Source organism: Lepidothrix coronata, unplaced genomic scaffold (genome assembly GCF_001604755.1).
Source record: "Lepidothrix coronata isolate B3197 unplaced genomic scaffold, Lepidothrix_coronata-1.0 Scaffold212, whole genome shotgun sequence".
Lineage (NCBI taxonomy): Eukaryota > Metazoa > Chordata > Aves > Passeriformes > Pipridae > Lepidothrix > Lepidothrix coronata.
This window is the reverse complement of record NW_016690392.1, coordinates 482,857-552,826: the sequence shown is the minus strand read 5'-3', so window position 1 is coordinate 552,826 and position 69,970 is coordinate 482,857. Positions and strand designations below refer to the sequence as shown.

Genomic DNA, 69,970 nt, shown 5'->3' with positions numbered 1-69,970 from the left:
ATGTGATGAAATCCTAGGTTAGCCTTATTGAAGTCATTTTTCAAGAACCACTGTGAATTGACAGGCTCAGGCTTTCATGGTCCTCCCTGGCAGTCTGAGGGAATAAGCTTCTCCTGCCCATGGAACTGATTATGAAGATACCATATGTGATCTTTTAGGAGCTGGGTTGAGCTGTGTGTTGATAAACCTGTAGGAGGTAGAAAGGTGAAGGGTGGTCAGTCTCATATAAGAAAATACTGCATCTCCATCCTAAAGTGGCAGAGTGGCCTCTTCAGTAGCATTTAATGTCTTACCCCTCATCAGGTGGAGCATTAACCGTTGCTCATTCCTGCATTTCAGATTCACCAAAATGAAGACAGCAACCAACATTTACATCTTTAACCTCGCTCTGGCTGACACCCTGTGCCTGATGACCTTACCCTTCCAGGGTACAGACACGTTCCTGGGCTTCTGGCCCTTTGGCAACGTCCTCTGCAAGATCGCCATCTCCATCGACTACTACAACATGTTCACCAGCACCTTCACGCTGACGATGATGAGCGTGGACCGCTACATCGCCATCTGCCACCCCATCAAGGCCCTGGACATCCGCACTCCCCACAAGGCCAAGGTGGTGAATGTCTGCATCTGGGCACTGGCTTCTGTCTTCGGCATCCCAGCGATGGTGATGGGATCCGCGGAGAACGAAAACAACGGTCAGTAAAGCTGCACCCAGTGGGTGGGAGGTGGTGATGGCCAGGAGAGCCCATGGGCTCAAGGTGCCAGTTTCATCAGCGGGGTGAGGGCTCTGCTGTAAAGTTGTCTTAACTCTCTTCTTTCTGCCCTTGCTTCCCTGTATCACTGCTACTGCTTTCCTGGTATTAAACACAGAATCACAGAATCATTAAGGTTGGGAAAGACTTCGAAGAACATTAACTCCAACCACTTCTCTAACTAGTCTAAACTAATCTCAATGTGCAGATGCCTTTTTGCTTGCTCTGTGTTTGCTGATCTTTTCCATTTGATTTTTTTCACTTTTTTCACTTGCAGAAATTGATTGTCTAATTAAACTCCCTTCGCCAGTGGACTACTGGGATCCGGTGTTCGGCATCTGCGTCTTTCTCTTCTCCTTTATGATCCCCGTGTTGATCATCACCATTTGCTACAGTCTCATGATCAGACGGCTCAAGAACGTCCGTGTCCTCTCAGGCTCCAAGGAGAAGGACCGAAACCTGAGGCGCATCACCCGAATGGTCCTGGTGGTCGTGGCAGTCTTCATTGTTTGTTGGACTCCCATCCAGATTTTTGTGCTGGTCCAGTGCTTGGGTGCCAAGGCAGAAAGTGAGCTCGAGCTGGCCATCTCCTGCTTCTGCACCGCGCTGGGGTACGCCAACAGCAGCCTGAACCCCGTGCTCTACGCCTTCTTGGATGAGAATTTCAAGGCGTGCTTCAAGAAGTTCTGCTTCCCCACCGCCTTCAGGACCGAGCTCCAGATGTCCAACAGGATGTGCAGCATCGCCAAGGATGTGGCCTATGCCTGCAAGAACTCGGAGGGGACTAACAATCCAGCCTGACTAGGCATGGAAATTCCCATGGTGGCTGTCGCCCAGCAGAGTCCAACCACCCCCACGTCAGAACTAACTCAGATAACAGCTCTTTAGCAGGACCTCGAAACTGAGAGGTGAGAAACAATTCTGGGGGTTGGGAAAACTGGATACTGCAAGAGCATGCAGAAGAAGTGAGCCCATTTGATGCATTTTTAATTTCTAGTGCATCCTGCACTAAAGAACGTGTTTGAAATCAGCCCTTTGATTCCTGCAAAACCCTGGGGGTTTGCAACATTATTGAGAGTTCAGGAATCAAGGATTTAAAATAGGCATCGTTCCTGGGACTTACAATTTTGCTGCTGGGAGACAGACAGAATGTAAACTCTTCCATTGCTTTTTGCCTCCTCGAGTTGAGATGTTAACAACTCGTGTGGCTCAGCAGACGCTCCCGTGCGGGTTTTATTCCTGTGCCACCACTCTGAAATTAGACTTTGCTGCAGCCAAAGTGGGCAGGAGCCATCAGACAAAACCTAAGATCATCTCCAGGATGAGTCATCGTGCAGGGAAGGATGCGGGGAGGGAGAGAAGGGAGCTGGCGGAAAGAGAAATTCAAACTGCCTTAGAGGACAACGCCAGCTCCTGCAGACGGGGTCTGCAGTAAAACCCTCCTCTCAGAGGGGAGCAGGGGGGTGAGAAGGGACTGTAAAAACTGATGAGTGTGGCTCTGAAGAGGAGTAAATGAACACAGTTCCTCGTTTACATGCTGCTACTGCTTTTTCTTTTTTTTTTAAACTCTGTATTTCCAGTGTGACAGTGGACAGATTGTGTCTATACATACATGTCTGCAGTCTCTAGGTACAGATATATGGTAGGATTTCACCTTGCCAAGCATGCCTTGGGGATCTTCCTCAGTGAGAGGAGGAAGGAATGAAGTGGCCTATATATAAATGTATTTATGTATAGGGGAAAGCCATTTTGGAGAAGTCAGAATGGCAGCTCCTCCAGAAGACATGGACCTTCCTGGTAGCATGTGGCAGCCTAAAACAGTCCCATCTGCTCTGCATGGGATAAGTGGGGCACAAACCATACAAAAGGTGGGGGTTTGGGGTTTGTTTTGTTGTTTTGGTTTTTTTTTTTTAACTGCAGTGAGATCCACGATGCTGAGAGCACGTGGGAAATGCTGCCCAGGTACCACTCCTCCTGCCAACTGTGGATTGATTTTTCCTCTCTCAGTAGGTCAGAGGTTTGTGGAAAATGAAATGTCGTGTCATTTCATTCAGTAATGAAAGCTTCCCCAAAGAGTTTAACCACCGAGTGCTCTCTGTGCTGGAGGGGACAGCAGACTGGTATTCTCCCTGTAGCACAATAGCCTGGGGAAATCTGGGCAGTGGTGGCCAGTGGTGCTGATGGGGAAGCAAAGCAAAGACCCCCATGTGGAGATGGGAGGTCAACTTCAATCTGAGAACCGGCAGTGTCGTCCGGACTGTACAGATTTCTTGTGAATATATTTCTTGTGCTCTGGTCTAGGAGATTCTGTATTTTTAATGTATTGATTTGCCAATATTTTAATGCTGTCATGTTCTTTACATATGCTGTATAAAAGAATTGAATGTTATATTTCTATGTAGAGTGTTTCCCTTATGGTTGGGCTTAAAATATAGATGAAGTTCCAGTGTCCCATGTATAGGACCCAGATCCCTTGTAAACTGCTCGAGCTGAGAGGATTTTGGTGCTGTGATTAGCATTTGATTGGGAATCTGGAGGGATACCAGAGCAAACTTTGCAATTATCACTTCCCCTGACTAATCTGGGGGGAGGAGGAAATCTGGGCACTTTAAGCACTTTGCAATGGATGTTTATCCCCAAGCACTCACCAGGAAATCCCACACAGCCCCCAGGCATGGGAAGAACAACTCCCTGAGAACTGTGCTGCTGGCAAGCTGCATCCATGCCCTTGGAAAAGCTGAGTTTGGTGGGATGTTGTGGTTGTGGATGCAATAACAGTGTTGGGCAGTGAGTGACCTTGGGTTTGCTCAGCCCCTCAGCTGTCAGATGATCTGATGGGGTCTGGGTATGGTTGGGCCTGAAGCTGGGAACCGACTGCTGTTCTTGCTGTTAGGGAGCAGGAGAGCATTCCTTAGTGGCTGGCTAGGGAACAGCCACTCTGCCATTCTTGGTTGAGTTTTTAAATAGATTTATGTCCTCTGAAAAAAATATACCTGTGTTTGGCGTTTTTTTAATACAGATTTTGTTATAATGACTATGCTGCAACGATCTTACGTAATCAAGTACCAATAAATGTGTGTTTACTAAGCTTTTGGATATTTCCATGGCCCTTGCAGTGACTGTGTTTAGACATTCTGTTCAATGCTCAGTGGAGTTTGTTATAAGAAGAGCAACAAAAACCTGAAAGCAGAACTTCATTGTACTGTGCCTATGGAGTTACAGGCTTGTGGTCAGCTGGTTGGCTGTAGCACTGGCTCTGTAATTCTCTTTGGAAATGGTTGTGTTGGTGTGATTTTACAACTGCTGCAATGTAAATGACAATTTCCTAGGTGGCTATTTGTGTGCTTTAATAAAGGAAAATAAAACCTCCTGTGCACTGAATGATGATCTGCAAGATTTAGCTGTGTGGGTCAGGGATGTCTCAGCCTGATCCTTTTTCAGTGAGATCAGTGGGAACTTTTGTGTCACAGGCAACTTTGTCTGTAGTTAACACAGGAACAGAAGATGTGAAAATGCTGGAAAATTGGTGGTTGGAGATGAGTGTGAGTTGCCTGCACCCTGCCAGCCTCCACAGGGTCCCTGGGTTTTGCAACAGGCAGCTCTGGTGTGCAGGCAGCTGCCTGCTGTAAGAGGTGGTCTGATGCAGGATGAAAACAAGCTCTTCCCACATACTCTCTCCACAATTCCAAGGAGTTATGGGGTTAGGCATGATCATGGAGAATAATAAATTACAGTGCTGCTCTGAAAATAGAGCCAAGGCCATATTCTCCAAGAAAGATCAGCCAGTGAGATGTGTGATCAGGGAAGCGCTTTCTGCACTGAGATCAATATTCCTGCCCAAGCAGGTAAATATCAGGAGAGGGTTTTTTATTAGCAGGGGTGATTTTCTTCGCAAAAAAAAAAAAAAAAAAAAATTGGTGAGAACAAAAATGGAAATCTTTATTTCTCTTCTAGTTCAGTTAATTATAAGTGTCCAGGGGTGAGTTCTCATAGCAAAACCATAAACCAAAGTGCTTTACTCAGTATTATGGGATTTATTAATGTACTAAGTGTTCTCTTTGCTGCTGCTGGCTGAAGTCAAGTGCTGGAAAAGACTGAGGAATGGATGAGCCAGTGACTGAGCTCTCTCCTGAGCAACCACTTGGTTTGCAGTGAATCTGACTTTGGAAATGCCACATTTCCCTTCCTCTCCCTCAGCCATCAACTTCTGTCGCCATGAATTACAATTTCTAACAGCAGAAATAAGGAGCAGAATTTACACTTTCACTGAAGTTTGGATGGACAACACCCTCAGGTACATGTGGGATTCTCGAAGTTATCCTGTGCAGGGCCAGGAGTTGGACTCAGTGATCCTTGTGGGTCCCTTCTAACTCTGGATATTCTATGATTTATGGTTTTATGCCATGGGAAGAGCTTAGCCAGGGAGGTGCTGAGTTACCCTTTACTGAACTGCAGGTCAGACAGCAGTTAGTTGGTTTGGGTGAGTATTCAGTTGAAATCACTCTCCTCATGCCCACTGCCCATAGGAGCCATGAAGCCTTTCCCCTGCTCTGAATGCCTCTGCCCCCCAAAAAGCCTGGCCTTCAGTCCTGAAGACAACTTTTGCAGGTGGGAGAAACCCCGACTGCAGAAAGACCAAAGCTGGGTTGGCCCCGTGCGATACCAACACTGCAGCTCAGGACTTGGCCTGATGAAGATGCTGCCTGATGCTGAGCAGGTGCCATGTCTGTTTTTCCAAGGTGTTTTCATGAGGAACTAGACTGTAAATGTCTCTTTTTTTTCCCTTTCTTTTTTTTTTTTTTCCCACCCAGAGGAAGATTTGTTAACTCTTTAAAGAGCTGTCACTGGGCTCTGATTTCCCTCTGGGTACTTTGGGATATCAATTCCAGGTAGGACAATGTGTGCCTAGAGAACGATGCTTCTCACCCTGCAATGCTTTATAGGGCAAGTGGCTGCTCTCTATAGTTAGAGCCTCTATTTTAAATGAAAAGGATCTCCAGCAGCAGCTGGTGCGGGTGCAGCCTTTGCTATGTGCTCAGAAGAGAATCTCTCAGACTGGCAGCAAAGCAGGCTCCGCCAAAAAAACTCCAGTTTGCTTTCCCACTCATTTCCCTGTGCTTCCCCTCAGCTATTTTTGTGGGTATTTATGCATAAGCAAATTTCTCCTTCCCTCAACAGGAGAATCTCCTTCGGACACATCCTGAGCCTCAGCCCTGATTGTGCATTCATGGTTTCACGCTGTCTTTCCGTGTGAATCTCTGTGGCAGCAGAGCTTCTTCACTGTGACTTTGCAGAATCAGCTGGTAAATCACACCCTTGATCCTCACCTCCCAAGCCCTGACCAGGGCTGTCCGAAGAACCAGATCTTACTTCCCCACCTTCTCCTTTTCTGAGGAGAACCACAAAGCCGAGGTGGGAGGGATAGAGGGTAGAATCCTGCAGCAATGGCTGTAGGAGGGAAAGCTGTCCCAGCTCTGTGGGGAGAATGGCTTGTGATGTGGGGAGGGTGGAACCTGATCTAGTGGAAGGTGTCCATGCCCAGGGCAGGGAGTTGGAATGAATTGGTCTTTAAGGTTTCTTCTCACTCAAACCACTCTGTGATTCTGAATTCTATGAAAGGAAGGTGGACCTGAGATGGCAGCATCAGTCCATAACCCAAGAGCTGTGATGCCACATGAGGAACAGAGATAGACTATAAGAAAGTAGAGCATGTGCTGTGTGATGCTAATGGGTCTTTGGTACAGTTTTTTGGGGGATGGAGATGAGATGTTAAAGGGTCTGCAGCCCCTCCTTGCCACGTCTGAGCTGATGCACACCTATTTTGAGTGGCCCATGCTGACTCCATGCACCTGCCCTCTTGCCCATTCAGACTGGGGATCCATGCCACTTTTGCTCAAAACACGTGGTAACAAAGGTACTAAGGTCACAGCTCATTTTGAAAGGAGTTTTAGGATTTTTCTAAGCAAAGGGACTGCTATTGGGGTGGGTGCCACATCTCACAAACTCCCTTTGTTCCTGTTTTCAGTACCCTGGAGCCTGGATAGATTGAATCACAGAATGAAATAATCAATAAATAGAGCAACATGGTTTTGTATCTTGGCAACGATGATGCTAATCAACCATGTAAACTGACTTTGCTGTCTCTCCCTTAATGCAGAGAAATCCTGCCTGTCTGCAGTGAGAGTGATGCCTGCAGTGCTGGGGCAGATCCTTCCCCCACCTGATGCCTTCCCTCCTCCAACTCAAGGTTTCTGCTTCAGAAGCCCAAAAACTCCCTAAATACTCCCTGGGGTAGAAAGTGCACAGTAATATCCAAACTGAGCTGGAATCACCTTCAGCCCCCTGGACAACATCTCTCATGTTTGGATTCATTGAATCACCCAGTCCTAGAATGGTTTGGGTTGGAAGGGACCTCAAAGATCATCTAGTTCCAACCTCCTTGCCATGTGTAGGATTCTTGGGAATTTGGTCCTCCTGTGATTAAACTGCTGGAAGGGCCTCTGGGAGGAAACACCAGCTCCCCATGGTATGTGGCATCACTTGGGATCTTCCTGAGTAATGAGCAGACTGGATCATTTGTGGATTACATGTTGTATACATGTCCTTGCTTCTCCCTGCTGCTTTGCTCTCAAATCCTTGCTCCTGTTGCAGTATATGGGTGCCAGGAGGGAAATCCCACCTGCAGAGCCCATGCAGGCAGCTGTTAGTGGGAGGTCTCATATCCTATGCAACCAACCCAGCCCACTCTTGCAGCAAGGGGTGTTTTTCATCCGCAATATGTTATTGCTGGGAGAGGATGTAGCTCTGGTGCTGATGGAGTCTCCTGCCTCCCTGCAGTGGTCAGGGAGAGCATCACTGCTTCCCTTCCTTTTGGGCACGAAGCCAGGCAGGATGAGCTGGAGCCTGGAGCCTTGCAGAACCAGCCCTGCCAAACAGTAGATTTTCAGCATACTGAGATGAAGGATGAATCTGACAGAAATCAAGCAGGAAATTTGATTTTTTCCAAGGAAACAAAATCAGCACCTTCTCATAGTCTGGTTTTGGCTGCATCAGATCACCTTTCTCCTGGCCACAGAGAGGAGTGCAGGCAAAGCCTGAGCTGGCTCTATCCACTCTATAAACATTGATTTCTCTGTGTGTTTTCAGTCTGCCATGTGCAGCAAGTGCTACAAAAAAAAAAAAAGCTCATGCCATGCTGATTCATTCAGTGACGAGGAATAAAAACACAAGCTCTCTAGTCAATATGAAATTAAGATTAATGGCTTTTCAGCTCTGTGTGAAAATAATCCCATATTGTGATTTGGCTATTTAATGTTTATTCAATGTTAGTCATTAATAGCACTTCTCTGTGTGCACAGGTCATTTGCTCACATATTTTGGAGTTTCCCTCATCTCAGCCTTGCACTGCTTTTGCTTTGCTTAACCACAGAGAAAATCAGAGAATCACAGAATGAAAGGGACCTTAAAGATCACCTGGTTCCAACACCCTTGTCATTAAAATTCCTGGAGATAATCACTTGCCTCCAGGGACCCAGCTGTAAAAGGGCAGAAAAAGCTGTAAAAGGGCAGAAAATGAGCCCAACCCTGGTGCTGGTGTTTACCCTTCTCCCTGCATTCCTGAGGTGACTGGGAGGTGGGAATGAAAAGCTGATCAGGGCCAATCACCCTACAGTTTGCTTTGGCACCTGCACTGGGGTTTAATTTGAATGTGCTTGGCTGGAAAACTGCTTCATCTTTTGGTGAGTGTGTGTCAGCACTGCCCCTGCCTGGGGAATATCCACCAGGATGATGTGGGGTGAGTTCCAGACCAGGTTGGATGGGGCTCTGAGTGTCCTGGTCTAGTGGAAGGTGTCCCTTCCCATGGCAAGGGGTTGAAACTGGATGATCTTTAAGGTCCCTTCCAACCCAAATCAGATTCTGATTCCATAATTCTATGAGCTGTTGGCTCTGACCTGCCCCATCTACCATGAAATGGGGGCTGTCAGCTTCATGGCCCCAGCTTGGATGAAGGAGCTCAGCTGAGCGTGACCGTGGCTTGGAGGATCCCACTGACTCCATCACACAGATAAGGAAAATGTAATTACATCTGTAGGAATTCCATCAATACTGAGCAGCAGCAGGCTGGGTCTCAGGGGAGATTTTTCATTGCATTGAAATCTGACTTTATTAATTACCAGCTTCTGATCTCATTTGAGGGTTAAGTTTATGAAACTGAATCCTTAGTCCTCTGATTTCCTTAGTCAGCTGGTTTATTGAGTCTTGCACAGTGGATGGTTTGGACCTTAGAAACTCCCAAGGTGTCTTGTTCTTCTGGCATGAGCTGTGCAGGAGAAAAAGCATCAGAGCAAGGAGAGATGATGGAGTTGTACACAAATCCCGGGGAAAGACAGAGGAAGAAAACACTTCTCAGGAAAACTGAAGATGGGGACAGTTGCCTGTTGTCAAAGGTCTTAACCCCAAACTACAGCTTATTTTCCCCCTGACAGGAACAATAATGCTGGTGGCAGCACCCAGAGCCCCCATGCCTGCCCACCCCCGAGGTGTGGGGCTTTAGCAGAGCCACCAGCAGCCTTTGGTGCACTCCGGACTATTCACCTCCTCCTGGGGAAAGCTTCACATCATCTGTTTATCCAGGGAACATCAGGCTTGGCTGTAGGCACTTATAGGATTGCCTGGTTTTTATCTAGACATAAATTATTTTTTTATTAAGAGAAAACAGCCACTGAACAGCCCTTCAAGCTTAGGGCTGGTGTCTATTTCCACTTGAAGAGCTTTGTTAGATAATTGTAATATTTTTCTGAGAGAAAACAGAGCAATTGAGGCTTGTAATTAAAAGCTATTCAGAGAGCTTTGATCCTTCCCTCTGCATCTTCACTTACCATACACAAATGCCAACAAGAAACTCTTGGCAATATTTACTGTCACTATTCTTGGCCTTTGCCTTTAAATCAACTCCTCTTCCTCACTTCCAGTCAAAGGGAGGGAGGTGAGAGAAATTTGGCAACATGGCATGTGGCTTTTCAATAGGGATTTATTTGGAACATTTTTGTTTGGTTTTTTTTGAGGATGCCTGATATCACAGAACAACAGAATCATTAAGGCTGGAAAAGGTCATCAGGTCCAACCATCAACCCAGCACCACCACCATGTTTGCTGCTAAACCATGTCCTGAAGTGACACATCCTCACATTTTTTTGAACACTTCCAGGGATGGTGACTCCACGACTGCCTTGGGCAGCCTGTTCCAATGCTTGACCATCCTTTCAGTGAAAAAATATTTCCTAGTATCTAATCTGAATCTTCTCTAATCTAAATTCTTCTCCACTTGAGGCCATTTTGTCTCATCCTGTCACTCCACGATGACAAGCCTGGAGCTCCTCTGGAGGACTCAGAGTTGACATGGAAGAAGGGTTTATCACCTGAAAACTGGCTCCAGGCACAGCCATGGCCGCAGTGATGGTGTGGGTGGGTTTTACCCACACTGTCTGTCTCGGGCAAGGACAGGGGGCTGCCGGTGCTGTGTCCCCACAGCCCACAGAGGGTCCTCAGGTGACCTCCTGGCTCACCATGAGAGGAACCCAACCTGGGAAGTCCCCTTCCCTTCAGCAGCAGGTGGGAATGTCAAACCTTGAAGTGCTGAGACCCTTTGAAGGCACCAAACCAGGCTTGTTTCTCCCAGAGTTAGCAGTAAAGGCAGAGGGTCCCCATTTCACTGGGTTTGTGGTGGGAGCATCAGTAGCTCATCAGCACCTCCCAGCAACTTGTAGTAAACAAGGGGAGTGCTAAAGATAAGTCAGGCTGTACATTACAGGGACAAATCCTCTTTCTTGGATTGATTTTAACAGTATCCTCTGGAGACTTTTCCGTTTCACATCTTTTGTAGTCCAAGCTTTTGCTTGCCCATTTTTAATCTTTCTTTTCATTTTTTTTCCCCCTCATCTGAAGACCCTTCTGATAGCCAGGCCTTCATCAATCAGCAGGCTATTGTTTCTTTTCTCACCCAAAATCATGACCAGCCATAGAGAGACAGTGTGAGACTGCCTAAATCCCGGGGGATTAGAGCTTCCGGGGGAGAACAAGCTGCAGCACAGCTTGGATGAGGACAATTGATCGGAACAGCCGTTATTGCTGCAGCAGGAAGACTTAAAAAGCAACAGTCATTTCCAATCCCCCTCCTCTCCCCTTGTCTCAGACGCCTGTGTTTAAAGCCTGCAGTGGGAATATAAACCCTGTATGAACCCTAATTCCGGTTCTGGGGTGGAAAACAACTTGTTCCCCCTCTCCCAGGGATGATGAAGCAGAGTCCTTCAGGGCTGTCTGTGGTCATGAGTACAGCAGAACGGGGAAGCCAATTCCTTCCTGGAAAGGAGGCAGGCAGGAACCTGCTGCTTTCCTCCGTGCCACTGGACTGGGCTGGAGTAAACGGAAAACCTTCAGCTCCTGCTGTGACCAGCGAGGCTGTCCCTCATCTTTGCACCCATTAAGACACTCCAGACTGTCCCAGAAGGAAATTTCTCCCAGCTTTGAGGCTGAACTGACTTCCCTGCTCCAATGAACATCTCTCTGGGAAGGGGTTAGGATAGGAGGGCCCTGTGGGTCCCTAATTCAGCCTCCTGTGACCCTGCAGACCCCAGAAGGATGTTTGGTTTAGGAGGGAATTTATTCAGTGAGTTGTTAATGGGGTTTATTTCGCCGCTTCCAGCCTTCAAGATGCAGTTAATGTGGGTTGGTGTGGCAAGCCAGTCCCAGCAGCGGGAGGAAATTCAAAGGAATGAGTTGTCATGCAGGGTTTCCCTGTGTGTGGGGGAAGAGTCTCCTCGAAGGCTTTTTCTGCTCTCCCAGAAGGAGCCGAAGCAGCCTGGCCTCGGGTGCCGTGCTCTGAGGGTCTGCCTGGGCGTGGGCACCCCGACTTCGCCAGTCCCCCCGCAGAAGCAGAGTGCCGGGCTGTGTGAGGCTGAGCAGCTGCGGGAGATGCTGCGATGCTGAGCTGAAAGCAGAGAGTGCCGCTTAGTGCCGCTGCTCTGAAATACAGCGTGTTGGACGCTCCGCTGGCTGACACTCCGGACACCTTGGGGCTCTCCTGGGAGCCAGAGCCCTTCCTGAGCACGGCAGGAGACCTTGGCCGATGCAAATGCTTCTCCCCTTGCAGCCTTGCACACTACAAGGGCAAAGAGGAGCCGACACTCGTGTCTTATGTATTCTACATGGAGAAAATCACGGATGAAGGCAGGATGCTGCTGTAAGCATATGCTGTTCATCTTTGGGGAGAGAAGTCCCAGGGGATATAAGCAGTGCCTGGAAGTGCCTGATAAAGGATGGAGAGAAGAGGGAACCAGACACTGCTCGGTGATGTCCGGTGACAGAACAGGAGGCAGAAACTGAAATATGGAAAACTCCATTTAAGCCTAAGAAATAAATTTACTGTGAGAGTGGTGAAGTATGGGAACAGGTTGCTTGAAGAAGTTGTGGCATCTCCATCCTTGGAGACATTCAAACCCAATTGGACGTGGTTCTGGGAACTTTGCTCTAGGTGACCCTGCCTGAGCTGCACTGTGAATCTGTGACAGTCATGATTTGTGATTTAGTGGGGAAAGGTCCAGCAATGACACTGTCAGGTCTGAAAGTGGGTGACTTACACTCGAAAGGTCCTTTCCATCTAACGAAATATATTAGGTTTTCAACCTAATAAATTATATTGCCTTTCCTACAGACCTAGTGCCAATGAACAGTGACCTTTCAGCTAACCAGGCAACTTGTGTGTGAGGTGGCACTATCTGAGTTAATATTCTACACTCAGAGAGGTTTTTCCACCTGGGAAGCCCCATTGCCAGCAGGTGGCAACCGTGCTAAAGCAAAATTCCTGGAGAAGTTTCACCTGGAAAAATGTGTTCCGCTTCACTGTTCTTCCAAAATTAACACCTCTAATATGGAGAAGGCAACATATCTCTTTCAGTTTTCTAAAAGGGAAAAAAGGCAATTGCCATCACGATGTATCGAGGGTTATCAGGTTGGGATGCTGAGGGCACTGACCCAACTGAATTGCCCTGAGCAGCCTCACCTGGGATCTCCTCCCACACCCTCTCTCATTGCCCCAGGAGACCATTTAAACTGAGACCTGCAGCCCACTCCTCTTTTGTTTTACCTGTCCCATGCTTTCCTGGTGGAATTTTGACAGGTAAGAGCCCAGCTTGTTACCTGTGTATTTGGAGAAAGCTTGAGAGAAAAGTTTTAGCTGAGGCAGCCTTCCTAAAACCAGTAGTTTATATACTTTGCAGGGCTAAGGGGTGTGAGAGTGAGCTTTCCAAGCTTTAAATATGGTGTTTCTGATCTTCAGACTGTTCTTTTTAAGTCCTGGTTCTGTTCAAGTATTCGAACTGTTTATCTGCTAAAGAAGAAACTTTATGTGCAGTGCTTGCTAGAGGTTTTTCTTATTGCTTATAAACACCTTAATTTTGTTACAAATCTACCCTATTTTACTTTGCAGTAGGTAAAATGCAACATATATATATAGCAAAGATATGGCACAAGTAGTGTAAATTTTCTCTTGTGAAAGAAGGACCAGACTCTTTTTCCCCATGAGGTTTATTTCATTAATCACTCTTAAGTAAATATATATTTGACACTTAACAGGAACAATTAGTTAAAAATAATTTCTAACACAAATTCCCACACTTGTCATAGTATTTGTATGGTGTGTTGTTTAACCCTATTTTTGAGACACAAATCTTCCTTTTGTTTTAAATTTATCCTGTGTTAACAGTCCAGGAAAGAGGGAATTTGGGGTCTAAATTTATCCTGTGTTAACAGTCCAGGAAAGAGGGAATTTGGGGTCTAAATTTATCCTGTGTTAACAGTCCAGGAAAGAGGGAGTTTGGGGTGGGGTGAAGATGGACAACCCCCAAAATCAAAAACAAAGCTATAACACATAGGCACATGTGTTTCATGGACATGAGAACGGTTTCTTTTTTTTCTTCCAAATACTCACCCTCTGTCCATTTTATTGATATTTCATTGGAAGTGCTCATTAGCTCTGCCCCATGAAACACTCCTAATAACATGGAAATAAAGAACTGAGCATTGCATTATTCTGAAAACTGCTCTGCAGCCTGTCGGTGCTGTACAGCAGATGGCAATAAAGGACCACTATGTGGTAGAAATGCACCTCTGAAAGGAAGTTTTCTGTCCTTAATAACTCAGGGTGTGTAATTAAAAATAAGAATACAGAAATGCAACTCTGAGGAGCTGGGAGGAGCAAAGAGGGGAAATAAGAGCTGCAAGGGAGCAGGACAAACTGTGGATGATGAGCATTATAAACAGACACACACAACACTTTGTAAACGCCAGAACGGACATTGTGCATTCATTGGCCACCCCTTCAGTCTGTGAAGCTGCCCCTGCAAAGCCCTGGGAGGGCAAGGATCTGTGATCCCCAAGCCACTGTTCAAGAAGTTCTGCATTCCAGCAGCTTCCGGAAACTTTTCCGAAAACTGTCGTCCAGGAAAGCGTACAGGAAAGGGTTCAAGCACGAGTTAGCATAGCTCAGGCTGGTGATGAAGTAGGATATACCAATGACCACGGAGGTCTGGGGCAAGTCGGTGGTCAAAGCCACGATGGTGGCCAAGTGGAAGGGGGTCCAACAGAAGAGGAACACAGCCAGGACTATGAAGACCATAATAGTGACTTTCTTCTTGGCTTTGTCCAGGGCTCTAGCGTTAGAGTTCAAGTGCATGTTCCTTAGCTTGTAGAGCATCATGGTGTAGAGGATGCAGATGGTGGATACTGGAATGGCAAAGCCAAGGATGAGGGTATAGATCCTGCTGGCTTTGAACCAAAACCTTTCAGGCTTGGGGAAATTGAGACCACAACTCTTTATCTCCAGGTCATCGGTGTAGACGTTGGCAAAGATGATGAAAGGGAGAACTATGATGGTGACCAGGATCCAGATGCAGAGGCTGACAATCCTGGCTGCTCGGTACGTACGATGGGGCATCCTCTTGGACCTGACTGTAGCCAGTACCACTAGATACCTGTCTATGCTCATCACTGTTAGGAAATAAATGCTGGAGAAGATATTGTAGTGGTCTATGGACAAGATGATCTTGCAGAGGACCTCTCCAAAGGGCCAGTAGCGGAGCAGGTGTTCCGCAATATTAATGGGCAAGACAAGTGTGAACAAGTCGTCGGCTATAGCAAGGTTCAGGATGAACATGTTTGTCACAGTCTTCATCTTGGGGGCCTTGAGGATCACATAGATGACAGCAGTGTTGCCTGTGAGCCCCACAGCACAGATCACGGAGTAAATCACAGGGAGGACAACATAGAAATCAGCTGCCTGCTCTTGGAAGGAGAAGTTGAACCTCATGCTGCTGTCCAGGTAGCAGCTGTTGCCTGCCTTGCTGCAGGTGCTGTTCAGATCATCCCAAAAAGAGCTGTTTCCCATGCCTGTTGGTCACAGACCACCCTCAGATGTTACTGAAAGCCTTGCTAGCCTGCAAGAAAGAAGGGATGGGGTTTTTGTCGTTGTTGAGAGGTTTTTTTGTGGTTTGATTTTAGGTTTTTTCTTTCCCCTAGGAGAAGCAGCCACTATCTCATGTAGACACAGGTTATTTTCAAAGGTGGGTTGTGAGGCAACATGGACCAGCTAACTTATCCCTCCTGTCCCCCCATGTTGGAGAAGTTAGATTTTGAAGTGATGAGGGAGGGGATAGTGCTTGAAAGGCACATAAGGCTCCATGAACCAAGGAAACAAGAGAATTATAATTCTCTGTGTAAGTCAAGGAACTCTTCTTTCTGAGGGCATTATGGTGAACTTTGCCTTTTCTCTTCTGGGATAGTTGAGTGGCTCCAGTTCAGCTGTCTGCTGAGAGTGTTCTTCTGGGGCTGGCAGGAACAGGGAGGCAGAGGGGGAGCTTTGTTCCTGTCTGGCTGTTCACAGCCTTTGGAGGACTTGAGGGACGGCCGCTGTTCCACTGGCACAGCACTTGCTTTCCGTGCAGGAGCAGAAGTGTTGCAGTTGTTAATTAGTGCCTGCCTTGGTGTCGGAGTTCAGGCTCTTCATTGACTGAGATTTCACAAACAATGAAGAAGTTTCTGACATTGCTATTCCCCCACTCCCAGGGTCCCCTAGCAAAAGAAGGAGGAGGAAAAATAGTTCAGGGGGCATTTCCAAAACTAAGGGTTAAAGGGGCTTAAGCTGCAGTCAAAGTAATGCTCTAAGCAAGGGTGGGCTATGATCTTATTCACTGTGAAGACCATCCCCAGTGCAAAACCACTGGCAGCACACCAAACTTGGCACAGATGGACAGACAAACCTGTAAATCTCAGAAGTTCAGGATTAATCAGGGAAGAGGGAGAAAAGTACTCTGAAAGCGAATCCCCTTCCGAGTCACAGCGAGAATCTCCACATCAGTAGCAGTTGCCACATCCATCACTAACGCCTGACCCTTTCTTCCAAGAATTCCTCTGCTGGGAATGAGCAAGCACCGACTCCCCTACCCCCATGAAGATCAAAGGTTTGGCAACTGGTCCCCAGGCTCTGCAAAGAGAAGTGCTTCCCTTCTCTTGCATTTTGTTGTTGCACAGCAATCAAGTGCAGGACGGGACCGCCAGCGCTGGGGAAGGAGGGCTGAAGTGTCTCTTACCTGGTGAGTGGCTCCGCTGCCTCCTCCAGTACCTGCTGCTTGTGCTGGTGAGCCTCTTCTCTCTAATCCGAGTCGGAGGAGGGTCTCTGGGATGCTGACGTTACCGGGCTTTGCAATCATATCACCATGATGCCTCTGTGTGTGTGCGTTGCATGTCTGAACAATTAGCACTTGCTCAAACCGGGGAAGGGGGGCAAAAAAAAAAAGGTTTTCTTTCTGCAGGGTTATTTAAATAGTAAATAAGGTAGGTGCTGGTGAGCAGCTGATGCTCCGGGCTGTTCCCTTCAGGAATAAGGGAGATCTGGAGGGACACGGACAGCACCCAGGGCTGGCTGAATGAGGGATATGTGAAACGGTGGGAAACTGGGGGTTAAAATGCTTCAATAGGGAACAGTGGCTGGTTTTAACAAAGGAAGATGCCCCAGAGGGAGTGGGAGGAGAGTAAGCAACATTACAGCTCGCAAAATGAACAAATAAACAGACCTTGCCAGATCTGTGCTGGTTTCAGCTGCTCTGGGGGAGTTTGGCTGATTTTTTTCCCCAGCTGGGTCTCTGGTGCAGCTTTGGAAATGAAGCAAAATCCTTCAGATGTGCATCAGGAGATGCAGGAGTCCTGTGAAGCTTGACAGAAATGCACCTCAGGCTAAGAGCAAAACCAGCAACAGTGTAAGATCACTTTACCTTCATGTCCCTAGAACAAGAAGAAAAAGGAAATCAAGGGTCTCTTGATTCTCCTTTAGCCCTTTAAATGTTGCCTGGCCTTCATTCCAAGACAAGGCAAGGGAAAATGCAGCCATCCGTTGCTGCCATGCCTGGCTGTGTGCATGTAACCAAACGGGTCAGCTTTTTGATCTGAGCTGTGTAGCCAAGAGCTGTGTTTGACTTTGCTCCTCTCCTGTAGATATTTACACTCTTCTGACAAGATTATTGTGCACCAGTAACTGGGGGGGGGGGAGTAAAACACTTCATTGCACTTGGAGGTAATTTCTTAAAACTATGGGTATAACTGACTTTTTCAGCAGATGGAATTTTTTTTATGCCCACTGTACCACTCTTCCAGATATTTTCCTTATCTTGGCCAAAATCTGACCAGACATTAGGCTTAAGGAAAATGAAATAGAAATTATATTGCCCAAAAGATGCATAAGAATGCTATGGATGATATTTCTTCACATGAAACACCCCTGGAGCCGTCTTCTTGCCTATTTTGGTAAAGCTGTAAGTAGTTGTAAATGAAGCAAGGTATTGATAGGTCTGCAGGGAGAAGGCAGTTTCCAGGAATTGCTGTTGTCTTTTTCAGAGAAGAAAGTACACCAAGGCAGAGAAATTCAGGAGAATGTGATGTTACATTTGGTGATCTGTAACTATTCCCCAGGACAAAAGGGTTTGAAAGTATTTTGCATCCACAATCCTTCCGTTTAGGCTTTCTGGTTTTCAGCACAAAGCACATCTCTGGGATAGCTTAAAAGCCGTCCTTTCACTCACCAAACTATATTATCTTGGAATTGGCAACACGCTGCCCCGTCCAGTGGTGGTGTGCCCAGGTGCTGTCTGTTTTAGGGACTGTTGTGATGGGCTGGGGAAGGATGCAGGGACTGCATTGCCGCTGACATTCCCTTGTGCTTTACCCTCTGCCTTGCGCCTCACTCCTCATTATCCGTAGTGAACATGCTCTCCGTGCCTTGGTTAGGATGTGCATGATTAAAATAACCTGCCAGAGATGAGATGGCGACTAATTAAATCTCATTGCCTGGTGTGGGTAGAGGGGCTTTTGCTTTTTATATCCCCCAAACAAATTCCTGGCACCTGCTTTCTGAGCTGTGCTCTTTGTGTAGTTCTTCTGTAAAACTCGCTTGCTTTGGGGAGGACGATTGCCAACAGATCTGAATTCATGTGGGAAATTGCTTTGCAGCAGGAGCCCTTCCACCAACAGAGAAAAATCTTTCCCCTGTGTGGCTCTGGGTCCGACCAAGAGCCAGTGGCTGTGCACAACAAAGGCGCATCGTGTGTATTAGTGAGATGGGGAGTGCTTGGAGGGAAGGCTGAGAGGATGTTTGATTCATTGTGTTTTCTCTGACTGGGCATCCCTTCCACTTGATTATAAATATTATGGTGCTATGAAACCTTGAAAATCAAGCACTGGTTTGAAGATGCTGTTACAAAGGACATGAGCAGTGTTTTCCCTCTGAGCTGCTGGGACCTACTCTTATGCCAGCAGCTCCATTGCCAGCTCATGCAACAGGGACAAAGTTTCTATTCCTGCCAAATCCATGCCATGGAGATGAACTTTGCCTCTTGAAAGCCACGTTCACACTGTGCAGCTCGAGTTAACTGTGCAAAGAAAAGGTGGTGTTTTAGGGAGGGGGAAATCCCCGCCAATGCTAAATCAATGGTGCTTTATTGCCTTCATAAACCTGTCGTGCTGCTCACTCCAGGCAAAGGCAATCCACCATTTTGGAGTTATGGAGAACCTGTTTTGTTGGGCTCCTGCTGCTATTGAAGAGTCAAGTTCATCTCAAGGACACAGATACACAATCAATACCCTGTTTACCAAAACAAAATGTTCTCGTCTGACTGTCTTGCAGTCGTTGGTTATTAAGGTGATTTATTTGTATGAGGTGTTCAGGCTTTTCAAAAGCACTGCAGGTTAATAATAGAATCAAGGAATAGTTTGGGTTGAAAGGGAGCTTTAAAGGTCATCTAGTCCAACTGCCCTGCAATGTGCAGGGACATAGTCAGCTAGAACAGATTGCTCAGAACCCTATCCAGCCTGATCTTGAGTGTTCCCAGGGATGGGGCATCTACCACCTCTATTGGTAACCTCTGCCACTGCCTTATCACCCTAATTGTAAAAACTTCTTTCTTATATCTAACTCAAACCCATCCTCCTTCTGTTTAAAGCCACTCCCCCCCTTGTCCTGTCACAACAGAACCTGCAAAAATATCCAGAACCGATTATGTCCAACAGTCTGCAATGGCTTCTGTTGAGGAAAGCCAGTGTGCCTGGTCAGGTTACTTGTTATAGGATAATATTCACTGTGCTGTAGCCTCTTCCTCGGGACTGGCTCTCCTTGAGCTGCTCTGATGCAAGCTTGGAAATGTGGAGAAGTTGGTCACTGCACCCCCAGGCAGCACCTGCTCCTCCTTGGTGTGCTGCTCACTCAGCAAAGGAGCAGTTGGTGAGTGCTGGGGTGAACTGGAAAGGAGAAACCTGAGCTTATCCATCTCCCCTGTGCTGGGTGCTTCTGCCTTTGCCACAAGCTGGCTCGTGTCCTGCTGCTTCCTAACCCTTCCCAGCTATACTGAGCCAGGCTGGCTTAGACAGGTGATGGTGCTCCCCTTGTGGGACACCCCTGGGATCCAACAAAGGGTATAGGTGCTGATTTTTCTGGGGGGTGAGTGGAGGGCAGATGTCTCCATCAGCGAACTGGTAAATTGTGGTGCAGAAAGTGCCTTTGAATGGTAATAATTGCTATGGATCCAGGGACCGGTGACACATCCAACCCATCACAAGCTGCAGTGAAGGCAAAGTGGTACTGGAGGTGATTTAAGGAAAATCGTAGTAATGAGTCTTATAAATGGCCCGTTTTTGTCAGGGAAAGTACATATCAATAACTGCCCTGTCTGTCTCTGCAGGGGAGCAATCGAGATAAATGCCCTGTTAACAATTTCCTCAGACCAGATGTGATAGGGAATAAATACTGCAGCACCAGGAGGTGGTGGGTGGCTGAAGATGATTGCTCCCCACAAGCCAGGAAGGAGGCTGTGAGGCTCCAGCAATGGGTCAGTTCTCATCCCCAGCAGCTTTTGGAGAATCTGGCTCTTCTACCAAACATCTCCCAGCCCTGTGGTGCCACCCAGAAGTGTCACCCAGCCATAGAGGGTGAGTGGCATTGCAGGAATCTGCCTGGCTCCCAGCAGGAGGCCATGCACCCAGAGGTGTGTTAATTAATAGAGCTCTGGCAGTGTACTCATGACCATGTGAGCAAGGACACAGTACCAGTCTTGCTGCAATTAATATGTATCTGTGAGAATTTAGAGTGCAGGCAGAACACTGATTTAAACACCCTCATTTCCTCCCCCACCCCCTGTTGGTCTGGCTTCAAACAGCCTTAAAACAGAAATTAAAATCTACTTCCTTTACAGGATGCTTTTATTCTCCAGCATTTTTTCCTGCTTTTTCCCAGGGCTGGAAACAAGTCTGTGCTTCGGTTGGTTTGCTGCCTTGTGCCAGTCCAGTCCGTCCAAAGCAGAGCTCTTTGGGAGAGGAAGGTTTCTGGAAGGGGTCTGTCCCCTTTTTCTGTGCTGCTCCATCTCCTTTGCAGGGTCTGTGGGGCTTGGGGCAGTGGCCTGGGGCTCCCCTTTTTTCGATGCTGCCATGAGCAGTGGGCAAAAACCATCCCACGTGTCCTGTGATGGCCCTGACTCCACCGGAGATGCTGCTGCCTCATCCTCCTTAACTATCTGGAAGAAGGGGAAGCTAATCTGCTGGATCAATCTATGGATCAGCTTGTCTTCTGGGCTTGAAGCTTTTGTTGTTCCCTATCTCAGGCTTCTTCCATCAGCCCATGTGAGTCACAGCTTTTGTGTAATCTGACTGTGGGACCTGTGCCTGTGAGGAAAAAGCATTGTATGTGATGGGACCTTGAGCTGCAGTACTCCAGGGTACTCTAATTGCTTCCTTTCAGTAGCTCTCTTGGAATGCTGTGAACTCCCGAAGCTATCCATGACCACTGGATCTGACTAAAGGACCTGTTTTCCTGCTGGTTGCCTTTATCAGATGTGTCTGCAAGGGGAGTCTTCAGCACAGTTGTTGGATTTCAGAGGTAAGAAGCAAGAAATGAGGAGGAATGCTAGTTTAAAAGGATGGGAGTAAAACAGAAATAAAAGGATATTTGTTGCCCAAATTGGGTGGATTGGGAATGGATGTGAGTCAGCAGGTAGAGATCTCTTCTTCCCTGTCCTTTCTCGTGCTGTGCTGTTGGCAGATGAGGGCTGTGCAGGGCAAATAGTGCTGCAATCCATCGGCATTCCATGCAGGAATATACATTATTTAGTTGCTATTAATCTGGTTGTTACACAGCTTCTAAGAGCCCTTGGTATCTGCCACTTCCAGGTGATAGGAGTTGTCACCTCGACTTCTTTAAAGCCATCTGAACTGTTATTTCAGAAAAGTCACCCTTTCTGTCATCCCTTGACCTGTTTTGAAAATCTTTGAGTCTTTGCAAACAACAGCATTGCAACAGGGCTATAATGCATCCTTGGAAAACCAGCCCGGAGCCCTTCACAGACGCTTGCCAGGGAGCAGACTCTGTGCAATATATTCCAATATCTAAGCAACAGCTCAATGTTTTGCCTCTCTGCTTAAGTAGCAGACCTCCTCTGGCCTAAAAGCCTAATCAGTGGAGGGTTATGAAGTGCAAATTGCTGCTGAATGAATTTGCTCCTTTTTTCACTCTGGTTTCCCCTCCCTCCCCTGTTATGACAGTGAAATGACTCATCTTCACCTTAGTATCATGTTTGAGAAAAATGTTCTAATATTTTCTACAGTGTTCATTGTAGAAAAAAAACCCCAACAAAACACATGAAATCTGTCTTCTGGCACATTTTCGAGTTCAATTATACAGAGCTAGCACCTTTCTCCAACACTCTTCAGGCCAACAAACATTGTGGAGTGCAAGGGTTACCAGAAATTGTTATAAGGCAAAAAGAGAAGCAGGAGACCTGGTTTGAGCTTAGTAAGACTGGACTCTCTGGCTTTGGACTGCAATCAGCTCACTTTTGCCATTAATACTGGCCTGACCTACTTAAATAGGTCATTGTAATTCTTGTGGCTGAATATGTGCTAATGAAAACTCAGCTTTAGGAGCATGAGCCTTGTTGGATGTGCCAGTGTGACAGAGAAAATGTAAGTTGGATAAATGTGGTGAACTGAGCAGGAAATGGTGTGCTATAGAACTCATAAAAATAATTTATAAAGCAGAAGATGAAAGGAAAAGGGAAGGGATTACTGGATGTAATGGTCTGGTTCTCTCTCCTTATCTGCACCCCTTGGTCATGGACATAGTGGGGATGTTTGGCTCTGAGCAAGTGAGGGAGGGACTGGATTCGGTGTGTGCACCTGAAATAGCCCAAAGAGCAGCAACAGACAGTAAAACCTGGCTCTTCTCTCTTTAAAATTTAATTTGGGCCCCAAAGCAAAACCCCAGAACTTAATTCCCTGGGGATTGAAGCTGCCAGGTCACTGAGTGAGGCTTTCACAGCTTGCTGGGTGAATAAGATCCCCCATCAGAAATCCTATTGATACAAATTTATTTACAGACAGCCACGCTATAGAGAAGTTTTGGATGCTCGTGGAGGAGGAGCAGGAAGATAAAAGAAATAAAGATGTATCTCTGGGTTTTCCACAGGGAATAATTTCCAAAGCATAGAACTCCTGGGGCCATGCAGGGCCTCCTGCCAGGTCAGTGATTTCAGACCAGCACTGACCAAACAGGAGATGTTTTGTGTTGGGCACAGAGCACACTCAGGCTCTGAGCCCTCTCCATCTCCACCTGCTTCTCAATTCCACTTGAAAACAGAGGAAAAATTCCTTGTAAATGGCCTGTTTTCACCAAATTCTACAAACTCTTCCTGAGGCTCCTTGCCAGGAAGTTGGTTTGTGGGGTTTTTTTGGTTTTGTTTTGGTTTGGGGAGGGTTTTGGCTTTGTTTTTTTTTCTCGTTTGTTTGTTTGGTTGGTTTTTTTGTTGGGTTAGTTTTTTTTTGTAGTAACAATTTCTTTCTTCTTGTAAATGTTCAGTAAATTGTTTCCCTGGCTGGAATGTCAGGAGGTACAGGAGCACATGTTATACAGAAGCACTCCCCAGTTGCATCAATAACCTTTTTGTGTCGCTCAGTGAGTCCTAGAAAACTGCAGAGTAGCTGTGTGTCTCTGCAGGTTACTTGGCAATCAATTCTCCATCACATCCTAATTTACGGGGAGGATGTGACGAACTCCTTACTCTGCAATAAGAGTTTTTGGGTGTATTAGCATCTCCCCTGTTTTCCCAGTGCAGCTCTGTAGCACTCCTGCTTGGCTTACTCCTCATTGTGTGAGGCAGACAGCATTTTTCTGCAGCCCTGGAAAGGACAGGGAATTTTCTGGGCTGGAAAATAAAACATCCATGAGAGAGGCAGAATATGATGCTGCCCATCACGTACCCATGGCTGATGTTCCAGTCTCAGTTCTCAGTTTTTCCCTTCCTTACTGCCCTGGGGCACCTCAGTAATGGGTTTGTAATGTCAAACTGGACAAAGAGTTTATGGACTCATTTCCAGCATGAAAACAAGCTCTGTTTTGCCCATTACATAAGGGAAAAGTCATTTCAGGCAGAGAGAGGTGAGAAAAAGGTGAGAGATCAGTGGGTCTTTTTCGTGTGGCTGCAGGGAGGGAAAACACAGTTGTGGTGTGTGAGACGCAATGTTAATGTAAGAGCAACCCAAACAGTGAGTGAACACCAATGGAGCTGCATCCTTGTCGGTAACAGAGCCTTTCCCACCCTGTCTGCTGGATTTCTCCTGCTCCTTCCCCTGCCGAGGGGCGATTGTGTTGGGGTTGGTTGTGCCTGTCACTCACCTTTCCACTGCACAGCCGGTTCTTAGAAAACAGTTGGCTTTTCTAACTCTCTTGACTCTCTTGAGTCCAGGAGATGTGGGGATGGGCTGATAATTGGTTTTGGATTGTCTCGGCTGTTAGGTGTTGCTCTGTTTCCTGGTGCTCCTATCTGTGATGGAGCTATTTGCTCGGCTCCAAAGTGATCCCAAGCACTCTGCTTTTGTGGAAGGCAGAACAGCTCAAGAGAAAAATGTGCTGGAAATTACCTGTTCTGGGAAAACGCAATAACAGCAGATTTTCTTCTGGATCCTGTTTGTGAGCAGAGATGGAGCCTGAACAGAGGTCTGCTCTTGTGGGGGTCCCTTATGCTCACACGAGTCTCTCTGTGCATCTCCAGAGTTGTCATCCCACAGAAACATGGGAAACCCCTGCAGGACTCTCTCGGTAGGTCAGGGAGGGGGATTTGACTTCACAGCTGTATGACAGAAAAACATCGAGGCGAATTCTCCCTTTCTGTCCAGGAAAGCCAAGGTGTCTGCCTGCTGTATTCCATGAGTAGGAAATCTATTGCTGAGGGACTTCTGCTGAGAGATCCGTGCTTTATGAAATTCTTGCTGGGGAGCAGAGTCAGACTGGAGAGCTGGAAATGATAACACTGCCTTCCTCTCCTCTGCTGCTTTAATTGTTTGTAATGATTTAATAAGCACCACTAAACAGGGAAGCTGATCCTTCCCTGCAGCGACACAGGCATGTGGCATTTTATTATCTTTTCTAGGGGCTCTGTTTGGAATTTCTTTGCTGTATTTTCTCTGCAGGGGCTTGATACAAAGCCGTGGGAGGTCATCAGGAAAACTTCGGACTTCGTGGTGCCAAGGCTCTGAGTGCTGAATCAGCACCACATCCATGCAACGATCTGGGAAGAAGATAATTTGCAAAAATGGCATAATTTAAAAATGAAATGCTCATGGCTTTGATACCTTTAGTTGTACAAATGCACACCAGGGAGAGAAAGAGCAAATTAGGCACAAACTCCCAGTATTTGCAGAAGAATGAATGGAAATAGCTTTCTGTTTAGGCTGGAAATCAGGAGAAACTTTGTGCCCGTCAGAAGGGTGTTGACGTGAAGCAGCTGCCAAGTGACAACAGACAGATGGAGAAGTGAAATCCCAAACTGAAGACTTTAATGTGGAGCTTTTTGGGTGCTTTGGGCTGTAGAAGCAGATCTAGCAAATCCCATGGGTGATGCAGGCAGCTTCCCAGGGGGGCATCCCTGCCCTGTGCCAGGGATCTGCTGCCCTGGTCCCAGACTGTGGTTTGGTTTGTACCTGATGGCTCAGCAGAGCTTGGGGAAACACCTCTGACTCACTTGAATTTGAAAGGCGTTTGGGTCAAATCGATGCATTTGTTCTCTGAGGGATGGAGTCTGGAATTCTCACTGATTTTGCTTGAACACTGTGGTATTTCTCTAATCTCTCCCCACCCAAAAAAAAAACCCCAGCAGATCCCCTGTTTCTCCCACTCTGTCTTTCCCACAGTTCAGATCCTCAAAGTTTTCCCTTAAACTACAAGAATTGGATATTTGATGTTTTTTTGTTGCCTCTTGGTACTGTGCAGCTCAGGGGGAAAGAAACTTCTCCCTCCCTTCATTTTTCTGCAACAAAGCATTTTGTTCCTCTCTCTGAAAGACTAGGAAGAAATGCTTCTTTTAAAGCTAGCAGAGCCAAATTGAATTCCCTTATCGTTTGGAACAAAATAACCAAGTTATTTATGTTAAAATAACTCCAAAATTTTGAAGAGATCTTCTGAGAAAATATTTCTCTTGGTGACTGATTACAAGTGGGTATGGGAACAAACTCTTTGCCATGAACCACTCAAAGAAGTAATTTTTTCCCAAAGAGTAGATGTAATTACATTTTCTGGACGGAAAGAAGAAAGCAGTAGTGGACCAAAGGAGCTCCAAGCAAATCTTCATTTGCTGTCAGTGACTGAAGTACATGCACATGGTTACAATCAGCTCTGCCAGACAAAATGCTGCTTTTGGATTATTGGGGGTTTTGTCAGAAATCTTTGAAGCATGAATAGTTCCTGGACTCGTCTCTGTTGGCTTCAGCTGTTCCTGCTGTCCATCATATCTTGCTTTTATAAGGCAGCTCTTGTCATTATGCTGTCCTTTAATTCAGATATTTGAGCCTTTTTCTACTTCTAGCCTCAGTATTCAGCGATGGCCTCACAAGCGAAGGCAAGGAGCTGGCAGGTGATAATTTATGAAACTGTCTATAATGGGAAAAACTCAGCCTTCAATTTCTGTCTCCTTAAAAATCTCTGTTGGTGGTTTTTTTTTTCTTCTCCTGCCTCTTGTGGTCTTCATGGCTGGTCTGAATTTAGTGCTTGGAAATGCAATTATATAGATCCCAATTATTGTGAGACAGAATAACTTTGTATATAAAATTAAAGTAATTTAACTGACCGATATTTTGGAGTAACTTTTAATGTTTGGGATTGCTCAGTTAAAACTTTTCTAGGGAGTTTTCATTCCTGCTTCATGGCCTTATTGTTATTTATTTAGACAATATGCCCAGCAATCCTTCCCTGGCCCAGAGGGATGGAGGATGAGGCATTGTCCATCATCCTGCTGAGGCTGTAGACCTTTGTTCCTCCAATTTCTTCTGAGTAAAAGACTTGCAGGGCTTAGGAATGAATGGATGCTTTTCCCTTCTCAATGGGCACTTATCATTCAGGTATGATAAATGGTATTATCACCCTGCAGCAGTGATGTGTGAGAGAAGCAAAGTAACTCATTTATTGCTCGTTATACTATAGGACCAATGGCTGAGCTGTTTGTTGTAGTTTCTTCCCTTCTACAAATATGTTTTCTAGCCCAGCAGACATGGATGGAGGGCAGAGGAAGGAGCAGACGTATTAAAGAAGGGGATCCAGGTGGGAATAATATTTATGGGAAGATTGCCTGCACCTCATCTCTGCTACTGTGTCAGCTGTTGGAGTAGATGGAATGTAAGTAAATGGCTTTTCACTGCTTTTGTTGCTTCTGTCCCTGGAAGTGTTCAAGGCCAGGTTGGACAGGGCTTGGAGCAAGCTGGTCTGGTGAAAGGTGTCCCTGCCCATGGCAGGGGGTTGGAACAAGATGATCTTTAAGGTCTCTTCCAACCCAAACCCTTCTTTGAGTCTTTTTCAGTTTTCAATCCCCTGTTGTGTGTGTTATCTCCTGTTTATTGGTGAGATAAGAGATGAAGGAAATACCAGCAAGTTCTGAGGATCAAACAAACCTGCCTTATATGCAGATTGACTTTCTGGAAGGGAGCTTTCCATGCACACAAATTTTCTAGAAAAGAGCTGATTGGGTGGCAGAGGAAGGAGACAAAGATTGGGGAATCAATACTTGGCCTGGTTTAATTGTCATAGTGCCTGTTTGGCTGCCCAGGGCCTCAGCAGCGTGATGAGGTGTTCTGACAGCGGCTGTCCTTCTGCTGGGCCATCCCAGCCCCCTGGGCTGTAAATGTGCTGGATGTGATGGACAGTGAACACAGCCAGATCCTTGTTGTTCCCATCCCACTCAGTACTTATTAATCCCTCCTCTTCCTGCTGTGTCTCCATCCTCTTCGGAGGCAGGGCTGAATCTGAGGGCAACTGGAGATTTGAAATGCTCCTTTTGCAGAGAGAAAAGGAAGGGTTTGCAGTTTGCTGAGGAACTATTTGCAGGAGATGAGGGAAGCTGGCAGGTCTGGGGCTGTTCCTGCTGTAGTCCCCCCTCTTGCTGTAGGAGCTGTGCCTTGGGGCATGTTCACCTTCTACCCCAAAGCCAGCACTTGGGTGACACCATCAGCTCCACTTCATAATGAAATTACAGCAGTTTGACATCCAGACTTGGGGATCTGGAAGCAGTTAGTGGCCAGCCTCAGAACACAGAAGTTATCTGATTTAGCTGAAATCTCTTTCACTGGGGACTGAGTAAAATTGCCTCGTATTTGCTCAGCGCTAAAAATCCATCTGAAGCTGATTGCCAGGACTTGCTGCAGCTGCTGGGTGATGGGATAAGCCCCTGCAACAGCAGCACGAAATGGGAGACTGGGAGAGAAATATTAAGAAATGACTCTTCCAACCATTTACAGACTTTGATGTTCTCATGTTGGCTTAATGCTGTCAAAGGGGTTGATTTTAATGGTTTTAGAGGCACTAACTTGGGCAGTGAAATGCACCTGAGGCAGCAATTGCATCTCTGGTCTCTACAAGCTCCTTCATCTTCCTTCATGCTCCTCAGCATTGAAATCTTGCAAGGACCAAGCGAAGCTGGGGCTCTGGGAAGGCTCAGTAGTGACAGGTTTCGGAGAGATTTGAGGCAGGAATTGGAAGCAGCTGCAGTAGATGGTGTAATCTTCATCCTTGTGCTCTTCTGCATGCTGAAACAGCCTGGAGGAGGCAGGGATTCCATAAAGCACCTTCTATATCTCCTGTGGGAGGAAAACAAGTGGCAAATGCATTAATTTCTTGGAGTTTCAGGCATGTGTTGGGTGGCTGTGCTGCACCCCAGGGCCAGGCTCTGCTGGTCTTTGCTCTGGCTGGTGCTTCCAGGCTGTCTTCCTTGATATTTATTTACAAACCATCTCTCCAACCAGCCTCCACTTTGCTTTAAAAATTCAGCACCACGTTGGCAGCTGAATGGGTCCCAGAGCTGGGCAGAGGGATTCGAAATGCAATTTGCATCGCGGAGTTGTTACAGGGTGGAAAAGGCCGCGTTCCTCCTGTGCCTGGAGCTGCTAATCTTGTTCTGAACACTGAAAACCTCTCCAGCTTCTCTCATTATACCTAAATTTGATTACTGCTTTGATTTCACACCTCTTTCATGTCGGCTTTTCCTCTCACCTTGGCTGGAAATGTCAGCTCTGAGAAGAGAAATTCTGCTGTGCCTTGGAATCCTTTGCATTGCCCATCCCTGTTCCTAATGCTGCTTTTAATTATCTTGGGAATTTGAGCATGGAGGGACCTGGGGGGACTTTACAGAGGGGGAAAAAATAAGGCACACAGGCCGAAGTGTAAATGCAGAGTCTCGGTTGCTGCAGTCTGCAGCGTCGTGGGGATTTGGGCTGTGCAAATTAATGCTTTTCCCTGTGAATGGGTGGCTCCTTCTGTGTGTCCCCTGAAATTCCTACGTAAATGGCAATGGGATGTGAATATGTTATCCCAGGTGGTGAACTGAGCGTGATGAACAACACGGTCTGTCCCTGCCCTGTGTCCGAAGGTGACCGGGAGCAGATGTTCCAGCCTGGCATGAGGATGAAACGCTGCCAACATAGAGAAGCATCTCCTGAGCCAGGGGTGTTCAAAGACTTATCACCTCCTTTGCCTTGCCCCCATGCATCTTTAATGCATCCTTCCTTTAGGAAAGTGGTTGAAATGTCTAAACACCAAAGGGGTTAAAATACTTGGGGTGTTTTCAGCTCATCCTTATTATTCCAGAGTGAGTTTGGCTCTTTTTCTGCAGATGAAGAGTTACTTGACATTTTTGGCATAACTTTTTTTAAAAAAAATCCCAGATTTTGCAATCAGCTCTTGAAGGGCCATTTTGGAGAGTGACTGGTGCTTGCTTGGGTGCTTCAGGCTGCTGCAAATTCCCTGTCATTACAACCTGCCACTCCCTGAGCAGCACAAGGCACTGGGAAGAGCGATCAAGGAGGATTCAGTGCAGTGCTTCTCTCCCTGAGCTCTGCTCCCTTTGGAGCTGCATTGGGTAGTTGCAAGAGGCTGTTTCAAGGAGATAAATTTATTTCCCACTCCTCAGGAACTGGGGTTGTCGTGTGATGCAGAGAAACATATATATCTTTGTCTCACCAAGAGCTAAGTATTATTCAAATATTTTCCAGTGAGGTTTTGGTTTGCTTCTTCAATGGTTTGCTAAAAAGCAGATAAAACCATACAAAAGCATGGAAGATGCAGGTGCTGCTGAACTCCAACAGAGCTTAACGTTGCTGCTGTTTCCCCCAGGAGAGTCCCAGCTCCTCCAGCTTTGTGCTGTAGGGTGGCTGCGTTACTTGTGGAAGCCTCGTGGTGCTCGGGCCACCTCATCCCTTGGGTGCCCCTGGCTGAGTGTCACCTGTGCACCAGGGCTGGTGCCAGAGCTGCAGCCACGCAAGGTCCCCACGGGGCTGTGTGGGACCCGGTGAGAATCATCTGTTCCCTGCTTTTGATGAAAAGTTGTGACAGGCACCTCGGCGTCAACGAGGTGACGCGTTAATGCTGCGCTGTCAGTGCCCACACACCGTGACTGGAGACAGCTCGGGAGGAGAAGATGAAGGAAAACCAGGATGAAATTCCACGTGCTACTGAACGCCATCAATAACTGCTTGGGAGCAAAGTCTGTGAAAGGATTTGGGAGGGCTGGGCAGAAGGGGCAGCTCTGAGAAGCGTGTAGTACATTGGTGACGTCCTAATAGTTACCTTTGCGCTGGGATGAAAAAGTATCAGTTTGCATGGCCTGAATATCTGCATCTGGAAATTCTGTGTGTTGCAGGAGCTGTGCTGAGCTTGTCTGGCTCTGAAATATCATCTCTGCACCTTAACCAGGAGGGATATTAGAGTCCCAAACCGACTAACAAAAATCAGTCATAACCCAGGAGCAACCTCGGCAATACATGTCCGTGGTAGGTGGGGAGACTGAAAGCTTTCATTAGGTTTGTTTTCTCGGAGAATGAACTCAGCATTAAAAAACCCTCTTTAATCTGCATTAAAATACCTTCTCTCTTGTTTCAGCTCTGACCCAGACTACCAATGTCAAGTGTTTTGTTTTTCTGTGTGGTTGCTGGGGGTAGGTTCTCCCCCCATAGCTCTCCACAGGTAGGTGCCAATTAGAGATGTACTGGGGGGTTCAGATGTTTTGGTGCCAGAGCAGGGACTGCAGAGCAGGGATTATGAGCACTGACATTTGCTGTGCTGGAAAGTCCAAGGGACAAATGTGTGCCAATTAACATCATGCCTTTAACTAGGAGGATCAAGTCATGCTATGTTTGTACCAGAGTCTGGTGACAGAGGGGGGTATCCAAAGGGAATGTTTGTCCATGTAGAACCCGGTGATGCCTTTCCCCTCTGCTCCAAATGGACAGCAATGAGTTAGATCAGTTCGTATCAAAGCTGGAGGGTGGCAAATAACATCAGGGACTGAAAGGAGAGATGGTAGCATTAGACCCAGGTTTGTCTGTAAATGTACAAAATTAATAACAGCAGAGGGGCAGATGGTGGGACTCTTGCTCTGCTCTAACTGATGAATATTGTATTAATTTTTTTCCTGCTTTTCTGTCATGCTGACGCAGGTTTTGCTGTTTGAAAGGGAGCTCAGTGCAGCATCAATTGGCTTCTCCCTTTGTGAAATGTTGAGCACACAGAGCCCAGGCAGGCTGATGGTGTAAAGCAAAACCTGAAAATGGTCTAACGCTGCTAAACCCAATCAGAAGTAATTGCTGGTGAGTCAAGCCTGGTTTACATTCTTTTGAGTTTGGCAGTTTCAACTTCACCAGTCATTTATAAAAAAAAACAAACTCAAACAAACAAACCCCCAAACCAAAACAAACAAAACCATAAAACCCCAAACAAAACCCCCCAACAAACAAATAGGCAAAAAACCCCCAAACAAAACCAAAGGGAATGAGGTGTTGGTATTAGTTATTAGTGGATATCACAGCAGGCAAATGGCTGTTTCCCACTGGATCACCATGAAAAGCCACATATTACAGCTGCTCAAAAATATACACAACAGGAGGAATATAAAAAGTGATACATGGCAACTCTGGGGGCAGCTGTGGCAGCTTTGCATTAAGGTGAAGGATGGGCATTTGGTGGTATGGATTCAGTCTACCCCATCCTCCAGGCTGCTGTTTGCTCCTGATGAAAGACCCTTGCATGACCTTGGCTCCTCTCAGTGCAATATAAATCATTCCCACAGCTCTCTGTTGAGCTCTAGTCTTTCCAGAGCAGGATTCAGGGACAAAATGGAAGATCCTGAGCATCTTCACCCTCAGAACCAGAAAATAGCTCAAGTTCTCCCTAAATTGGGTCTTCACAGGAGGTTTCCAGTATCTCTGCAAGACTTTTTTGACCTCCAACACATGTGACTTTGTGCATGGTGATGCATTTGTGGAAGGAAAAAACATGTAACAAAATATGCAGGAGATGGTCATTAACTGAACCACAGGTTCAGGGCTCTTTTAATAATTGGCCATGTAGCGAATATTTGAAATTATATAAAAAGCTCTTAAGTGAGTGGGGGCTTTTATGGAATGGTTGGGGGAAAAAAAGAAGTACACTTCTTTTATAGGAGAGTTATTTTCACACACCAGTCTATCACACCTTCTTTGAGAAGGGAAAAACTTTACAAGGCATTTTAAAAATAATTTCATTGGCAGGTGAGAACATTAACAAACCAAAATGGCTTTTCACCATGCAGTAACCACTAGGCAATTAAGGTTTGTTTGTAGGCAGCCTAATGAAACCAGCAGTTAATGACCTCATGAGAAGTTAACCCAGCCCACTTTTCCACAGAGACATCCCTTTTCTGTCTGGGTTTATCCTGCACCCAGTGCTTTCCAGAGAAGTTTAGTGATCAGGTAAAAACTGACTTATTGGGTAGAAGTGATGCACTTTTCTGAGGTGGTGTTTCACACGTGGTGCTGCCACACTGGGGTCACATACCAAAGTCCAATGTTTCTGCAGGAGCAGGGAGATGTCTGATAGCACAGCATGGGAGAATCTGATCAGAGGGATTTTATTTTAGTGTTTCCCTTAGTGCCAGACAGCATTGGTTATTGATAAATCTTCAGATCAAAGATAAGATGTTGCTGTTTTGGCTCTAATCATACGTTGTTTTCAATATAGGTTTCTCAGTTAATATATTGTTTTTCTGTTTCTTTTGAATGTCATTCCTGGTGACCTTTAAAGGTCCCTTCCAACCCAAAGTATTCTATGATTATTTTGATATATAATGAGTAGCAACATCTATTTTACTCTCATTATGCACAGTATTACATGATGCCTAGCCTTTTTATGTTCTTTTTTCTCCAGGTCCTAATCCCTATTCTCACTCTTTTATGCTCTTAATTATTTCAGTTGCTTATCAGTGGACTTTTCAGTTCTGCCACCCACGTTTGGAGATGTCTGTGACTCACTGCACCAATGACATCAGGTCAGTCCGAAGATGAGCATTAGGATGTATTCAGCTGTATCTTCTCTTCCTCCCTCTGTTTACATGCTGCTGTTTTGTCACAAGCACTGTTGCTTTCTGAGCTCTCTCACATGGCTTGATCCACTTCTGGATAATCGGAGGGATATCAGGATTTAATCCCTTCTCTGCTCTAAGGTCTGGCTTTTGAAGACCCCCAGTCATGCTCTCCTACTCATCTCATCCTGCCCTTGATGGAAATGTGAGGCCTTCATGGATCATTTTTCAGCTTTGTGCATTCTGGCACTGCTTCTCAAGAAAGGTTTTTGAGCCTTTGAAGGGTTTTCTGGTGTGTTAATGACAATCCTAATGCTTGATGGGGGTTGCTGTTGTGAAACCTCCCAAAAAATGTTGCTTTTTTTTCCTTTCAGGTGACTGTTTTTATCAATAGATTAGGAGCTTTTGGGATGTCTTTTCCAAGAGAAATTCAATGAATCTCTGGGGTTTCAAAGGGGAATGATGTGTTTTTTCTACTAGCACCTGCTTACAATCCAATTAGCTAACTGCCTTTAATTAACCATAATTTATTTCAGGAGAAGAGAATAACAACAGAACGAAATCAAGCAATGACAAATCTGTGACTAAACTTGGACTCACCCTTTCCCAGGTGCAGGATTCTGGACAGCCCTGTAACTCCTTGTTGTCCCCTTTGAGCTCTGCCATGAAGTGCCTTAAAATGCTTGGGGGGAAAAAAAGAATTGAATCCCTCATCTCCAGGTTCATATGCCCCATAGGTATCTGGTTATGTGCTTTCCTTAAAAATGTGGTTAGATGAGGTGTGTGGGACTCATTTCTTCAGAAGGGCAGGAGAAACAACTGATGCTCCCCATGAAAGGCCTCCTTACCCAGCAGTCTGACACAGATTTGCTTCTGAAGAGCTTTATAATTTGTCCTTATTATGTTCTATGTGTGATTTAATGAAAGACTCTTCCTCTACTGTAATTGAGCTCTTAATCTTCTCTAAAAAGCAGAGCACAATCCCTTCAGAAATGGTGTTTGAGTAACAGGCTGATTGTGTTTCCTGCGCCTTCGTGTTGCTCACGGAGCCGCTCACTCTTTATTTAAGAGCAGAAAACAAACAGATTTCTTTCAGTCAAAAATACATCAGTGATGCCACACAGAGTAGGTTTGAGTAGCAAACTATCTCAGTGCCCAGCTGAGCAAGCAAGACCTTCCCTGGTTCTGCAAAGAATATAAAGAAGTGAGTTTTCCTCAGTGAGCACCCGAGGCTTCATGCAGGTAATGCTCAGGAAATGGCACATAGAGATGGAAGCTGTCAGGGAAACTATTTGCTCTGGACAGGTAAAGGTTGGCAGGAGATAAAAGCGGAAACTCAAAATAATAGGATGCTGAAAAAATTGTAAGAGAAAAATTACTTCAGTGAAAATCTCCCCATCTTAAACCTTCAAAAAACCCCCACTTTTACAAAAACCTACAGAAATGTCCTGCTTTTGATCAGTCTTGGTCTTCCTAAATAGCATTTCACAATCAAAATTATGAGGTAAGAGAGTTTAAAGAAAGCTTAGCACTGGGTTTTTCATTGTGACCTTAGCAGATCTTTTTTTTTTTTTTTACTGTGTTGTAGGTCGGAGAGAGGCCACAAACCTCCACTGCAGGATGGTGAGACTGTTGATCTAAACACTCCCCAAACCTACTGCTGAACTGACTTGGAACCAGAATCTGGAGGGGACTATGTGAAGCACTTGACACTAGAAAATGCTTGAAGCTTGATGGTGATCCACAGCTCCCGGTTCAAAACCACGAGCAGTGCCAGTGGTGACGAGCTCGCTGCCTGCTCTGTGCAGAACTGGTGGTCCTGAGCAGCAGGGCTGTGGAAGGAATGGGCTGATGGCTTTTTGGGGCACTCAGAACCTTCCATCTTTGCTGCTTTGCCCACACTAGAGAGCGCATTTTACCAGAGCAATACCTGAAGAGCGGGAAGGATGAACAAGCCTGCCCTGCCACTGGCTGTCAGTGGATATCGGGCTTGTTACAGGCATTCAAGTTACATCTTGTACAAGTCCATGCTGTCAATCCACAGGATTCCAGGCTGAGCTCAGATCAGCTCTGTCACTTACCAGATGAGTGAGGACCAGACTCTGCATCACATTTCCACAGCTGGAGACAAGTGGGTCGAATCCCTCCTGTCGACAAGATGAGGAATGTGTCATGTCTTGTCTTGCCATGTACAGCAGATATCCTGATTTAAAACAATGCTGTCTTCCCAGATTCCACTTCTTCCTGTGCCTCCTTGCATATGAGAGGACCCATCCATCTTAATCCTGTCACTTTGTCTCTCCCACCTCTACTTCCCTTTTCTACTAATCCACTCATCCCTGTGAGGATCTCCATTACTGGAGTAATTGGCACTATTAGATCAGCCTTTGATGAGATGAGCAGTGGATTTTTGTAGTCAACATGTCAATTTAAAGTGCTACAAATGAGAGATCAATTCCTTCTTTCCTGGAGAAGAAATTAAGGAAAAACCTTTTCATGTTACGAACAGAGTGTACAAAGCTGAAGAGGTTGAAGGTGGAGATGAGGTTGTCTCCTGAGAGGGGTAAATTTTTCAATTTAGCAAATTAGAGAGGATATGCTTTCACCTTTGAAGTAGTCAGGTACCAAAATTATGCCACTTGGAGTAGGCAGGGCTGGGGTGGGAATTGCTCACATGGATTTTGACAGATCTATTCACACAAGAGCCCATTTGCTAATGCCAGCTCCCAAAGCAGGGCCTGGAGAGAAGGCTGGTCAAGGACAGTTCCTCTGCCTGATTTTACAGCGTGTTGCTACAAGGATGTTTGACAGTGCTTTCCATTCCCTTTGCATCCCTGTGGATGGTGTCCTTGGTGAGACCATCCTGCCACACACTTATTGCCTGCACGGTGACACCAGGGTGGCTTTGCTCGATGCACCCATTTCTGCAAGGGCTCTGTCCCCTTTCACTCAAAGAGGGATTTTAATAAATTATTCAGCAGCATCAAAGGCCCTGTGAGAAATAATCAGTGCTGTGGCAACGTAAGGTAAAATCTGAGGATTTCATGTTATTTGGCAGAGGATCAGGTGCTGCTGTGGAAGCTCTGCTCCAGAGTGCAGCACCCCAAGACATTGTGGAGAGGGATGAGATATCCCCTGCGGCACCTTGGTCCCACATGGCACAGCTTCTTGTCCAAACTCAACCCAGACCTCATTCCTTCTGAAGAACTGCTCTTCATGCTTTCTGCCAGAAACAGGGCAAAAACTGGGAGTGGGAACCAACAGAGGAATGCTGAGGGCAAGAGCTCTGTTCCCCAGGGATGCCGTGGAGAGGGCTGGAGGCAGCAGCACCATGCATGTGCTCATGGGTGCTCACGCAGTGTGTGCCACCCAGTGAGTCCCTTCTGCAACTGCTAACGTGCTCCTGACTGTATTTAATGAATTAGCAACATGATGAGAATCCGGAATTGGGGCTGTGCTGGTGGAGTAGCAGGAAACAACATGTTCTCTTGGCTCTGGGGCTCCTCTGACAGTACCTGCGGCTGCGCTCGCCAAGGTAACGGGGGCAGTGACTCAGAGGATGAGCAGGAGCATCTGGCAGCACAGTGCTGGCTCCACAGAGGCTGAGCACTCGGATTTGGTGCTCCCAAGCACAGATCTCATGTCCCTGCAGCACCTTTCCATCCAGGAATGAGGTGGAAAAAGGTGGTGAGTGCCCAGGGGTGCGGATCCAAGAGGTGATTGATGAATTTTCCACATCAGCCCTTTCTTGCTGTGTTATTTCCTCCTCTTGTAAGATGATGTGCTGGGATGTTTTTTTTCTTTTCTGCTTTTTCACTTTCACTCTGGAAATCTGAACCTCAAAAATGCACTTTTGAGTTTTTGGTTTTTTTTTTTAAATTGCATTGACCTGTACATCAGAAGCACCTCTTTCAGTGGGGTTTGCTACTGTGTGGAACACTGAGGTTTTTCCTGGCTTTTGGCCCTGATTTTGTGACTAGGCAGGCGTGTGCTTTATTTTAAAAGTGTGGTCAGTCTTGTCACTTTCTCAGGAGCTGCTCATATACCTGAGGTTAAGCAGGTTTCTGTTTCCCAGCTACCTACAGCTGTAATTGTAATTTAAAATAATTTCTTCCTTTTCAGTCTCATGCGAATGATCTATTCTTTAATTTCTGGTACTTCCTTAGTTGGGTTAATTCCTGCTAGTCCCCTTCATGTCCTTTTGAATACTAGAAAGAGGCTAAAGTTAAATACTTGAAAGCATCAGTAAGAGGTTTGGGGATATTTAAAAGCAATTGTGTTTTATAGCACTAGCCTCCCTCAAAGTTCCTGCTATTTTTGGGGTGATTTTTCCCCCCCTTTATTTATTTATTTATTTATTTATTTATTTATTTATTTATTTATTTTTGCTAACTGTGCTTCTGCTATCTCACTGCCAAGATTACAAAGGAGCCCCAAGAAATCAGCCTGCCAAGCAGATAAAGAAACAGATGTTGTAGAGTGCAAAGGTCAAATAAATACAGACAGCCTGGAAAAAAGGCTTTGCAAAACAGTGGGAAGCTGATTAGGTGAAAAGGAAGGGGTCTGGGAACGGAATTACACAAGGGAAATCTTTTTCTGGAGAGAAATAAAATACCTTAGTCTCCAAAAAATATCTTAGTCGATTCAGGGCAATAATAGCGAAGGAATAATAACTTACATTAGGTAAATGTGAAGCCCTGCCAGCCAGTGCACTCTGCAGGAGCCCACGCAGCCTCTGCAGCCCTGCAAAGCTCTGCCTGGTGCATTTAGACTCTCATTTTCTCATTGTTTTCTGGCCTCTGTCACACGGGGAATAACAGGGAAAAGCTTCAATCTAGGAAAGCATTTAACCAGCTGTGGTAGTTAGGACTTGTATGTACCAGTCTAGCTGGCTGCTGACCCTGATTGTGGCTTTACTCCCCATTTCTGAGTAATTTCGATAATTTCTAGCTTATTAGAAAAGAAACATTCTTTAATTAAAATGCAGTTAATTCCTGCCTCATTAGCCTGGGTTGTATTTCACTGTTCCCTGTATCACAGGCAGAGATGGGACTTGTACTTATTTCATTACAAATGCAGAATGTCACCGGGTGGTCGCTCTCGGGTACAGACAGTGACTTACGCTACAGGTTTGTCACCACTGACTGCAAAACTGTCACCCAGATCCATCCTAATGACTCCATCAACCAACCTGCCATCCCAGAAGGGACTGGTGACTAAGGGGCAGCACTAAGTGCCTGAGTCTCTCTGTCCACCGTGTGCCCTGGCAACACCGATCCCTCCCAGCGCTGCCCGGACCCTTCTCCCCACAGCGTGGGAGGAGTGCAGAGCTGGTCTCAGGTCTGCTCCCACTGAAGCACAGCACTTGAGGGTTCCCATGTCATTTCATCGTGTTGATAAAAATTAATGAGCCATGCAGCTCAATTATTGAACTGTGGCTGCGTTCTGAAATGGTGAAGTGCATGAGAAGGATGTGGAGCTGCTGGAGGGAGCCCAGAGGAAGCCACGAAGACACTCTAAGGACTGGAACACCTCTGCTACATGGACAGGCTGAGAGAGCTGGGGTTATTCAGCCTGGAGAAGGGAAGAACCTGAGAAGACCTTAGAGCCCTTCCAGTACCTGAACAGGCTCCAGGAGAGCTGTAGAGGGACTTTGGACAAGGACCTGGAGTGACAGGATGAGGGGGAAATGGCTTCAGTCTGACAGATGACAGGGATAGATTTGGTGTTGGGAAGAAATTCTTCCCTGTGAGGGAAGTGAGGCCCTGGCACAGGTTGCTCAGGGAAGCTGTGGCTGCCCCATCCCTGGAAGTGTTCGAGGCCAGGTTGGACAGGGCTTGGAGCAGCCTGGTCTAGTGGAAGGTGTCTCTGCAGGGGAGTGGAATGAGGTGGTCTTGAACATCCTTCCTAGTCCAAACCATTCTAGAATTCTACAGGCTGCTGAACTCAGCCAAAGGAAGAGCAACATTGCAGAGGTTAATGAAAAGGGAGACTAAAACCACCTGTGTTTGCTAATTAAATCCCTTCACACATCAATTAAGATTGTTCTGATAAAGACCAGGCAGCACTCAAACAGATGCTGAACAGGGTTCATCTGGTGTATCTCTGGGTAAGATCACAAAGGAGTTATTGTTGCTCATTAGTCAGGGCTGAAATCTAAATCTCAGCAAGTGCAGCTTGCAGGGTGACGTGTGCTGGCACCGGGGCCCCAGTGTGGGACTTGTTTTCAAAGAATCAGGAAACGCAGAAGAGAGGTTCCTGAAAACGGCCGGAACTGAGGCATCTGGCCAGGGATTTCATATTCACAACCGGGAGGGGAATCTAATCAGGACTCGCTAATTTTCATGAAGTCAAACACCTGGGATTCACTTCAGGCTCGCATCTTCCTGGAATAATTCAACACAAACACTGTATATTTATACATGGGCACTTGACTTTTCTGTTGTTTGATGAGACTGCAATTTGTCTTCCTCTTGTGGTTCCTGCAATCCTTCCTCTCCTGCGGTTTCCAGTCAAATTACCCACCTCTACCCCAGGACTGTTCATCTGTTATGCTTTGGATGTTGTTGGTTCTTCAAAGGGAAGCAGACAATGCTTGTTTAAGCCAGCCCAAGATTTTATTTGAACCAGGTTCTGCATCAATCCAGAATCCAATCTCATCTCCATTGTTGTTTTTCCTCTATTATTTTCCCACTTTTCACTGCTTTTCCATTTCTTCTTCCTATGCAGTTTTCATTCTTCAGCAACATTGTTCAAAACTATGTAGAAGTCAAATGCTTCTGCTTTTGTATTCATATCTGCTGTTTTACCTAATCTCAGCTAATTCTTTATTTAACATCTAGTTTTACCTGGGCTGACAGGTGTATTTTTAAGCTGTAAATACCACAGATAAGACATACAGAAATTTTCTTACCCTGTGAAGCTGATCAAGGTCCTTTTCTAATATGTCACTGAACATCTGAATTCTCCCTTTCTTCCAACAGCTTCTAGTGCTGGTTTTGGCTAAGATAAAGTGGGCAGTGCTGTTTGGATTCACTGCCTAGCTGTATTTCCATCTCATTCAGTGGCTGGGGTAGGATGGCTAATTGGGCAGGCAGCTTGTGCAGGCAGCTCTGGAGAAACAGAGAGGGAAAGCAGAGCTGTGCCTGGCCAGCTTGATGCCTGTGCCAGTGTGAGCACCAGGCCAGCTGGGACACTGAGTCAAGGAGCTTTTTGTAGATCCACAGAATCATTTAGGTTGGAACAGCCCTCTAAGATCATCGAGCCCAGCTGCTCCCCCAGCAGTGCCAAGCCCAGCACTAACCCATGTCCCCATGTGCCACATCTACATGTCTTTTAAATCCCTCCAGGGATGGTGAATCCACCACTGCTCCGGGCAGCCCGTGCCAGGGATGGACAACCCTTTGGATGAAGAAATTTTCCTCATATCCAATCTAAGCCTCCCTTGGTGCAACTTGAGGCCATTTTCTTTTGTCCTGTTGCTTGTTTCCTGGGAGAAGAGACTGTTTGACTGTTTACACACACACATGCAGGGACAGATGGACAAATGCCTTGGGAAGTCCCTGTGATTCGTGGTACAGAAACTCCTGTGGATGGTCTTTTTTGTTACACAGTAGGTAAAAACTGGAGCAGCTGTGATGTATCTTAACCAGGGAGAGATCCGAAGGCAGGGGGGAAAAAAGATGTTTTGAAATGGAGTAAAACTTGCTGCCAGGTTTTCCTCTGAGAGCAAGTCCAATTTCTTTCTCTCTTTTTTTTATTTTTCCTTTTGGTGCTGTGCTATTCCTCCGTGGGCAGGAGGCTGCAGGCATTTCAATTCTCTTCTTCAAGTCCTTATTTCAAAAAGGGCCCAAAATATGTTCTCTTCTAAGAGGCAGTAAACAGCAAGTGCACAATGCGGCTTCTCTAAGCCTCTCTTCTCCTGTCTCGGGGAGAAAGGAATTCACCAAGCCCTAGAGCCTGACTCACTCGCTGTGTGAGCATGAATTAACCAGGAATGTTCGAGAATTATTCCTGAATAATTCATGAACCTGAATTAATCATGCATTTTCATGAATTATTCATGAATAACTCATGGAAATGCAAGGTTTATTCATGCTCCAAAAAACCCAAGGCTTTTTCTCTTCTATTCTGCTCTCTCTCCCCGTAAGAAACAGACCTGAAACAAGCTAAGGAAAAAAAATAATGTATGTATATGGAAAAATAACAGGAATAATAATACTGAAACAAAACAACCAGGGAAAAAAGAAAGCCAAAGCTCTCCTTTTCTTTGCAGTGAGGACAGCAGGTGGGAGCTTTCCAAGCCAGACAAAGGAGACCTGACAAGGAACTGTGGTGAAGGGACAAGCCCAAGGCAAAGAAGTGTCTGGTCACCACCTCTCCCGGAACAGGCAGCTGAGACCTGGAGAGACAGGAGACATCTTGCAAGACTCAACACCTGGAGCAGTGCTAACCAGGCAAGGAGCAGCTCTGTTGCTATCAGGATTTTGATCTCTTTCTTTCTCTGTGTGTTTGTGTAGTTTTGCTGCCTTCATTAGGGTAAATGAACAACTGGTTAGTGGGGAAGGAGGGAGCAGCAGCAGCTATGAAGATCAGTGTTTAAGGATCATTCTTTAAATGTTAAAGCAAAACCCCTCTAGAGAGCTTTTTGGGCAGGGTTTTTTGCTGTTTGGAATGTGGAGCTGTGTTTCTGGGAGGGAGAAGGCTGAGTTATGCATTTATCTCAGTTTCTGGTCTGTAGCCTTCCCTGTGTTCGGGAGAGGGCTGGGGGCAGGCTCCTGCTGCAGGGAAGGGGATGTGGGGAGACAGGCAGTTACCACCAGGATAATTTATATATGGTGCTACCTGATAAAAATAAATGTCACTGTGTCTCTACCAGAAGGGGGTTGGAGAGAACCAGGTGTGAGACTGTGCCAGCAGGGCAGGCTGGCAGGTTTGGGGAGAGTTATGGTTGCTGCAAGGAGGTTTTCTGTAGCTGATGATGGTGGAAGGGGGGAAGGCGAAAGTTCTCCAGGGTGAACTTGAACCTTCCAAGTGAGGAGAATCACATTCAGGCTTGACTTTAATGTGGATGTGGAGGCAAAACAAGAAATTGCAATATATTGGCTCCTAGCTGCCCTTCCTCTCACCTTGTCCCTGCTCCACCTCTCCTCTCCCTGCCCCAGCTCCCTCCCATCACCTTTGGACACCGTGGCCATTCTCCATGCTGTGCCCAGCACACAAGCTGAGCTCCTGCCCCCAGAACCCTTCTGCCAAATCCTGCTGCCAAGCAGAGCAGACAGGACTGGGGTGATGCTCTGCCAGGGCCCTCAGGAGCTCTGGCGGGTGATCTCTGCTTGATTTTTTCCCCATCCATGGTTGAAAGGTGCAAAGAAACCCCTCCTGAGCTCAGCAGCCTTTGTCTCCTTAGCTGCTCCTCTGGAACAGGAGGTTTTGGAAGTCACCATCAGCCTGGCTGCTGTTTGATTGCTGAGCACTCTGTTTTCTCCAGGGCTTTAGGTCTGCAGATCCAGGAGGGGAAAGAGGGTATCTCAGTGGGCAGAGAAGTGACCAGGACCCAGGATCCAGCTACTTACAGCTTTCCTACTTGACTGCCTTAGATATATCTGTCACTGGTCTGTGCCTTAGTTTCCCCACGTGTGAAATGAAGGGAATTTGCTGTTCCCCTTATCAAAGCACTTTGATGTTTACTGGGGAAAATAACTGCACAGGCAAAGCAATGATCATTTCCTGGAATACTCCTGAGTCTTTTTGAGTCTCTTCTCTGTACTGCCTTGATATCACACAGATACAGCTCTGCACTGTAGCAAATTGCTGTAGAACCACTGAAGCCATTTGAGCTGTGATGGTTCACAGGGGCAGAGGAACCAGCCTGTGTCTGCTCAGTGGCTTATCCAGCATCTGCCCAAGGTGTCCTGTGTGAGAGCTGGTCTTGCCTGACCCCAGGTGAGACATATCATGGCTGTGTCTGCAGTTCCAATTCAAATTGAACTTGGATGCACTGAAGGCACGTGGGGCTGTGCTCAGTCAGAGCCAGGGCATCCTCCCAGCCAAGGGGTTTAGGATGAGGCAAGCACAGAAGGGCAGGAATGGGAAAGGAGAAATAACTAGTAAAGATACAGGGAGAAGTATTTTCTACCTGCAGGCTGCACTGCCCCAGGCAGAGCGTTGTTTGCCAACACTTCCAACCATGGGAGAGCCGGGAGCTGTGCCATAACATTCCCCTGCTGCTCCCCCTGCTCCAGGTGGGCAGCTCTGATGTCGGCCAAGCTCTACGTCCTCATCAGCTGGCCCGATGGCAGCCGGGTGATCAACATGGAGAACATCAAGGAGCCCCGCAAGCCCTTCCACCTCTACACGGTGGGTGAGCAGGTGCTGGCCCGCTGCCCCGGCTTCAGTGGGCTCTACTGGGGCATGGTGGAAGGCATAAGTGGTGAGTGACACCCCTCTGCCCTGGGCTTTGCAATTTGGGGCTGCTCGGGACCGACCTGTTGAGAGGGAGCGCTGAAAAAATCCTCTCTTCCCACAGAGCACAAGGATATTTTAGAGAAGAAGCTGCTGGAAGACAGGCAGCTCCTGGAGAAGTTAAGTGAGTAAGGTCTTTTGGGGGATTGCACCCTTCTACTTCCGTGGGGCTTTTGGGGTGGGAGGGTGCTGAGCACATTGTAGTCCCATCATAAATTTCACATCACGGCAATCAGGGTAAAAAGCACTGGGAGGGAGATGGGAGATACACAACACTGATGCCCCATTGCACTTCTTGAGCACCCTCCTTCCTTCCAGAAGCAGAACCGGCTGTCCACAGCATGATGCCATCCCCACCAAAAAAATCCAGGAAAACCTTCCCAAAATGGACCCCGGGGAATGCATCCAGGAAATACCACGGTGACAGGGCCTACCCTGCAAAGCCACTGCTGAGGGCAGGTGAGGACAGCCTGCCCCATGATGCTGGCAGCTCCTCCATCCTCAAGGAGAGACGTGTCCTGGGCACTGCAGCAGGAAGCCCCTGCTCACTGGCAGGTCCTCCCCACCCAGCCAGCGCCTTCACTCCTCCATCCACCTTCATCACCATGGCCATGCCGGGGCCAGGGACTTCCCAGGGTGAAGAGGAGAGGGCTGGTCCAGCTACCAGAGGTAACCTTGGTTTCTTGCTCTCCTGCCTGGTCCTGAGCGGCACGGTGGGATGGGGACCTGCAGAGCAGCCAGGAGACCTCTGCTTTGCTCTGGGGCTGTGTGTGCTTTCTCTCAGGGCTACAAAGGTTAGAGATTAAATTTTGTGGTCCTTTTCACCTGGGAGATCTCCTCCAGGAAGGCTGTCTAAAGGGAGATGCCTCTGTGATGGTGTGTGGTATCTGCTCTATCAGCCATCAGCTCTGTCCCCTGGGATAGCAGTTCACTCCCCACAAGCCAAAAGGCAATGTAGCCTGCCTGAACAACTGTCAAACACCCAAAAGCCTTGTGTCTCAATTAGTCAAACCTTTCCAGATTTGCCTGTTTCCCTGTTTTTCCACTCACCACTACACGTGTTAAATGTACTTATGTTAGTGTGTTATTTACCTGCTGACTGACAGCAGTGTCCAGAGACACGTTGGCTCTGCTTACCTTGCCCATGGCTTCTTTTGTGATGAGAACAGGAGAAGCCCTTGAGATACCACCTTTTTCTAATAACAAAATCCCAATTGATCAATCCTGGAAAACATGTCTGGATCACTCTGTTTGTGCAAAGGGAATAACCTGTTGCCATGCAATTTAGCAGGAGTGCTTAGATGCTCTGTTCTGGAGACAGAGGGATTCAGGACCTTCTCAACAGCTGATTTTTCAGCTTGTCTCCCATCCCTGCTGCAGATTACGTTGCCTTGCCAATGAAGAGGAAGTCAGATGGCATCTTGTCCCAGTGCCAGCAACACATCTGTCTGAACAGGTAACACTTGAAAGAGCAGTGAGGACCCTGAATGTTTCACACCATATACATTGATTTCATAGCATGGGGTCTGTCCACTCTGTTTCCATTCCCTGGTGGTGCTTGATTTGAGTAAATGTTAACAAACAGAGGCTTAAACCCAAAGCACAAAAGGTAACAGGAGTTTGTGTGGGTAAATACAGCAGAGCAATTGAGTCCCTTTTGCTCTGGAGTCCTGGTTCCTTGGGGGGGTCAGTGGTGGTCCTCCACATCTGTATGAGAGGGGTTGCACAGGAGATTGTCCATGGGAAAAACTTCTGATATTCCCTCTCAATCCATTTTATTCTTGCTGCAAATGAAAAAAGAATTGACTTTGCTTTAAATTACAGCCTTTGAATCACAGATAATTCTCATCAGGTATGAATATGACTATGAGCATGAAGCTGTTTGTGGCAGTGCTGTTTAACTTGCTTGTTTCTTCCAGCCGTGAAGAGCAAAAGATTGACACTTTGCAAGAGATGGATGACTTCGAGAGGGTTCAAAAAAGTTTCAGTCCTGGTGAGATGGAAAGGTAATTAGCAAAAGAAGGCACTTGTTCTTAACTGTGTTTTCTTCCTCACTACAAGAGTGAGCAGTGAGACCACAGCTGTGTGACAAAGTGGTGCAATTTAAGAACCAAAAGTTGCTGAGTCTCTCTATAATCAGAGCCAGGTGTTTCTGACTGTAGGGCTTGGAGTTAGAGATGCAAGAAGGCTCTAAAACAGTGCAGAAACCACAAAGCTCTTTCCTATAACAATCAAAATGACACCTACCATGTTTGAACATGGTTGTGTGTTCCTTGTTTTATTGTTCATTACCTTGATGACAAGTATCCAGTTATAAAGGGATGCTAGGGGACAGTTTTCTTGCAAAGAAATGCGTGCCAAAAAGATTCACATTACGGTTTTTGCGTTGCAATTTCCCACATTTCTGTTGTTTAGTACCACAAATATGTGCCTCCTGGGACTTGCAGGATAGGGCTTACGTTTTTCCTTACAATTGAGAAGAAAATTGAGCATCAAAATCTCCATATCTGCATGACAAGGGGGAGCTGAGAGTTAAACTGAACATTCCTGAGTTACTGAAAAGTCCAGACCACGTCATTCTTCTCTCTTGCTTTACTCCTCACCCATAGTTGGATGGGCTGATACTCTGCCAGAGAAGTTGTCCTGGCCTTTCCTGAAGGAAGTGTGTAATCACTGCTTGGGTGGAGATGCTACATCCCTTGGCAATATCCATGGTGAGGCCACGGCACCTTCTTGCCTTTACACATTCAAGTTTAATTTTTCAGGGTGGAGAAGATAGAGCAGCTGGAGAGGATGGTGTTTGACCTCCAACAAGATGTCCTCTCTCTGAGGAAGAAGGTGCAGAGGCTGGAATCCCTGTCCTTCCAGGAGGAACCCCACCGGCAGCCGTGCGAGGTGGTGGAGCTCTTCAATGGCTACACCAAGGAACAGCTCAAAGAAACCATCAGGTTTGACCAGAAAATCAGCACAGCCTGCAAGACACTGCTCTACAAGCTCTTCACCTCTGACTACATCCAGAGCCACTCCATCACGGGGCGGAGGGGCAATACCTTCCGGGAGGCAAAGCCCATGATGGACGAACGCTGCATCAAAATCATCAGGGTGCTGTTGAAGCAGAAGTTTGGAGATCACCTCAGTGACACCGTGATCACAGAGAAGATACAAAATGTGCAGAAAGCCCTGAGGCAGAAGTTTAAGACAGAATGTCTCTGAGGCACGGGGGGTACTTGGTGTCTCCTCCTGCCATTCTCGTGTGTGCACCTGAGCAGCCCTCCCGGGAAAAGATGAGTCCAATCTGCTGCTGTCCAGTTGATTTCCCCCAGGGAAGCAATCCAAGGGAACCGTGTGCTAAACACAGCTCAAACCTTTCACTGCCAAACCTCTGCCCACGTTGATTGAGCAGGAATTCTGCCCAGCTTGGCCGAGTTTTTGCACATCTGCTAGCACTCTACAGGTTCCTTCCTACCCAGTCTGTGTGTGAACCTCACTGCGGGTGCATGTAATTGTCTCTGTGACTTTTTGATGATGTGCTCAGAAGCTGAGGGCTCCCACTGGGTCCAGGTATGGGTCAGTAAGTCAGCTTTAACCTTGCAGTGGGTTAGGGAGAAATGTTGGCTCTGGGATAGGGAGTCCACCTGTGGATGGAGTGTGTGTCACCTAACAGGGCTTCTCTCTGCATGATTCTGGTGTCCTCCTTCTGCCTGTGGGACAATATTTGTTCTCTTTGCTCCCAGTGAATGTGTTTTACAATTTCCTGCAGTAACTGAACAGCAGACTCATAAACAGCACCATAAAACTTTCAGAGAAAGATAATTTCATTTTTTTCTCCCTCTGTTTTAATGTAGCTGTATGGAAGAATTGTCTTCACTTACAAAAACCTCCTGAAAAATAGAAGTGGTCACCTGTGGAAATTACTTTGCATTAATTTTCCTTTCAAGACCAGATTATTTCCATGGAGAAATCCTGTGTCATTTTCACGACACAAGAGTGAGGGATGAAGGACAAAATATGGCCCACTGTAGTTACATCTTTACTTCAAAGATCAGACATGCTATGGACACAGTCACCATAATTTAAATACAGTATTCATACCCTAGTTAAGAAATGCCAAGTACAACCAGAGAGTTTGCTGAGAGACTATAGAGAAGGGCTAGAAAGACACATCTTTTCCTAAGTAGTCCAGAGCTGGAGTTTGGGTGGCTTAAAATTGTTTTTAACAGTAAATGAATAAAATGCTGACACCAGTCCACTTAACAGAAGTGCTGCAAAATGCCAAACATTCTCTTTTACAAAGGCTTCTCGAACCAGAAATTGGTTTTCTAAGCTTAACTTTTAAATTATTCAGGAAAAGAAGTGTCAGTGGTTTTGCATTAATCAAAACATTTGGTTTAATTTATATGTTTTGTTGTGTTTTCAAGTATTCAATTTCTTCAGAGTTACATGAGAAATAATAAGACAAAATAAATGTATTGGAAAAACAAGGAGCTGTTTTGAAAGGGAAAAAAAAAAGAAATGCGTTATTTTCCGAATTTTCCTCCCCCCTCTGCCTTTTTTCTAGTTGAAAAACAGAATCATTAAAGTAGGGCTAATGCTATGAAGCATTTTGATTTTGGAGGGAGATACGCTTGGCAATGTTTCTGGCACTATTTTCATCAGATGTTTCTAACAGTCACGTTAAATTGGTGTAGATAACAACTAAAGATATTCCTTCTGTTTTCCCAGTGCAAATGCTTTTCCTAACTCTCTGTTATGCAAAGATGCTGGTGATGATTTCTCCTTTGCAAGGACCTTGACTCGAGCAGCAGCTGGAGCAGGTCTGTTGTGATCACTTAGAGCTGAGAGTGCAGCCAGTCCTTGAAAAGACACTCAGCCTGATCAGAACTGCCCCCAAACCTCCTCAGTGCAGAAACACACCCAGAAATCCAGCAGCCTTGCTGGAAGCATCTTACCTTCCCACCACAGGGAAGGCCTTAGGCTGGTATCACTGCTCAGGGAATGTATCGCTGGTATCACTGCCGCAGGTGATGTTTCTAATGTTGACTTACCAAAGAGAAGACTGAGGAGGCACAGCCTTATCCTGCAGAACCTTAAAGACCATCTCATTCCAACTCCCTGCCACGGGCAGGGACACCTTCCACCGGACCAGGTTGCTCCAAGTCCCATCCAACCTGGCCTTGAACACTTCCAGGGATCCAGGGGCAGCCACAGCTTCTCTGGGCAATCTGTGCCGGTGTGCCTCTCTCAATCTTCCCTCCTGATGCCTCATCAGATCCCTCGCCAAGCTGCAGCCTTGAAAGCCAGCTCACAAATGTTATTTATTAAAACAAGTGCTGCTGCTGTCCTCCCCTGCTGAGCCCCCTCTGATGAGCTGCAGATCATTACTGCAAGAGGAGGGAGAGAAAAACCCGAGAGAACGGACTTGCTGTGGGGCGCGATGGCTCCCGAAACAAGTAGTCTCTAATCAGCTCCCCTGGAAGCAGATGAGCTGGGTGACCTTTCTGCTTGAAAGACCCTTTGGTGGCTCCCTCAGAGGTGACTTCACAGCCTAAAACACTTGCTGATATTCAGCGAGTGCTCCTGGTAAGTGGGCTGATGGATGCTCCCCGGCTCTGTGCGCAGCACTGCCGCAGCACTAATGAGTCGATGCTCAAATGGGCCCTTCTCGGATATAAAAGTTGTCCTCAGCTGCTCTCAAAGGCTTTGATACAGCAGAGAGGGTTGGAGAAAGGCAACGCAGGCGGCTTTTCGTTAAACTTAATTTTTGAGGTGTTTGCGGGCCGGAGGCAGCGTTTCCAGGCTAATTGGGAGCCCTGGCAGACATCAGCGATCAGACGTCACCGCGAGGATGCCAATGCTCTCACCTCCCTGAACTCTCCTGCTCTGGCTAATCAGCCTCAAGAGGGGGATCATACTGCACTGAGATGTGGCATCCCCTCAGGGATGAAGGGGTCAGGGCAGATAGAGGAGGAGGAGGAGCATTTATGCCAGAACCACTTCACTTGGGGGTGTTCAAAGCCCATCTCTCTCTAAGTGGTGAAGGGCAGCTCTATTGAATCCCATTAACCTCCCACTTTACGTGAATTACTAGAGAAAACTGTACAGCTCTCTCTGTTGAGATTAATTACTCTGCTGAATCCTCAGCATCTTGTTAAAAATGATACTCTCTGTTCAGCTTGTGGGCTGTCTGGGTGCAGGAGGACAGGGACAGTGAAAATAAAGGTCAAAACTCAGCGGTGTCTTCAAGGACTTTTTGCATTTTAAAAGGAAGCAGAAAGGGGACTTGTCAACTTTTGCAAATATAGGACAGGCATGGAACATCCAGTCCTCCCTCCCTCCAGCAGGAACCAGAGCAGCAGTTCTGTCCTCAGGGCTTTACATGATTCAACCAGGGTGTGCAGCAACTGAGCAGGGACCTTACGGGGCTCTGGGGCTCTCTGAGGGCCCTTGGCCACCCCCCCAGCACCTCAAAACACTGCAATGGGGCACTGCCACCCACCACCCACCACCTGGGTACACCTATTTTGTTTCCTTAGGAGCTGGCTGAAAGCTGTGTGTTACTCACTGGCAGCAGTACATGGGATTTCAGGGAAAGATGGAGCCTTCACCATTTATTTCAAATTAATTTCCTTGACTCTTCCAGGGGGATTCCATGTCCTGTACAGGCAGATTTTAATTTTCCCATTATGTGGCTTGTAGGAAACACTCACCACTGAGTCTCTCAGTGTCTGCACTGCGTGCATCCCCTAGAAACCATAACACACCCATTCAGTGACATGCAAACCACGAGTATCAGATAAAGGAAAAATGTTAAAATGAAACTAAATCCCTTCTTGGATCTTAATCAAGGCTTACAAAGCCTGGCTGCCTTTACATGAGCCCCAGATAGCCATTTCTGAGTCTGCCTGATGCTCTGAGCTGGCTGAATGCAGTTGGAAAAAATCATCTGACAGAGAATGAATGGAACAGCAGATTGTGGAAGTGTCCTGTGCTCGTGTCTTTGTCTTGGCTTGAGATCCTCCATCAGGCAGCTGAGGGACACAGAGAGACCTCAGCTGGGGGGGTCAATGAAATACCAGAAGAACAAGCCTTGACCTGTAGGAGCTTGAAGCTGTGTGACATCTCCACAGTGTCACAAGAAGATTTTTTTTTATTTTTGGTTCCGGTAAGTCTTTATCTTATTTGGCTTCAAAAAGACAGTGAAAGAGGAAAAAAAAGCACACAGAGATGTGGCCCCAGAGCTATAAGTGTGTATTGTATTTGCATTTCTGGAATATTTTTTGATAAAAGTAATTTTTTGTACCGTTTTACATTTTTCTTGAAAGGATACCTGCATATTTTTTTTTTAAGAGTGCACACACACGCCTGGTAGGTGTGCAAATATATCAGATTTTATACTTTAAGCAATCTTTTATGTCTCTGCTTCAGTCACATATTCATTACACTTCATTTTTACCACTATTCCTCTGTCTGCAGTACATGATTGCATTATTCCACCTCATATCTCTCTATCTCCCTCATCTTTTCAGAGTTGAATGGAACTGGGGAGATCATTATTAAAACACAGAAAGTACAGAAATAAAATTAACCAGAGCATCAGTTCTCTGTGTGATGAATACACTGAGGAAATAAAAGGGCCTTCGACTTCTAATAAAATCTGGATAGGAATTGCCTCATAAAAGCTTAAATGAATTATATTCAGAGGCCAAAATGAGAGAAGAGAGAGAGCTCAGAGCCCTCTGACAGCAGGATTGCTGCTCTCCTGGCCTTGGTGTGCAGCCCAATGAAATATCCATGAAAGCTTTGGAACCAGGTGTGATGTTCTGCTCAGAAGGTGAGGACTTGATGTGAGTCACATGTTCACAGGTCAGTAAGTCCCTCTCAAATGAATATTAACCCACTGAGGTTGCTGGAGATCCTCCTGCTGCCTCCTGAGGTCTCAGCCCTCGCTTCTGTTCTCACCCAGGTCGCTTGATGGTGGAGGAAGGATCCCACAGAGGAGCAGCGGCTTCTCAACCCTGTTCTTGACCCACTCTGACCCTCCCAGGGTCCGACAAAGCATTTGGGGTATGGACATGGCTTCTCAGCTTCTTCATCTCTGTGCTGGAAGATGAAGGCTGGTGAGGAACATGCCCCAGTTCTTCTTCTTTGTAAAGCCCCAGTGTCCCTTTGTCAACATCACTTACGTGCTGTCCCAGGACATCACCATCCTTGTGAGAAGCAGTCTGGGGACATGTTTTCTTTCTGTTGGATGGGTTCTTTTGTTTGGCTGAATGTTAGCTGAAGCCAAGGGGACTGCGTGCTTAAGTCTGGAACAGAGAGATTAGCATCCCAGAAAGCCAGGACTGCATGGTGCTTATTGATTGTTTCTCTTAAATACAAGCAGTGTAGCCCAGAGTATCAGGCATCCAAGGAAGAGGAGACTGCAGAACTGATGTACTCCAGGTAATGAATAATCGTTAAAACTCCAAAGGAGTTTATTATTGTTACCATTAATTTGTTGTACTGTGCCCAGAGACATGGAAGGTGGAGACAGATGAGTTCATGACCTGCGTATTACAGGCTAGGTTTTAGCCTGGTAATATGAGAAAATCGATCATTTCTTAAGTGAGAAGAGTGATAAAATCACTGACTTCAGAGGAGCAACATCATTGCTTTTATATGTTCAACAAGCTCACTGGAATGGTGCCAGAGAAGGGTCAAATCCCTCTTCTGTATATCTTAAATTCAGGAGTTAGTTTGCCCTCTGTTTCCCAGAGGCAGGAGGGACGCAGGTAACACCATCCAGCGTTCACACCTTCACTCATGGCAGGATTTCCCCTCTGTGCAGGTTGGACATTCCCTGTTCTATTTGTTGACTCCCTGAGGTTTTACATACCCTGAATTCATAATAAATTGCCAAAAGTGAAGGAAAGCCATAGGAAGACCCTTCCAGCCAAAAAAAGGCTGGGCCAAAAGTCAGAGGTTTACTGTTGTTCCTTAAAGTGGTTTGGTCCAGGAGTAAAACACTGCCATGATGTGAGAACCCTGCTCTTCTTCACGGTCCCCAAATTACTTGAGCATGTTCCTTTGTACTTCACTGTGTTGTGGAAATGACTCAAGCAAGAGGACTCCTTCCTCTCCTGGAAACTAAACAGCAAAACTAGCTACAAACCACCCACAAAAAAAGTCTGTTGTAATTTGTGCAGACCACAAGGGAGGTGGAAACTGCTCTCTGCTTTTTGGGTTTTTATGCAGTGTATTTCCCAATTCTCACTAGAGGTGAACTAGGGAAGAAGTTGGGTTTGCTTTCTGCAGAAGTGCTGCTTTTCCATTTGCAGATCTTTCTGTATTTCTTGGCTCAGAGCAGAAGGAACAAATATGAATGTATTCATGGCCCTTCCAACAGGACCTTTGGGGTGAGAAATGAAATCAGTCACTTTAATGGGTTGTCTGGGTAGAGGGATTTTACAACTTACTGTAGTCTTGCCTTTAATTCAACTAATTCCTATTTATATAGTACACAGTGCTGGTTTAGTCCGTGCTCTGAGGAAAAGTCATTCCTGAGAGAGCCAGGAGCAGACCTGCTTTCTGGTGAATAACTTGAAAGTTGCAACTGTGATATATGTATTTTTTCCTGTAATTGCTGCAGCCTGTGACCCACTTTTTTGTGCTTGTACAGCTTAGAGAGCTGCATTTATTAGGTCACTCAAGAGCCAGCAATACAAACCAGAAAAAGGTGGACACTTCCAGAGAACTGAGAGAGGGCAGGGACCAACCAGCACTGTTCCTTTGGAAAAATAACCCACTAACCCTGGCTGCCCTGGCAAAACTGTGTCATAAATCTGGAGTAATCTTTGCTGACAAATGGCCTGGAAAGTGGGAAGGGAGAAGGCTCATGTTCTCATCAAGAAAGATGAGTTAATTCTTGATTAAAAAAGACAGCAAGTGGAGACACTTCCAGCTGCATGGACATTGTCTTGACATTGCCTGTTAAATGGCTAACAATGACAGTTAGTATGAATTAGCTACAGAATATGTTTTATTGTATTTTGCTGTCTTCAGGGCAGACATGACAGAAACTTTTAAAGAGAATAAAAACATACAAGGGAAGGTCCCCATATAGGTTCATTTTGAATTTGTAATGTTTGTAATTAAGGATATTGCACAGTCAAAAAACCCACATGTGATACCCATATGTTACAGATTAAGCTTCAACCTCGTCTGTCTTTATAGATAAAAGCATGGACAAGTGGGTGGATTCCAAAATGACAGGCAGAAACACACCTGAACACGAAAACTGTTTTTTTTTAATTTTCCAGGCTGAAAAGTGGGATGTTTTTGGCAAGCTGCTGAACTGGCAGCTCTTCCCAGGATGCCAATGCAGGGTCCAGTTTTCATTGCTGAAGTCAGTGTGAGTTTTTCTCAATAGCTTTGGCCATCAGAAATTATTCAGATGCAATAAAAAAAAAAGTCATCTGAACTCATCAGGATTCAATTTTCCGTCTCTGGATTTCAATTTGACAACTATCCATAGAAATAATTCAAATATGATTTTTGCTGCAGACAGAAAGGAGAGAGGGTGCTGAGAGCTCTCGTGTTGTTTGATAGCATTGAAGCCTTTCCTGCAGAAAGTGAGCTGGTGAAATTCTCCTTGAAAAGTGCTGGATGGATTTACAGGCAGAGAGATGAGATGGGTAAACCTTCCTCAGCTTGGGGTAGCATCCCCCAGACCTTTAAATACAAGGACAAGATTTTTTGGGATTTGGGTATCTTTGGAAATGGTGGTAGCTGAGGCATTAATGTGGTCAGAAGAAATGGGAAGGACTCTCTGAGGTACCAAATATTTATCTGAGCCTGTGACAAAGCAAGGCCCAGCCCCTCCCCAAGGCTCTAGTAAAGTTTTGCATGCAGCAGTATTAACCCCATCGTATCTGTCACTGAGGTAGGGACCTGATGGCTGGAGTCTGCAGGGACACGAAGGGAGATAATTTCTGAAACCCTCTTTTCTTTCAGTACAAAACCAGCAAGTTCTCCACACAACCCCTCATTGATCTTTGTGGTCCCTTCCAACCCAAACCATTCTATTATTGACCCTGTAGCTCACACATATATAAATACAGATACTGGGATTTCCTTCCCAGAAATTTTGGCTTATTTCATTTCAAGCCTCCTTTTTTTCTGGTCCCATGGGAGACTTGAAATAGCAGTGGCTGCACAAGTGATGCTCTACAGCAAGATTCAAACCCGTCGGGGCAACCGGTGTCTCATAAATGCTGTCAAAGCAGTGAGAAAACAGACTGTGGCACAGAGTGCTGCCTTTTTTCCTTCTCATTATGACACTGAGAAAATGCTTTTGGCCTCTTCTGTCCTTCAGGGTTTCCCGAGGGGGCTGGACGCAGGTGTTTCACAGCGCTGTGAAAACAAAATGAGAGCCATCTAATGCGTGGGCGAGGTGTAATATCTTCACTGTCCGTGTCCATTTGGAAGGGTGCTTTAAGGCAGCTGTATCCTCAGCTTGCAGAGGAACTGGCAAGGGATTTCCAGACTCACACTGTACCGTTTCTGAAGAGTTAACAGCCCTGGATATTAAATAGCCTTTAAGGGAACAGGAGCAGCTGCGTGATGTTTTTGTAGACCGAAGGTGCAGCTCTGGCGGCACTAAAGCTGGAAAGTCAACAAGCAGATTCAACAGTACAGTTTAGCTCTTAGAGCCAGCCTGAGGCTTGCCAACGAAATTGGTTATGAGAGGCTGTAATTGAAAGGAAACCTGATATTTCTAAACCTCAGAAGGTTTGGAAGCTGTAGGTGAACATGGGCTGGGTGATGATGTGCATATGTTGGTGTGAGCATCTCCATCCTATGAGGAACCACTTAACCTTTCTTGTAACCATCCACAGATCATCTTGTTCAGCATTACCGTAGGAATTAGGACTTGCTTGCATCAAAATCTAGAGTAAAATTATTAATTGTTTATTACATTTCCTTTCCTTTGCCCTTTTGGTCTGCGTGGAGGATGAATGTGTGTCTGGTCTGGGGTTTTGATCACAATTTTCTTTATTATCTCATACAGGTGACCAGCTTTTACATCCCACACTTGGATCTACCCAGCACAGAACTGATTTTGCTCAAGGTGCCAACTTCAATTTCTCAGAAACAATTTTGTTTCTTTCTTCCCTGGACATAAATGCATCTGTTTTCTTTTGTTATTCGGGGAAAAAAAAAAGAGGAAAAAACCCTCACTTATTCCCACTGTTCAACTTTGATAAAACCATAGCTTAAAAACCTCTACATATTAATAGTGTGAATCACTTAAGTGAGGTACATTATGTTTTCAATTTCCATGATGCTTTTAGTGTAGGCAACTTATCAGGGGCTGCCTTTTAATCTGTTGTAGCAATCTTGAACATTAAAGCCAGGTTATTTCACAGAGGGATGTATTCCTTTCACTGGGGAGGTTAATATCACCTATGATTATATTTGACATTTGGGCCTGGCATATTATTTTTCATACTGTGTCTGAGCCTAACTACCCACTCTTCGCCTGAGCGGTGTTTGAAGTGGGTACATTTCAAATATCTGCACACATCCATGAGTGTCATCCTAACAGCCTCCCCGCTGTAAATAAGAAAAGACAATTTAATGAACAAAACGGGCAGGGTGAATTCAGGAAATGAATTTTATTTTCTGGCGGGTAAGCAAGCAAAAGTTGAGTTGTTGTCTTGCGTTCCTGCTGAAGAAGCTACAGAAAGGGAGAGGGTGCCGTGCTCCTTGGAGGAGCATCTCCAGAGCATTGTCATCGATAGCATCCCTGAACAAACACTGCTGAGATGCAGCCAGGCCTCCCAGCTTCCTGCAGAGATTCCTTCCATGATACAACCCCACAACATGGCTTAGAGGTCTTCTCTCCCCAAGAAACAGGTCCAGAAGCTCAGACTGAGCAGCACTTTGTCCTGTGAAGCTGATGGACTCTGACTGGCTGTCAGTGCAGGGCTGTGTGAGTATGAGCCTGAAAGGACTCTTCAGAGCTGAAGATGGTAAAATTAATCTTGAATCTCTGTGCTGGCCTGGTGAAGATGATAATTCTCAATTAGGGTAGAGTGCCTTTCATTTAGCAGTCAAGGGAGCCTGTGCCATGGACAACAATGACTCATCCATGTCTCAACGTGAACAGATCTGCCCACTTCAGCTGCTCATTCTCTCTGTGAACCCCACTGACTCCCTTTTGTTTTGGTAAGAACAGGCTGCTGAAGGGAAGCTTGAGGAACTTAACAAGATGCCAACAAGATCTCAGCAATACCTGGAGCTGAGCAAGTTCTTAAGGAAACCAGGGCCTTTCTACTTAAAATATGAGTTCCTGGGTGCTGTTTCTGTCATTAGGTGTGATATGTGGAGGCCAGCAGGGCCTCGATGCTTGGATGCTTGGTAGTTTTAAATCACTGACCTATTTTAGGCTTTGTTTGTTCAGCCATAGAGCCTTGGTTACGTCCTGATGAGCTATGAAAACAGAGCTGAAATGGAAGAATAGGACATGAGGAGACAGCAGTTCAGGAGAGGGAAAGAGTAAGTGGAACTAAATTACCACCAATTTCTGAGGCACAACAGTGCATTAGTGGATTTCATGGAGGACTCCAACAAATGAGCTTGAAAAAACTCATTTCCAAGTCCCATTCTTTGATTTATTTTCAAAGCTAGCTGATTATCCTTCCATAATCTCTTCTGCCTTTGTCTTTTACCTGTTCCTGGCACTGAGTCTACAGTGGAAGAAAGACCCCAAATGGTGACAGCAGCAACTCTACCCTTTGTTTCATACAGTGCAGGTAATATGAGACAAAAGGGACTGTGTAGGACTAAAATATCAAACCTAAACAGCCAACAAAAGAGACAATATTCAGGTTCCAAATTCTCTGAGCACTGCCAGGGTGAAGACACCAATATATGGCATCAGAGGCCAGTGCCCTTTGTTTCCTAACACAGCCCAGTGCTCCCTGGAGGGACTGCTGGATATCACAGGGTGTCCTGCAAGTGGAAGCTCCACTTGACAAATCTGAGTAGTGCCAGACAAAATGTCATCAAAATGAAGCCATTTGGATTAATTGCAAAACTCCCTGAACTTAACAGGGCCAGGATTTCAGCCTGAATTTCCCCTATTGCTTAGATATATGTTAATACAGTCACAGTCATGGAAAATGGGAGAGAGGGCATCAGGTCATCACAGAAATCTGCTCCTGCATCTACCTGTAGATCATTTCTACTATCATTTCATCTATCATTTCTGCAAATTCCCATTTCTACAAATCTCACAGACTTGGAGACTTCATTGTTCCCCACACAATTGGCTCCAGTGTCCTTACCCCTAGAGAGGTCTCTCCAATACCTGGTTCCTACCTACTATGGGTTGGGGGAGCTCCAGAAGTGAGTTCAGGATCATTTCAGGAGTGGTCAAATGGAATATTTTATGTTTTGCAAGACATACCTTTGGGCTAGCTGATGGCTTTTTATGCATCAACTCAAAATTTTTGAGTCTGCCAGTTTTCCCCTGTGACACAGCACTGCTTAAAGAGGGGCTCATGAGGAGCCCAGCTCTGGTCAGGGAAAGGTCCCTTGTGAAATGTACCTCTGGAACCCCTGTCCCCTCCTCCTTGTCCCCCAACACATATGCTCTGCATTCAGACCCGGTTCCAATGAGGACTGCTGTACTTATACTGTGAGTTTTTTATGACTGCAATTTTGTTTAACACTGCCCCTGAAGAGCTCTGTAGTGTTTTTCAGAGCTCCAAGTACAAGAGCTCCTTGAATCTTTCCCCTAAGTATTCCTATTGCTGTCAAGAAAGAATATTAGCAGAGTGTGGTCCTGACTTCCACTCTCTCATTTGGAGGCTGTGATTCATGTTTTATAGCATCCTGCTCCCATTACGCCGGCTCTGCTTTCCGGGGGTTCTTTCTGCAGCATCTCCTACAGCAGGAGGACTAATGAGTTTTTATGTCTCGTGGGTTTGTATCCTTTATCTCATATCTGTTCTCTCTCATTTCAGCAAACTGGATCCTGTATCCTGCCTCTTGGCCATCCTGTCCAGACAAGACAGGGCAGTGGGAGGGATGTTCTCCAGCTGCATGGATGCAAACTGGTCCACCAGCATGTGCTGCCTGGCCAGCAGCACAGTGCCAACAGAAGATGCAATGGGTAACATTTTTGCTTGTTTCATTTGTTTTACTCAGGCCATACTTTTCACAAAATTTCTATTTCAGACCCTTCCTTCCTTTCTCCCTCCCACCCTTCCACTCATTGCTGACTGATTTTGAACACTGGTAATGAACTGAACTTGAGAAGCAGCCAGATCAACCAGCACAGTTGCAGAAACCTCATCTCCTTTGGAAACCGGGATAAAAATCCACCTGCAAGGATTTTGAAAGTGCAGGGAGAGGATTCTACAAATAATTCGTACCAGGGAATGCTTGTAAATGCCATTTGATAAGAGCTTGTCAGCACAGTGAGGTGGAACAGCTGAACTTGTTAACGAAAATGCCTTTTCTATCAACATTCAACTATTTTGCAAGGCGGGATTGTTACAAACAAAATAGTTATTTTTTAAAAAAAGAAGAGATTTCTATCCTATCACATCTGATTGCGACATTAGCAAGCAAAATGTCATTTTGAATGGACTTTTTGGAAGGGAACTGGCTATTTATAGGCATACTTCATAAAAATTGGTCAGAACAATAGTTTGAACTGAAGAGAAGCCATCAATTTTTTCGCTCCCTTCCCTCTGCCAGGGCAAACAGCTGCTCGTGGGCTGTGCCCAGTGTGGACCTCTCTGCAGATGAGCAGGGCTGTTGTGTGGCTGTCAGGCCACACTGAGGGCAGCTGCCATCGTTCTCCTCCCAGAGATGGTCCCCAGGAGGAATGAGCCCTCCAGCCTCAAAGGCAAGGAGGGGACTTTCCTCATAGGTGGTAAAATCGTAATCTGGATGCAGCTGCTATTACATTTCAAGCTTTTTTGATTAGAGGAGGAGACTCTTGAGGTGAGAATGATTTAGGAACATCTGAGAGTCGCTGATGCTGGCGACTTCCCTGGTTCCCTGTGCTTGAGCTCAGGGCTGGGGTTTCCATCTAGGAATCCATCACAGGTGTGCTCCTGGTGGCACTAAAAAACCCTGCCATGCTCCATCACCCCTGCTGCAAGGATGAGCTGTGTTCCCCCTGGATTGCTGCCAGACCACATCCTCCTCCTCGGGCATCCTGCCCCTCTGCAGCTGCTGGTCTCAAAGAGGGTCACTTTGGTGAGCTTTGCAGTAGCCTTTGCCTGAATTACTGAGAGGCTGGGCTCTGCTTGGCTGAGCCTTCCATATTCTGGGAAATGAGATCAATTCTGGCACAGGCCCTGCATTGTTAATTAGCACCCAGTGAAGGAGCTGGCATCCCCTGCAACAGGCACTGATGATGCTCTAATACTGGCTGGTTTTACATGGTGATAACTGGGATCAGAGCAGGGATCAATTTTACTGAACTTCTCACGCCCCTCCTGTCTGGCAAGGAGGGCACACGGTGATGAAGCAGGACATCACCACCTCACCTTGGCTTCTGGATAGTGCATCCCAGCCTTATCCCCAGGCCAAGATGCTGCTGGATATTCTCCCAAGTGTAAGAGGAGCAGATACTTTCAGGCTGTGAGGTGGACTCAGCTCATAAACAAGCTTGCCCCCAGAATCCTGATAGTTTCCACCTGTACCAAGCAGATTTATTCCTGCAGTTCAGCTGCTGGAGCTGGAAAGTGTTCGGCATCATGTCCACAACTCATCTTCCAGCACAAGGGAAGCCAAAAAGTCTAGTTAAAATATGATGGGGGAGGATGGTCCTGACAATTCGATTAATGCAGGGGTTGGGAGATAAAAATCCAGCAGGAAATGTTATGTACATTTGTGAAGATGGTACTTACTATGTAGAAAAAAAAATGTAATGATGGCACTTTATTTGAGAATTAATATGAGCTCATTTCCTCACCCAGGGTGAGCCAAGGGGAGAGTGTGACTGTGTGCTTAGATCTTCACACTGGCTTTTACTTTTCGTCTGTTCAAACCCAGCACCACTTTAAATTATTGTTGTACAAATAGGAGTGAAAACAACACTAAATCCTTCATCGTGAAGTATAGAAACATTATTCTTCTCTCAGGCTCCTTCGTAAGTCGCCATATATTACAGCTGCAAAAGCAAACACTAATCCACCTGTGTGTGCCCACTAAATCATATTAGCCTCCTACAAAACACAACGCTCTCCCCACGGACACAAAGCCCTTGCTGAGAAACCCAAGGATAATATGAACTGACCAGAGAAGTGAAGGGCTTTATTTTCTTTTTTTTTTTTATTCTAAAAATCTCTCTTTGATTTGAAATCCACCAAGTTGCAGCCCTGTCGCTGCCCAGAGCCATCTGCTTCCTCTTCCCGCTAACGAAGCTCCGGCTATTTACCTCCAGCCTCCAGTTTTGCTCTTCATTATTTGCTGGCTACTCAGAGCTGCTTCATTTGGGAAAACAGCTGTTTCCATGTGCAAGCCTGGCCACGATGTGCTGTGCTCCAGCCTCTTGGCTGCTCCGTGTGCTCAGCTGCATCCGTGTGCCAGGTGCAAACAGCTCTGAAACCTGCGCTGTAAAAATGTGAGTGCTTCCCCTTTTGGCTGTTGAACCCCTTCCTTCTGGCAGTTTGGGTGTTTGGATACCTGTTCTGTGAGATGTTCTGTCTTAGGGCTGTGCTGAGGCAGGAGGGTTTAGCGTCCTTGTGGGTGCAGTGGGGTTAGGTGAGGTGTTTCCCAGGGTGTGAGCTGGGGTTGCTTGGGGCAAGAGGCTTGGGTTTCTCCTGGTGGGGGAAACGTGTGACCAAGCCACAGATGAAGCTTTCTCCTTCCAAATATGGCAGTGCATCCCTATCTGAGAACCTGGTGGCTTTTCAGATAGGAAAACCAGGGAAGCAGGTGAGGCAGATGGAGAAAGGGTGGTTCCCAAGGGAATCTCATTGTCCTGGTTCAGGAAACTTACTTGCTGATGGTGCCAGCTTTGTTTTATACGAGGGAACCCTCACTTTCTGTATCAAATTCAGGTAGGAGATCCCATGCAGGCATCACACCCAGCAAGAAGGGCAATGGCATTTTATTTCTCTTGCAGTGTCCTTAGTCCTACCAACTCCTAGGCAGGGATAGGAGAAGATAAAACTTTCTCTGCGTGCAACAAATTAGAGCAAACTGGAAATGGGACTTCCTGGCACATCAATATTTGACTGGGGGTGATGTGGGGGCGGCATTGATTGTGCTGTGGCTTTGATGCGTTGTCACTTCAAAGCACTAAACTCCCCGAATAGTTCAGGATCTGCACAGATGTTGGCAGGTGATTATAAATCCATGCAGAGACAGGGAAAAACCAGTCTTTGGGGAGAGCTTCAAAGCTGAAGCTGAGAACATTGCAAATGTTATGAAACATTTCGAAGTCTGTCAAGTGGGAGCTATGCTTTTAGATTAGGTTAAGGAATGAGTGGGCTAATTTTTTAAGACTCTCCAGCATTTACTGTGGATTATGGATTCTCTTTTAATCTTTAAATGGCTGCACTTTTCTTTCAATTTTCAAAAAGAAAAAAGCCTCTAAGAAACCTGACAAAATTGTTTCTCCATATACTCAGTTTGAAGACAACTCCCAAATGACTGCAGTTAGTGAATTATACAGAGCCGTTTACTAACAAAAATGGGCAAGTAGGTCTAATGAGGAGTTCCCAGCTTGGAAGGTGCACCACTCCCGGCCCAGGGAAGGAAGCAGTGTCAGGAGACAGCTCCAGGGGGACCACAGCCTGCTCACTGCTCCTCCTCCCATCACCTCCCGTTTTGCTTCTTTTGCTGATCCATCTTCAGCTTTTCAGCTCAGTGTTTTCCCAGCCTCACAGGAGCAACACAGACCCGAGGGAGGAGCCTGGACCTTCTTGACTGATGCATTTCAGCAGAGCTTCTCCCTTACTTATGACAGAATCCCAGAACTGTTTGGGTTGTATGGGACATAAAGATCATCTGTTTCCAACTTTGTCTGTGACTTTCCCACCTTCCAGCCATTCACCAAAGTACATCCCAAGTGGCCTGTTTCTTGCTGTGAATCACACCTGTTAAGATTGCTTTTTTTAGCTGCCTCTGCCCTCCAGGCAGATGCAGCACCCACCTAATTTTAGTTCTGTGAGTCATCACACCTCAGATTTTTGACAGGGAAATATTTATTGCCAGTTAGCAGGTGTGGAAGCCTGCTCCACCACATCCCAAGGACTACACGTCCGCTCCAGCTCCATTAGTGGTGTCACTGTAAATACATGAGCAACTTTGGACTTGCAGGGGCAGATTTTTAGCAGATGTGTCACCACAGCCATCAGCTCTGCTCGTTAAAGCCAAGAGAAGGACCGACTGCTAATGGAGTGCCAAGTGAAACACTTCTGCAGAGGATTTTGTCCTTCTCCTTTTCTGTTCTATATGCAGAAAAAAAAAAAAAAAGAGTGGGCTTCTTGAACCTCCTCATTGTAAGCTAATGTGTTGCTTGCTTAAAATCCTGTCAAAATCAAGAGAAAAGAATAATACTTTTGATGTTCAATTGCATGATTTTTTCCCCTTTGAGTCAAAGCATTGTTTTAAATTATTTCAGCCATCAAAGCTTATTTAGCAGAGATTAAAATTCAAAATTAGTTTAAGAAAAGATAAAGAACCACTTAGCCTGTTGTCTTTGTGGGAGTTAGTGTGATTACAATAGAAAAATACATTTGGGTATGAGTGGTGGTGGTGGAGAGCAGAAAGCTGGATTTTGAGCCTGAAAATCAAAACATACTTATGTAGCTGCGATATTTTTTTCAGGAATTTTATTTCAGACACTTAAGGAACCCAAGACATTACAGAAATGACAAAAAAAGGAGAAACATCCTGCTTTATAGCTGTAGAGCTCTGGAGGCAGCTTTTGCTTCTCTTGAAGGCAGTTTGCAACGTGGGAACTTTACTCTGGTCTCTGCATTAGCTTTTTAACCTGGCCTTGTAGGTACCTTCTGTATATTTAGACGTCTAAAGATGATGAGCAAGGGTCATTGTGCGGGAGTGAATGAAAAAAGCTCATTCGGGATTTCATTTTGCAATGGTTGTCGAATTTCTTTTCAGTCAGAATAAAGCATCTCTCCCAGCAGTGAATCTTGTGCTTTTCCTGGCTTTCCGAAATGAGTTCATGAGCCTTCAATAAGGGAAACTGTGTGAATCACTAAAATCTAATGTTTGCTGCTGAGCCTCCGTGGCGAGGCTCGCTCTCAGGCTGTGAGGAGCACAGACATCCTGAAACCACATTTCCCCCTGATGGCTGGTGGCAAACAGAGAGATAATGAGGCTCAGCCGTATGGCTTTCCCTGCCTGCTGCTTGGAGAGGAGGGAATGAGGTCCTCGGAGAGAGCCTCTTAAATCTGATTCACAACCGATAGTTTTGGGAGATCTGTCACGTGCTGGTTGATGCTGGTGTGTAAAATGACATTTCCCTGGTACCGAGGGGGAATTGGTGTGGGAGTGGCTGCAGTGTCAGGTTTGCAGCATCACAGGGTTTCTTCTGGAAGCCCCTTGAGGAGGTTTTCCAACAATCTCATCTTGACCAAAAATCAGTGCTACTGCTCATATTTCTGTTCGAATTTCCTACTGACGGATTTCAGCATTGTGGGGTGGTTCTGCCCCCCAGGCCCCCTTGGGTGAGATCCTGGGAACAGATACAGAAACCTGTACTGTGGTCCTCTCTGCATCTGTGCAGCAAAGGAGTTCACAGCTGAGGGGTGGCATCTGCATATGCTCAGATGTCAAAGCACAGGAGTTATGGCAATAGTGACAGTGTAAGTAAAGCACGTAAATACAGGGGTGTTTATGTGAATATACTAATGAGGAGATGCAGAATGCAAATCTGCAGGGGGTAATATTAATGTATTGTGTGTTTATGCCACAGGGAATCCCCAGCAGGCATTTCCCTCCACTTCAAACCAAAATCCTTGTAAAGGGGTAAAGGAGAGAGACTTATTGCCAAGGTTTGCTGTGTTCTACCACGTGACAGCTCAGCAGCAGGATGGGACTCAGCCTCCTCTTCCTCGCCCTGCCATGAGCAGAGAAACCTCCACTGTTGGAGCTGGGGAAAGAAATAAGCCTGGATCAAGTACAGGTGATTAATTAATTAACTCTCCTCTCCCTGCTCCTCCTCCTCCTCCTCCTCCTTCTCCCCAGCCCATCCTGGAAGGGAGCTGAGCAGCTTTAGGGTTTAGGTGATGGTGAAACTGGTTATTTTGTAAAGATTTTGGCCAAGGCTTACTTAAACGAATTCAAGTGAGGCTCTACAGGGACAGAGGGGTTTATTATTGCTTTTTCTACGTTGGAATGGTGCCTTTAAGCCACCAGGAAGGTCTCTAAAAGCCTCTGTGGGAGAATAGGGAAAGCAAAGCCTATTCTCTGAGCAGTGGTAGGAAGTTATTGTGCAATTAGGTAATGTTTTAAAGGGTTACTTGGTGTTAAAAGTCAATATTTTGTGCAGCTTTCTGCTGGGGAACGAGCATTTACTGTCTGTAGCTACAGACTAGTACAAAGCCATGTGTTGCCTCCTGAGATGGGCAGGTTTACCTTTAATCTTCTTGTCCTGTGTCCTACAACAGGAAAAGGAAAATTAAATGGGGACTGGTCATCCTGGTGGTGAGAGTCCCTGTTTTTCCTTAGGGTGTCTCTGGAGTTAAATGTGTGATTGGTGATCCAAGTGCTCGTGGAAAAGAGTAGGAATTTGGGTTAATGCAGAACATTTGCACAAAATTTGTCACTAACACTTGTTAGAGGGCGGCGGTTTTAAAAAAAATGCTCTTGGCTTTGATTCTGTTAGTGCTGGCCAGTGTCTGATATCTTTCCAGGGCACTATCCAGGTGCACAAATCCCTGAAAAAATGAGGTCTTCATCTGAGAGGAGCTTGACTTCTCATCAGTCAAAAAATGGGCTTGAGGTGAATGTTCCCACTCCTAGCAAAATGCAAAGCTGCCTCTTTGGGGTTTGTGTCAAGGCACAACTCTTGGGGGTGTGTATGGGAGGAATTCCCCCAAGAATAAGCTGGAAAAGCTTTTAATCCAGAAGTCCATTTTCTTCAGTGCTATAATTTTGCTTTTTAAAATATAATTTGATTGGTACGTGCATTGTTCCACCACTGAAAGAGCTTAATTCTCTTAAGTTGCTTCATTTATTTAAGTAATTCTTCTGTGCTTTGTGTTTTCCAACAGCCCCTGCTTCACCAGCCTTTCCAAACCGTGGGGAATGGATCAGAGCCTCTAACAAGCTGTAAAGCAGGTGATAGAGATCACAAGGACAACTTGTAATTCGGTGATCCCATCTATTTGCCATGGAAACCAGCAGCTGGATTCAGAGAATGCATGTGAAACCTCTTCCCAGGTTGCCAGAGAAGGGCTCCCAGAGCTGGGCTCGCCGGGCTCGTGGTATTGAAATTGCAGATCTCTGCTCCCCATGAGCTGGAGCAACATCCTGAGTGGGGAAAGTTAATTAATCCACCAGACTGAAATCCCCAGTGTCAAATATTCTTTTCCACTGGAGTGTATTGACAGCTGGAGCCCAAGGAGTCCATGAGCAGCCCGAGGATGAAAACCAACAGGAAACTTGGGACCGACATGAGGGAAGGAAAACCCAGTAGTGTTTTCTTGGTAAAACTTAGAGTGGATGCTGCATGGGAGTCAAGAGAAATAAAAGAAGCAAATATAAGGTGCCAGGGGAGAGAAGGGAGAAGCGAACATTTTTCTAATCCCTGAATTTGACAGCCAGTTTATATGAAATAAACTCTGAAGGCTCCTGCCTTCCCCAAGGTATTTTCTTTCTAAATAGATCTATAGATACACTAATTAGCCGAAGGAGAAGCACAGGAGTTAATCCCTAATCATGTAAATGTGTTGTTTCAATTAATTAATGCACATGGCACTTGTGCTCCAGTGATCGGCACCCTAAGGAAAGACAGAGGAAAATAATCACGTTTAACAGTCTAATCCCATTTATTCCTCCAAACTTTAATGGTGTCAGACCTTCCCATAATCTTTCTCTATAGCTCAGTGTTGTTTTGCAGTGGTGTGTTATAAATTAGCTGAAATCACAGGCTGGAAGTGCCAGTTTTGGAAAAAGAAAAAGCATTTCCTTGTTGACTCCATGAAGGAATGCAAAGAGGGGAGAAGCAAAGCACTATTTTCTGGGTGCTGATGGGGCTTTGCCAGTCTATAGTATTACAAGGGGATTGTTAGAGCAAGCAGAAAGACCTGGAAGAAGAAAACAAGTCACCAAAGAGAATGTTTTCAGCCATGAAACAATTCTTCCTTTAATTAAGCACTTTCCTGACCTTCTTAAAAGAGCTGCCCAAGCCATTTCTACTGTTTTTTGCCAAATGTTGTCATTTCAGCTCAGACAGTCACGGTGGAGGTTAATGAAAAGGATGTTTATATAAACCTGAGGAGACTGTAAGCTCCTTTCAGTGCTGTTTCAGAGAACTGGAAGTGCTGCATCAGAATTAAAAGCTGCTTTGTTAAGGAAAAAGCACAAAAGGAATATGGAACGAGGTAGGTGAGGCATGGATGAGCCCTGCAGAGTAGTCAGCACGGAATGGAGCGTGCAAGAAAGTTCTGGCAAGACAAAAATACCCACAAATGGTAAGACAGAAGCATCTGTGGAGCCAGTAATTTCCTCCTAGACTGGGCAAAGGCTGCTTTTATGAAAGGGCAGAGCAATGTTTGGTTTGTCTGAGGTCTCTGTGGAGAGGTGTGATGTTTGCAGAGGTTGTTGTTATGTGGTTTGTAGGGGTTTTTACTGACCAGCAGCAAACATGCCTTTATTGCAGCTCTTCTTGTTGGGGTTTGGAGCTCCGAGGTGAGGGATGATGCTCAAAAGAGAGGATGTGCAGGTTGCAGAGATGCAGGAGCAAAGTCTTTGAGGTGCTGGTGGGGCCTGCAGAGTTTGTGGTCCACAAAGCCCTTTGTCCTTGTCCTGACAGCAACAGCCTCCTCAGCCATGGAACACCTCCAGATGGTTCTTCTCCAGCCTAAATGCAACGATTTGAAATAATTGAAGAAGTAATTAGAGAAGAGACAGGAGTCAACTAAATTGCAGAGGTCAGAGTGTATCATGGCTGTGAAAGTGGGATTTTTTTGGTCTGTTCTATCACATGTAGCTGGTGGACAGAGCTGAGAGCTCCTGAGGAGCACTGGTAGGCCAGGGAAGCTGAGGTTCGTGGCTCTTGGGGTATGTTTGAGTTTGGCTGCTGTACACCTGACTGCACAGCTCAAGAACTGATCAGTAAAGCTGTAAATATCACTTTTTGGAAAGCCCTCTAGAAATACACTGCACAGGGCCTGGAGACAATGCTGGGGAAAAACACACTTGGACCTCTTTGTCCCCATGGGCCAAATTTATATATCATAAACTTGATTTTTTTGAACCTTTTTTCTTTTGCTTTCCTGGAGAACTCCCACCAGAGCTTCCTTGAAGGCTTTCTCCTTCTCCTAGAAAGCAGGCAAACAAAGCTCTTCATAAACCAGTCAGGGTTTCCCAGCATTTCTCAGGCTGATGAAGAGGAAGGGTTTGCAATAACAAACCCTGAGTTTTGCCCTGGCTCTGCAGCATCTCAGTGTAAACCCCAGCCCATGTTGGCTAAGCCACTACATGCCTGTGTGATGCTCAATGCAATTAGTTGGTTTTTTTTTCTCAAAAAGTTTTTTTTTGGGGGGGGGGAATCTGAGTTTTCTGTGACAATTTTTTTCCTAGCTGTTGCTATGGTAACTGTTTTGTCAGTCCTCCAATTTGGGTGTTTGAGTGGCAGAAGGTTTAATTTTGCTTCAGTAAATTACCCCTTTCCCTTGAGTGTGATTTCCTCTGGTGGAAAATTCCTCCTGCAGCTTCCCATCACTTCAGAGAGCATCCTTGTTAAAGATCACATCTCCCTGATTTCCACTCAGAGCGTGAAACCTTCCATTTGTCCATTTACTGGACTGGCTGAGATTCACTTCTCTTCTTTGAATCTCCAAGCTTGTGCCCTGATGATTATTTAAAACCACAGTCAGCTCTGAACTGAGTCCTTGGTGATAAGAGAGACTCACAACCTGTTGAAAGTAAGTGGATTGCATGGGGGAAAATCACGAGTCTGCTCTGAAGCCCAAGCACATCCCTGAAAAACCATGTCTGGAGGAAAGTGCTGCTTTACCCAAACTAAACCAAACTTGTCTCTGTCCAGCATGGAGTGATGCTTAACCTCACTGGCAGCATCAGACTGCAAAGGGCTGGGAGTTGCATTTATTTTGCTGCTCTTCCTATGACAAGATAATGCTGATTTTTTTTTTCCTTGCTGGTTCTTTCTCCTTTCAGTCTGTTTTTGTTTGTTTGTTTTTATTTAATTGTTCTGAAACTTATAAACTTAATGTTAGTCTTCTGCTGAAATATATTTATAAGCAGTTTATTGCTACTTGTTTAAATGAACTGTAGTGGGGCAGATCCAGGGAGGACAGGAAGAAACTGCCAATTTCTGAACAGCTTGGAAAGAAATCTGAAAAACTAATATCAGATGTTGAAAAGACAGGCTTTCACCCCCTTGGTCTTTCCCTTGGACACGTGTCCCACAAGGAGCCCTCCTTGCTGCCTTCCTCTTCATCCGTGTACCTCCCAGTTATCTGCCCCACACTCCATTGTCAGAGAAGTGTTCAGAGAAGAAGGGGAAGGGATGAGCCCAGCAAGAGGAGAAGGGTGTTTCTATACACCAGGTGACAATGCTGAAAGTCAGGAATTCTGCTCTTATGGGCCATTGTGTGCTCAGCCTCAGGGCTGAAACCCTGGTTGTTCCCCCTCTCTGGAACACTGCTCTAATTTCTAACGGCAGCTCTTGCCTGCTTGAGAGTTTGCATTTGCTTTCCCGGTTTACAATTCTCTCGAGAGGGTTAAGAACTTCCTGATAATTCCCAGCACATTTTTTTTGAAACCTCAGTGCAGACAAAAAAAAAAATCCAAAAATCAAACAAATTAGGGGTTTTGTCTGTTCCATTCCCTGTGCCAAAACCCCCCAAGAACTGTTGCTCCTGCTTTCAGAGTAGATTCACACCTAATTTAAACCTGTTGGGGGGAAACTGGGAAAGGCTCAGGGGGCCCCACGGGGAGCCCCTTGCCAGGAGCAGTTTCGCAGGGGTCCCCCCGGTGTGGAGCACCCCGGACCCGGGTGTTCTCCGGGAGAGTTCGGAGCATCCCTGCACTCGGGCGATGAGCGATGGAGCTCTGCCACCTTGTGGGATTGTC

The 69,970-nt window shown here is 46.0% G+C and overlaps 3 protein-coding genes and 1 long non-coding RNA gene across 8 annotated transcripts in view; 3 read left to right on the top strand and 1 right to left on the bottom strand.

Moving 5' to 3' along the window:
• The window catches only part of OPRL1 (opioid related nociceptin receptor 1), a 13,774-nt gene extending 9,653 nt beyond the window's left edge, over positions 1–4,121 (top strand). The window contains exons 4-5 of the mRNA XM_017833282.1: positions 340–695; positions 1,030–4,121. Coding sequence (XP_017688771.1) covers positions 340–695; positions 1,030–1,553 — 880 coding nt within the window. The 3' untranslated portion in view covers positions 1,554–4,121. The remainder of the gene's footprint in view (positions 1–339; positions 696–1,029) is intronic.
• Positions 4,122–13,628: 9,507 nt separating this feature from the next.
• Positions 13,629–15,600, bottom strand: NPBWR2 (neuropeptides B/W receptor 2). Its single transcript, XM_017833161.1, has one exon. It carries the CDS (start codon positions 15,190–15,192, stop codon positions 14,194–14,196), a length of 999 nt encoding a protein of 332 aa, XP_017688650.1. The 5' UTR covers positions 15,193–15,600; the 3' UTR covers positions 13,629–14,193.
• Positions 15,601–21,087: 5,487 nt separating this feature from the next.
• Positions 21,088–35,538, top strand: LOC108506301. The gene is made up of 7 exons (XR_001877747.1): positions 21,088–21,219; positions 26,866–27,000; positions 30,512–30,641; positions 30,751–30,834; positions 31,308–31,457; positions 33,097–33,172; positions 34,794–35,538. It is a non-coding gene; the product is annotated as an uncharacterized LOC108506301 (long non-coding RNA).
• Positions 35,539–35,647: 109 nt separating this feature from the next.
• LOC108506304 lies at positions 35,648–48,383 on the top strand. 5 transcript variants are annotated; one of them, XM_017833169.1, is made up of 8 exons: positions 35,648–35,768; positions 41,481–41,661; positions 43,450–43,637; positions 43,734–43,793; positions 43,988–44,338; positions 45,050–45,125; positions 45,589–45,675; positions 46,435–48,383. In XM_017833169.1, the coding sequence occupies exons 3-8, from the start codon at positions 43,463–43,465 to the stop codon at positions 46,880–46,882; spliced, it is 1,197 nt and encodes a 398-aa protein (XP_017688658.1). In that variant the 5' UTR covers positions 35,648–35,768; positions 41,481–41,661; positions 43,450–43,462; the 3' UTR covers positions 46,883–48,383. The 5 variants fall into 5 exon arrangements, with proteins under 5 accessions (XP_017688658.1, XP_017688656.1, XP_017688657.1 ...); XM_017833167.1 differs by lacking the exon at positions 35,648–35,768 and adding an exon at positions 40,221–40,817; XM_017833168.1 differs by lacking the exon at positions 35,648–35,768 and adding an exon at positions 40,221–40,821.
• The last annotated feature ends 21,587 nt before the right edge of the window (positions 48,384–69,970 follow it).

What these genes read in the sequence shown, in the direction of transcription:
- LOC108506304 (XM_017833169.1), top strand. Translation starts at nt 43,463, where the DNA reads ATGTCGGCCAAGCTCTACGTCCTCATCAGCTGGCCCGATGGCAGCCGG. An exon ending in GCAGCTCCTGGAGAAGTTAA is followed by an intron (nt 43,794 to 43,987) that starts GTGAGTAAGGTC and finishes CCTTCCTTCCAG; the next exon opens with AAGCAGAACCGGCTGTCCAC. An exon ending in GGCTGGTCCAGCTACCAGAG is followed by an intron (nt 44,339 to 45,049) that starts GTAACCTTGGTT and finishes TCCCTGCTGCAG; the next exon opens with ATTACGTTGCCTTGCCAATG.
- NPBWR2 (XM_017833161.1), bottom strand. Translation starts at nt 15,192, where the DNA reads ATGGGAAACAGCTCTTTTTGGGATGATCTGAACAGCACCTGCAGCAAG.